Source organism: Acomys russatus, chromosome 17 (genome assembly GCF_903995435.1).
Source record: "Acomys russatus chromosome 17, mAcoRus1.1, whole genome shotgun sequence".
NCBI lineage: Eukaryota > Metazoa > Chordata > Mammalia > Rodentia > Muridae > Acomys > Acomys russatus.
In genome coordinates, this window is record NC_067153.1 from 45,522,015 (window position 1) to 45,592,666 (window position 70,652).

The 70,652-nt window shown below is 51.2% G+C and overlaps 1 protein-coding gene across 2 annotated transcripts; it reads right to left on the minus strand.

Annotated features, from left to right (window-relative positions):
* Window positions 1–3,945: 3,945 nt before the first annotated feature.
* Nfam1 (NFAT activating protein with ITAM motif 1) lies at window positions 3,946–38,884 on the minus strand. Of its 2 annotated transcripts, none has more exons than XM_051160091.1 (6): window positions 38,697–38,884; window positions 21,825–22,075; window positions 20,411–20,523; window positions 16,934–17,032; window positions 5,039–5,125; window positions 3,946–4,245 (listed from the first exon to the last, which is right to left on the minus strand). In XM_051160091.1, exons 1-6 carry the CDS (start codon window positions 38,774–38,776, stop codon window positions 4,186–4,188), a joined length of 690 nt encoding a protein of 229 aa, XP_051016048.1. In that variant the 5' UTR covers window positions 38,777–38,884; the 3' UTR covers window positions 3,946–4,185. The 2 variants fall into 2 exon arrangements, with proteins under 2 accessions (XP_051016048.1, XP_051016049.1); XM_051160092.1 differs by lacking the exon at window positions 38,697–38,884 and adding an exon at window positions 31,634–31,799 and having other exon boundaries at window positions 21,825–22,145.
* Between the last annotated feature and the right edge of the window lie 31,768 nt (window positions 38,885–70,652).

Genomic DNA, 70,652 nt, shown 5'->3' on the forward strand with positions numbered 1-70,652 from the left:
AGACTGCAACATGGCCTTTAAATTAGATGGAGGGGAAAAAAGGCAGGTTTTGCCTGTAACTCGATTTCAGGTGAGTAAGAGCTGGTGGCCAAGGAACTGAAGCTGCCCCCAGCAGAGGCCACCCACTAAAGTCCTGTGATACTGACTGTGAGAGACACTCTAGCCCCACTAAAAAGCACTGACGATAAACACATGTTCCCATGGAAACTGCTGCACAGAATCCTCTGGAAATTTTTTTGGGGGTGGGGGGGGGGGCGCAGCTCCTGTACCTACTTCCTGGGTTTGGTTTCTAGAGGTGATTTTCCTCTGTAAAGATGGGGAGAGCTAGAGCCAACTGAGGGGGCAGGCAGGCAGGGGTCATCTCCTTCCAGCCACTTGCTACCCTTGGGAGAGGCTGAAGTGGGGAGGTTAGGGGGTGTCAGAGCCTTAGAAATGTTCCTGATGCCCTAGGATTCTGTAGAAGCTAGCAAGTGGCAAGACCCCAGAGGGACAGCAGCCTAGGCCAGGAGAGAGGGTGCACATCCCCCCAGTCAGGAACAAGAACCAGATCCACTGATGAGGCAGTCATATCAGCCTTTCTTGAAGTCCAAGTCCCTCCCCCTTCACCTTCTCCATTCAGCCACTCTCTCTCCATCACTCTCCTGGCTGTACCCCTTCTTGGAGGGAGGGTGGGTGCTGCTAAACCCAGAATCACCTTCCCTCTGCCTTCCTACCTCCTATCCCTTGTAGCTGGGGGAGCCCCAAACTGTGTCCTGGAAGGGATTCTTCTATTTTTTTTTTTAAGTTTATTTATTTTGCATTCTGACCCTGCTGCTCTGTTTCCTCCCTCTCCTTTCAGCCCTTCCCCCACACCCTCTCCTCTCCCACCCACCCCTCCTCTGTTTCCCTTCAGAAAAGGATATTAATCAGCCATATCAAATATCAATAAGAGGAGGCATCTCCTTTTCTGTTAAGGCTGGGGGTGACGGGGTGGGGGTGGGAAGGGTGGGGGGATAAGGGGGTCGGGGGATGGGGTCGGGGTAGAAGGTCCCAAAGGCAGGCAACAGAGTCAGAGACAGCTCCTGCTCCCACTGTTAGGAGTCCCACAAGAAGACCAAGTTAGACAACTGTTGTGTGTCTACTTTTTCTAAGGACGCCTGCCTTCTCTCTCTGCAGACTCTTCCCGTTGACCTAGCAGTTTGAATCTCAAGGAAAGACACACTCACCGCAACCCTTTGCAGGACCCAGGGACCTCCCCACCTGTCTCTACTACAACAGCCTCTGTGGTCTGGATTGCTGCTTAGGCAGGCAGGCAGTGACAGTCAAGTCTGAGATGCTAAGGTCCTAAGTCTGAGAGCTGGGTCCTAAGGGAGGTCCCCCGGCCACTCAGCTTGCCTCTCCTCTCTGTTCCCTTCCCATTCAGAGCTTGTCCCCAAGGGGTTGGCATTCAGGGACCCCTTCTCCTCCTCCATCACTGCCATCTGCTCCCTTCAGCCTTGTATCAGCTCCCCTCTGCAGGCTCTCAGGCCTGAGGCAGGGGACTGGGTGCTCCCTCTTCTTTGTTAATTACTGGGAAGACCCAAAATATGCCCCCACCCTCCGTACTATGGAAACCCCTCTTATGTCCCACCCTGAACCCTCCTCTTCTTCTTCCTCCTCCTCCTTTCTACCCAGACTTTCTTCTTGAGCATTAGAGCCCTTGGTAACCGCTGATCCCACCCCCCTCATCTTTTTCCTAGTTACTCAGCCACTGGTGACTCTGGCCGTGTCTGTGTCCCCAAGAGGGACAATAGGTCAGTCTTTTGGGGACTTTTAGGCCATAGCAAGGAGCTGAGATTTTATTCCAAGTGAAGTACAAACCATGGAAGTTTTTTTGGTTTTGTTTTTATTTTCCCATGGGAAAGGGACAAGACAAAGTATGTCTTTTTTTTTTTTTTTTTTTTTTTAAGATTTATTTATTATGTATACAGTGTTCTGCCTACATGTAGGCCTGCACACCAGAAGAGGGCACAAGATTTCATTATAGATGGTTATGAGCCACCATGTGGTTGCTAGGAACTGAACTCAGGACCTCTGGAAGAGCAGGCGGCATTCTTAACCACTGAGCCATCTCTCCAGATTCCCTCGGCTGCTTGTAGGGAAGAGGCAGCAAGTGGGGACAGAGTGGCTGCTGGGAGATCTGGGTGCTCGTCCTGAACCAGGGCACAATGTGAAGTCCCACCAAGCTTTCCTCAGTCCCCTGGAAAGAGCTGAAAAACCTGAGTTCCACTCAGAGAGATTCCAGAGACTGGCCTTAGAGTTCAGGAGGTGGGAGAGGAAGCAGCCAAGTTCTTACTGGCTTTCTAGGATTTTCAACCCAGCGCTGACCTTCACCTCAGGCTGCTGGGGTCAGGAGCCTGGAGGCAGCTCTGTGCCAGGCGGCTTCCCTTCCTCACAGACCAGGAATTTGCTAGGCCAGCCTCAAGAAGCACAGGCCTTCACTCAGCCCGGCAGCCCATGAGGAGCTTTGCTTGTTGGATGTTCAGAGGGTAGGGCCCAGAAAACCATGGTGCCACCGTCCAAGGACACAGAGGCTTCTGGGGGCCAGTCTGTGCCTTCCTTTCCAGCCTTTAGGTACTACCTCAGGGGCAAGGGTTCAGCAGTGCTTGGGCAAGGCTAGGTGTGTCTGCTTGGGCACTTCCACATTCCCTGGGCTCCTGTGGGTTTTGGACCGAGGGCATCCCAGGAACTTTTGAAGCAGCCTAGAAAGTAGAGGAAGATTTACAACTAAACTGACTCTGGGAAAGCTCAAGAAAAGGCAGGCTAAGGGGGAGGGAAGTGGGGTACAAAAGGAGAGGAGTTCTGCACTCCAGGGCATTTCAGTCCTTGACTCCCAAGGAGATGGCTTCCCTATTGAGGGGCTGCCTGGAGGGTGAGAGGAGGGGGAGGGTCCATTGAATGAGCTCCTGAGGGCCAGAAAGACTGAAGGCCAGGCACTGGGGAGATTTTGTCCACGCTGCTTTGAGTTTCTCTAGCACAGAGACCCGCCCACCTGCCCAGGGAGGCCCATCGGGAAGCCACACAGCTGACCAGCTGTAGGAAGAGGGTGGCATGGAAGTAGTTAGGCTGGTCTCCATCAGAAGGGAGGCATGATGGGCAAAAAGCAAATAAATTAAGATGGGCCACAAGAAGGGGATTTGGGGGGGACCCTCGGGGGACTGGGTCTAAGGGTGGAATGATGAGCAGAGGCCTGGAGGGCCAAGGGGGGCAGGCACAGCGAGGCCTGAACCCATACAGGCTGATGGGAAAGCAGCTCAGGTTCTTGTCAGGGGAGGGGAGCTCCTGTTTAGGCGCCCTCCACTTTTTTTTTTTTTAAATATTGATTTATTTATTTATTATGTATACAGTGCTCTGCCTGCATGTACACCTGCAGGCCAGAAGAAGGCGCCAGATCTCATCATAGATGGTTGTGAGCCACCATGTGGTGGCTGGGAACTGAACTCAGGACCTTTGGAAGAGCAGACAGTGCTCTTAACCGCTCTCCAGCCCCCGCGCCCTCCATTTTATTTACCCCAGATAAGAACTTAGATTCTGTTACGTACAAATGTTTGGAAGTTGCCTGCTCCAGGGCCCTGGCTCATCGCCACTTCGGACTCACCCAGCTTTTGTGACGTTCTCTGAGGCCCACACTTCTTCTGTCCTTAGCCATACCATTTTCCACCTCCACCCATCACGCGCCCCTCCCCCCACCTTGTACAAACCTTTGGGCTAAGCTGAGCGGCTCAGTGGCCAGGCATAGTCATGACCACCCTATACCACAGGGGTCCTTCTGTGTGCTTCTAGGGGCAAGGCTGCCTGTGGACCAAAATTCAGGCCAGTGCCAGGAGAGCCACAGACACAGCTCTGTACGGGTGGTAGTGCGGGCTGAAGAGGGAAAGAGGTGATGTCCAAGAGAGCCCTGTGGGACTGAGGACCACTTTGCCCATGGGGCCAGGGGGAGGAATGGCTCTCCTGATAGAGGGAATGGTCTGGGGGGAAAATCCCAGGGACATTAACTGTTCAGGCTCAGATGCAGAATGTGAGAGCAGGCCAGGCAAGGGCAGGGAGAGCCCTGACTGTCAGGTGAGGTGATGGGGTGTCCTGAAGGCCCTACTCCTGGTCCTCAGACAGGAGAAGTAGCTCTGGGGTTCCGATCCAAGACAAGGCTTGAGGCCGGTAGAACTTCTCCTAGAGATTTTCATAGACCATGTTGGATTCACTGCCATCCTCAAACCTACTCAGTTTCTCCTAGGAGAAAAAGAGAAGGAGGTAGGGAGGGGGGAAATATTAGATAAGAAAAGAACAAATTTGAACTGATTTTTGTTTGTTTGTTGCGTTGAACTCACCGTGTAGCCCAGGCTGGCCTTGAACTCATTACAATCTTCCTGCCTCAGCCTCCTGAGTGTCAGGGGCGGGGATGTGATAGACATGAGCCACCATGCCTGGCTATGAATTTGTAGCGATTTAGTTTTGGTCAGGAGCAGGCAGATAGCTTACTGAGAGTCATTTTGACAGGAAACATGACCTTTGTCCCCAAGCCCATCTCTTTTTCTACCATGCCTCTCCAAACCTGCCCTCCACCCTCTAGCCACACCAGGCTCCCTTAGCCTCTCCCCCGTGATCTTCTGGAACGTGAGCCCTTCCACACAGCCACGTGGGTGCCTAACTACCAGAATTCACCTTGCAGGGTGCATCTCAAGAAGACTGGGAGGTGGGCTATCGGGGGAGGGACACTGGGGGCATTCAACGGCAGGTAGCCCAATTCTATGGTCTATTAAATTCACATGGCATAGATGAGGGAAGGGTCAGAAAGAAGGAGAGGAGGAGCTGGGTGTGGTGATGCACCCCTGTAATCCCAGGACTCAGGGAGGCAGAGATAGGTGGATCTCTGTGAGGTCCAGGCCAGCCTGGTCTACAAAGCAAGTCCAGGCCAGTCAAGGCTATACAGAGAAACCCTGTCTAAAAACAAAACAAAACAAGCCAACAAACAAAAACAGGGCAAGTAGGAGCCAGGTTCCAGGCCCCAAGCCTTGTAGCATACCTTGGAGGGTGGACTTTGGCTGGAGACAGGGCTACCAGTCTCTCCCCCGAGGCAGGCGTAGACCTCTGTCTCTCGGGGCTGTAGAGACTGCAGGAAACAGAACACAGGGGTCAGTGGCAGGTGCATGGAAGGGCAGTCCCCAGGTTCCTGGAGCAATCCTTCCTGCCTCTTGTTAACCTGACAACAGACATTAAGCCCAAAGGGAGAGCAGGACATGCCACCCCCCTCCCAGCTCGCCCCATCACACCATTAAAACTGTTAGTCTGAGTTCCAAGGCATATGATACCAGTGCACATAAAATAAAACTAAATAAAGGTTTTGTTGTTGTTGTTTTTTTAAAGCTGTCAGTCTGAGTCCCCCGAGTCCCTGCCCTGATTGTACAGGGCCAGCTCTGTCTGTACCCCAGCACTCCCCTCAAGGACTACCAGCCCAGGCCATCTGTCCAGACTTGCACCTGGCTGGTGAAAGGACACATCCTTTCCTACCATCCCTGCCAGTCCTTAGGACCCTGGGGCCCCAGCAGCTGGGACCCCCTGAATGACACCCAGAGGCCCTGCTAACTCTGCCCTTACTCACTGGTTCAGAGATTCTCATGAGAGAAATCCATCCACCTTCTAGGTCTCCTCTTACTCACACAGACGTCAGAAGCACCCTGTAGGGGGTCTCATCCCTTATCCATCAATCCTATATGCAGGAATCCAGAGCCCACTGTGTGTCTCTCTCTCCCCAGACTGGCATTTCCATTTCTGCCCTCAGCCAGCCTCCCTTCTCTGGTCACCTACGCTCCAGCCATTCCCTAAACACACACCCTTGGAAACGCATGCTCCCAGTCTCCCCTCTGACCACAGCTATGCAAATCCATGACACCCCAAGAGAACTTCCCCTGGGCATGGGAGGCTGGGACCCAGCCTCGGTGGCTCTCTGTAGTACACCCAAAACACATCCATGGCCTCCAGGAGACTGGGCATATCTTGGGAACAGGGACCATGCCTGGTTTGTCTGTGGGCCCCTGACTCTAGAGCTGAACTTGGCACAATGAGAGTGCCAACAGATGAAAATTGGTGAAGGAACATCTCCCCTACAAGGTGTGTGGGAAGGGGAGTGGGGCAGTTCAGAAGCCAAACCACAGATTCTAAGACAGCGAGAAGAACCAAAATTTGAAGACAGACAAGACCAGGTTCAATTCTTTTTTTTCTTTTCTTTTTTTTTTTTGTTTTGTTTTGTTTTTTTTAAGACAGGGTTTCTCTATGTTATCTTGGCTGTCCTGGACTTGCTTTGTAGACCAGGCTGGCCTCAAACTCACAGTGATCTGCCTGCCTCTGCCTCCCGAGTGCTGGGATTAAAGGTGTGCACCACCACGCCCAGCTCATGACCAGGTTTAATTCTTGGCTCTGCTACCTGTGGCCATAGGCAACCTCTTTGTTTCTCTGTGCCTCAGTTTCCCCATCTACAAAATGGAAATTATCATATCTGCCTTGCAGGCCCAACACATGAATAAACATGAGGCTGCACATAAAGAGCTTTGCACAAAGTTAGGCAAATAGTAAGTGCTTAATATGCAGTTGCTTGAGGATCCTCAGGGAAGGCCAAACATCCCCTTTCCTGCATCTCCAGCTGGGGTGCATCAGGGCTCTAGAACAGAGCTTGCAACAGCCCAACCAAGAAGCAGAAGCCTTCCCTTCCCCAGTGTACTTGTCATATGGATGCCGGCTTGTTGCCAAGGAGGCGGTTTCCCTGGCAACAGTCAAGCAGGGGTTGGTGAGGCAGGCTGGAGAGGCAGGTGGTGCTCAGAGGCAGGAGGGAGGGTGGAGAGGTGGGAAGGGAGAAGGGAAGAAAGAGCCCAGAGGTAGCCACGCATGAAAACCCCTGTAATAAACCATTTGCCACTTGGGAGACCCTAACTTCTTCAAGGGCTTCAGACACAGGGTGGTGCAGCTGTCCTAAGGACTGGCACAGTGTTCCCCCTGAGCCAGATACAGGGTGGAGTCTAGGAGAGGATTTCCCAATCTGCCTCATTTCCAAGAGAAGGGAACTTCCAAAGCCTGTTCTGGCCTATGTAGGTCTCTGTGCCTGACCAGAGCTCTAGCCTTCTCTCAGCGCACAGGATAGGACATGTTGCCCAATCACACTGTGACCCCTTGGGCCCTTCTCAGACCTGACAGAGTTGGGAACCACAGGTGGTTCCCTCTTTCTCTCTCTCTCTCAGGTCTCCACTCTTATGGGATGCCCTAGCAGCTGCAAGCCTAGAGAAGCCAAAGACCATCAGAGACAAATAAGAACACCCTGGTCCTGGTGTCTGTGCTGCAAAAGGCAAGGGTGGCCATCGCTTAGCTGCTGCAGAGTGGCGCTTTTGACAGACCTGACCTCCTGGCTTCGTTTGCATTCAGGGTACAACCTGCTGAGTAGGCTGTGAAATGCAGGGTAGAGCCTTGTCAGCAGAACCCTGTCTTCCTAGCCTTCGGGCAATGGAAGCCGGGATGACAGGAGAGGCTGCCAGCCTCCTCTCTGAGCTGCAGGGCTATACTGCGTTAGACTGGACTCTGTCGCAATATCTCCAAGGTAGGCTCTGCTGGGCTCTGCTCTCAGTGGTCACAGGTCCTACAGAGAGGCCTCCTGCTGTGCAGTGGGCAGTTACAAATGTTCATTAGCCTGGTGGGAGAGTTAAGGCCAGTGGCCAGGTTGGCTTAGGGCAGTGCAAAGCCAGCTGTCTGAGCCTGGACCAGGTTGAGTGCTGGGCATTGAGGTCGTGGGCTAGCTCTGAGGTTACAGTTCTGAAAGGAACAGTATTTAGTGGGAGAAAGAGCATTCTAGTTCTGGGTTGAGGGCCTGGTATGTTTGAAGTCACCAACGCACTTCTGGGAACGGTTTTCGGATACTACATCTGATTGATAGAAAAGTCACTTCAGGGGACTGGCAAGATGGCTCAGTGGTTAAGAGCACGGCTGCTCCTCCAGGGACCTGGGTTCAATTCCCAGCAGCCACATGACAGCTCACAGCTGTCTGTAACTCCAGTTCCAGGAAACCCAACACCCTCATACAGACATGCATGGAGGTGAAACACCAATATGCATAAAAATAAATAAATCTGAAAGGAAAAAAGTCACTTCAGCAAGGACAACAGTGAGGCACTGGAGGGGACACTGATGGGGACTCTTAAGGGGGAGACACTGGAGGGGACACTGGGGGGACACTGGGGGAGACACTGAAGGGGGCACTGGGGGACACTGGGGGGGAACATTGAAGGGGACACTGGGGGAAACACTGGAGGGACACTGGAGGAAACACGGGGGGGGGACAGTAGGGGGGAACATTGGAGGAGACACTGGGGGCACACTGGGGGAGACACTGGAGGGGACACTGAGGGCACACTAGAGGAGACACTGGAGGGGACACTGGGGGCACACTGGGGGAGACACTGGAGGGGACACTGGGAGCACACTGGGCCAGGCAGAGAACAGAGCTGAGGGGAGATCTCTAAGTGCTGCTGACACCCCACATTTGCTATAGGCATTGCCTCTAACCTGCATCAGGTCTCATAACTGAAGACACCCTGGAAGGCTAGCGCAGACTTCAGGGCACCAGCACTGGCTTGTGAAGGATGAGCCAGGGGCTTGAGGGAAACTGGAACCACACAAGAAAAAGAGCTGGGCATGAAGACTTTGGAGAGACAGAGAGGGGCCAGGAGGCTGTCATTTATATTATATTATATTATGATATGTTGTGTTGTGTTATATTACATTGTACCATCCCATCCCATCCCATCCCATCCCATCCCATCCCATCCCATCCCATCCCATCCCATCCCATACCATACCATACCATAACAAAAAGGCTATCTGAGGAAAGGCTGGTATACGAAGGACCTCTTGGACAGGCAGACAGAAACAGCTGGGGAGGCTAAGAACAGGGCTGTTGATCTTGACCCTGGGTGGGATGGAAACTTACAAAGGATTGTGATGGTCTCAAGAATTGTTGCTCCTGCCAGGCCGTAGTGACGCACGCCTTTAATCCCAGCACTCAGGAGGTAGAGGCAGGTGGATCTCTGTGAGTTCAAGGCCAGCCTGGTCTACAAAGGGAGTCCAGGACAGCCAAGGCTACACAGAGAAACCCTGTCTCAAAAAACCAAACAAACAAAAATTGCTGCTCCGGGTATTGGTGGGGGAGGAGGGGGAATACTTTAATCCTAGCACTTGAGAGGCAGAGGCCAGAGCAGTCTGGTCTACATTGTGAGGTCCAAGCCAGCCAAGTGAGACCTTGTCTCAAAAAACAAAACAAAACAAAACAAAATTGCTTTCCCACCTCCACCTGGAGGAACAGGAAAGAATTAGGACTTGAACTCCTGGCCTCTGCAACCTCATCCTGCTCAGACACCTTGGACATTGCTGACAGCCATGCTATGTAGCTGCTTAGGTGCTTCTGTGATGTCCTCCTTCCTCTGCATGCCCGGCACCCAATGTGCTGACTGTCCCAGGAATGCCAGCTCCTTTCCCCATCTTGGGTTTCTCTAGAAAGACTGCTGCTCATTAGTCCCCAAGTCACCAAGGTGCTAAGCAGAGGGGTGATTTGTCAACGGGTTAATGGGATGGCTCCGGCTGCTGCCAGGCAGAGGACAGGCAAGGATGAACTCAAGCACACTGAAGAGAGAGCAACGGCAGGGACCACCAACAAGAGACAGGAGAGGAGGAAACAGGAAATGCTGGATATGCTTGAAGCAAGGTCTGCCAGTGGATCAGATCAGGTGATATGCTGCCTAGTTGTATGTCAGCTTGACACAAGCAAGAGTCATCTGAAAAGGAGGAAATCTCAACTGAGAAAATGTGTCCACAAGATCCAGCTGTAAGGTATTTTCTTAATTAGTGATTGATAGGGAAGGCCCTGCCCACTGTGGGTGATGCCATCCCTGGGCTGGTGGCCCCGGGTACTATAAGAAAACAAGCTGAGCAGGCCATGAGGAGCCAGCCAGTAAGCACCCCTCCCCGGCCTCTACATCAGCTCCTGCCTCTAGGTTCCTGCCCTGTCTGAGTTCCTTTCCTGACTTCTTTCAATGACAGACTACAAATATGGGAACATTTTTCTCCCCGACTTGAGTTTCATCATAGCAGTAGTAACCCAACTTAAGACAGGTGACGCTGGAAAGCACACCTCCAAAGTGTCTGGCCCATATGACTGAGGGGACAGCCAAAACCCCCCAGGGTGAGGATGTAAGGAGGAGGCACCCAGTGCCTGGTTTGGAGTTTGGTTGAGCAGTGTGGATGAGACATCCCAATGCATCTGGGTCCAAGGCCCCGCAATGTCTAAGACATAACCTGGGGCTGGTCCAGATGTGGGTGGTGTTCTGAACCCTTCCCAATGAGATCACTGGGGTGAAGATGAAAGAAGACAGGGTCCCAGGGCTGAGCCCCACTGTCCACACCAACGTTTGGAGATTAGGGCTCCATAGTTCCCAAGGAGAAATTAGTGAGTGTGGACTGGAGAGCTGTGGCAGTGAATCGGGGGGTGGGAGGGGTGGGGGTGGGGGCCAAGAAACAAGAAAGAATGGAATGATCTAGAATCAAGGAGGAGAGAGCACTCAGTGTTACCAGGAGCTGCTAAATCATCAAGGGACCCGAGGACCCAGAACTGCCTGCTGGCTATAACCACGTGCTACTACAGTGACTGGGGAGGGTCACAGCCAGACTAACCAGTCAGAAAGAAGAGAAGAAGGCTGGGGACCACAGTTCAAACCTCTAGAATCCGCATAAAACCAGGCGCAGGCGCAAGTGGTGTGTGTCTGTAATCCCAGCACTGCTCCAGTGAGATGAGAGGCAGAGACAGAAGACTCCCTAGGAGCTCATGGGCCAGGTAGCCTGGAGTACGCAGCATGACCACAAGGAGGGCACCAGCGCCCAAGGTTGTCCTGACCTCCACATGCGTTGCAGTCCACACTCACATATATAGATGGTACATGCGCGCATGCGCACACACACACCGTTTTTTTTTTTTTTAATGTAAAATAAAAAATAAAGAAGGGGCATCAAGTAAAGCACTCTGGAGTGTTCTGTCATCCATAGAGGAGGGAGGGCAGCTGGAGCAGACACAGACACAGTTCCAGATGAAGGATTTAAGACGGAAGGAACCATAGTGTGCTGGGAGCCATAAATGCAATGCTGTCTGACTAGTTCCCTATTAACCATGGCAGGACCAGGACTCAGAAGGCTTAAGTCATGGAACCAGCAAGTCCCAGCCCAGCGTGAGTTAACACAGTGAGTGAGGTCCTGTCTAAAACAAAACAAATGCGAGGTTCACTTCCTTGGGCTGCCGCACTCTAAATACTCCTGGTAGGTGAGGTTCTAAACACAGGCTGGAGTGATGGTTTTTGATGTCATATGAAAAAACACAAAGCTGCCCCAATTTAAAGGAGAAATATGTAAGCCATGATCCCACTAGCAGATAACTCACTTCTTTTTTAACAACTGATAAGACAAAGAAAACCAATAGAGATCAATAAAGGTATGGAATATTAGACAGGCATGCTGGCGCACGCCTTTAATCCCAGCACTCAGGAGGCAGAGGCAGATGGATCTCTGTGACTTCCAGGCCAGCCTGGTCTCCAGAGTGAGTCCAGAACAGCCAAGGCTACACAGAGAAACCTTGTCTCAAACAAAAACAAACAAACAAACAAACAAACAAGGTACTGAATATTTTAGCAACATGATCAGAAAGCGTGCCATCACTGGTATGTGTAGAACACTCACTCGCCATGAATGAAGTGTGGGCGCTTCCCGTGTGTGTGTGTGTATGTGTGTGTGTGTGTGTGTGTGAGAGCACGCGTACGCGCGCACGCGCGCGCGGACCTCAGTGAGATCCCAGAACCTCCGCAGCACCCGAGGTCCAACTTCCATAACTTTTCTTCTGACCTCCACAGATGCATGCTGTGGCACATGTGCATACTCTCATATATATATATATATATATTTTTTTTTTTTTTTTTTGAGATAGGGTTTCTCTATGTAACAGCCCTGGCTGTCCTGGAGCTCTCTTTGTAGACCAAGCTGGTCTTGAACTCACAGAGATTGCCTGCCTCTACCTCCCAAGTACTGGAATCACAGGCATGCACCACCACACCCGGCTAATAAAAAAATCTATATATAAAGTTTTAAATTATTTTTGATTTTTTGAGATAGGGTTTCTCTGTGTAGCCTTGGTTGTTGTGGACTCACTTTTGTAGACCAGGCTGGCCTTGAACTCACAGAGATTTGCCTCCCTCTGCCTTATCAAGTACTGGGATCACAGGCATGTACCACTGTACCTAGCTAATATATATATATATATATATATATGTATACATACATACATATATATTCCAAGACAGGGTTTCTCTGTGTAGCCTTGGCTGTCCTGGACTCACTCTGTAAACCAGGCTGGCCTCGAACTCACGGAGATCCACCTGCCTCTACCTCCCAAGTGCTGGGATTAAAGGCAGCGCCACCATACCCGGCATAAATATCTTTTTAATTAAGCAAATTATTAAAAAAAATACTAGTGATACAAGTAAGAATTCTTTGTGGAATCAGGGAAAGAGACACATCCCATTAATCCCAGCATTTGGGAAGCAGAGGCAGGCAAATGTCTGTGAGTTCAAGGCCAGCCTGGTCTACAGAGTGAGTTTCAAGACAGCCAGAACTCCATAGTGAGACTTTGTATCTAAAAAACAAAGTAAACAGGAATTCTCTATGGAAAGTTTATACTAAAAATAATGAAAATGCAACATAGTAGAGTCTTTTGGGGGAGGCTGAGAGTGATTAAGTGTACTAACAATTCTAACACTTAGGAGGCAGGGGCACAAAGATTGTGAGTTCAAGGCTAGCCTGGGCTACATAGCTAGTTCATATATTATATTCTGAGAACTGGGGATAATGGGGTAGAATGGAGTTTAGTGGTGGAGAGTGACTACGTGCAGGAGGCTTGGGTTTGACTGGCAGCAGCACAAACACTCATCTAATGGGATGCAGCTAGAGTCATACTTAGAGGGTAGTCAGACTTAAATGCTATGTGGGAAAAGATGAAGGGCACTGAGCATGGTGGTGCACACCTCAGGCAAAGGCAGGTGGTTCTCTGTGATTTCAGGTCCAGCCTGGTCTAGGACAGGACAGCCAAGGCTACACAAAGAAACCCTGTCTTGGGGGCTGGAGAGATGGCTCAGCGGTTGAGAGCATCTGACTACTCTTCCGAAGGACCAGGATTCAATTCCCAGCACCCACATGGCAGCTCACAACTGTCTATAATCCAAGGTCTGACACCCTCATACAGACATACATGCAGGCAAAACACCAATGCACATAAAATAAAAATAAATCAATTTTTAAAAAAGAAATCCTGTCTTGAAAAACAAAACAAATTGAAACAGAAAGAGAGAGAGAGGGAGGGAGAGAGAGAGAGAGAGAGAGAGAGAGGAGACAAAGGGTAGACCTGGCAAAATGAAGGCACTTGCTGCCAAGTCTAAAGACCTCTGGAAAAAGAAGACCAACTCCTACAAGTTGTCCTGTGACCTACACACACACACACACATGCACTCAGACATAGGCATACATACACATACAGACACACAGAGACACACATACACACACATATAGACACATACTACACAAATTAATAGGGTTTTTTTGGGTTTTCGAGACAGGGTTTCTCTGTGTAGCCTTGGCTGTCCTGGACTCACTTTGTAGACCAGGCTGGCCTCGAACTCACAGCGATCCACCTGCTTCTGCCTCCGAGTGCAGGGATTAAAGAAGTGCGCCACCACACCCAGCTAAATTAATAGAATTTTTAAAGAAACCATAAAGAACAGAAAAATCATATAAAGAAAATGAAGGAAAGAACGACCTGCCCTGGAGGCTAGGAAGAGGACAAGGATGACTCCGTCACATCCCTAATCACCTTGGAGGCCCCAGGCAGTAGAAAACACCTGGGAGGTGGGCAGAGGGATAGATAAGGGTGGGAGGGCTGGAAGGTGGGAAATGAAACAGCCGTTACTCATCTGATGGACAGGACAGGGCTCATAGTCAGGGCAGAGGAATTTACAGAGGCGCTATCAGAATTAGTGAGGGAATTCTTCAGGCCACTCTATGTAATACCAATGTATATCTTTCGACATATTAGGAATAGGCTATTCAAAAATGGGGACGCCTGTTCCTCAAAGCCTCATCAAGAGCATAGCCACGTGAAGCGGCCATGCCTGTGACCACTGTGAGTTGAGGCCAGCCTGGTCTACAAAGCGAGTCCAGGACAGCCAAGGCTACACAGAGAAACCCTGTCTCAAAAACAAAACAAAACAAAACAAAACAAAACAAAACAAAACAAAAACCTTATCAAGAGGACTGAAGACCTATCAATTACGAGCACGTGGTAGGCACGTGTGACAGATGGCTCCTGACACCATCATTATTTTGTTAATGACCTTCTTTTTTGCCCAAGTCCAGACTGGTAGCCTTTGTTTGTTTGTTTGTTGTTTTTTCGAGACAGAGTTTCTCCGCGTAGCCATGGCTGTCCTGGAACTCACACTGTAGACCAGGCTGGCTTCAAACTCCCAGAGATCTGCCTGCCTTTGCCTCCCGAGTGCTGGGATTAAAGGTGCGCCACCATTTTGGCCACACTGGTGGACTCTTACTTCAAAGGCTTAGTGAAATTCTGTGATCTGTCTCTTTCCATACCTCCTTTCTGGTCCTAAAGTCTTAAAGCCAGGCCACTCTGTGGCCTGGGAAGATGCTACACACAGACAAGAAAGATGGTCAAGGGGAAAGTGAGTCTTCTCTATTCAAAACAAACAGACAAAACAAGACAAAACCGGGATGCTTTCCAAGTGGGAAATGCCCAGGAGATATTAGAGCCTGAAAATCAAACCAGGGCTGGAGAGACGGCTCAGTAGTGCACTGGCTGCTCTTCCAAAGGACCTGGGTTCATTCCCAGCACCCCCATGGCGGCGCACAACTGTCTGTAACTCCTGTTCTACAGGACCTGTTGCCCTTTTCTGGCTTCCTAGGACTCCAGGCACACAATGGGACACAGATATACATGTATGCAAAACACGGTGCATACATTAAAATAAAATAAACCTTTAAGGAAAAAAATATACATGCAAATTCTAAGTTTTGTTTTGTTTTGTTTTTCAAGACAGAGTTTCTCTGTGTAGCCTTGGCTGTCCTGGACTCACCGTGTAGACCAGGCTGGCCTCGAACTCATAAAGATCCTCCTGCCTCTGCCTCCTGAGTACTGGGATCAAAGGCGTGCGCCACCATGCCCAGCTTCAATTCTAAGTTTTTGAAGTACGATTAGACAGTGAAACTCAAGGTTGTAATTCCCACACTCGTGGAGGCAAGAGGATTAGGAGTTCAAGGTCAGCCTGGGCTACAAGTGTAAAAACAAAGCCAGTGTAAGGACAGAGGCTACCCCTCAGTGGTACAGCACTTCCTTTTTGCCTAGCACGTACAACACCCTGGGGGTTATTCCCAGAAGAGAGAGAAATGGAAGGGAGGGGAGGGGGAAGGAGTGAGCTGAGAGAGAGAGATTGATTTTCACACAGTAGCTAACACCATAATCTCCCACAGTGCTGATTTGCTGGGAAGAAAGAGGAAAAGTGGGGGAGTCTGAGGTGGCATACGCTGTGACAGCTGGTAGAAAGTCCCTGGGGAGGAGAAACTGAGGGCCCTTTGAGAACTGTCCTGTTCTTCGAGCTGTCACTGCTGGCCCTGTGGGAACATTCCTTGGCCTCACTGCTACCAACCCCATCCTCAGTGAACAGCACATGTCTGTCTGTCTGTTTTGTTGTGGGCTGCTTTGTTTTTCCAGACAGGGTTTCTCTGTTTAGCCCCAGCTGTCCTGAAACTCACTTTGAACGCCAGGCTGGCCTCAAACTCAGAGAGCCGCCACCTCTGCCACCGGAGTGCTGGAATTAAAGGCATGCGCCACCAATGCCTCAACAAATTAGATATTTCTACAAAGGTGATTATGTTGTGTCTGGGGAAGGGGGTTTATGGTCAGGTCTCAGGGCAGGAAAGAGTGACAAGATCATCAAAATATATCCTTGGCTACCTGACAGGCCAGGTATGGAGCCGGGAGCCTGGTGGCTCTGGCTGACAATGGTGGCGAATCCTTCACCTCTATTCACACAGATAAGCAACACAACCCACAGGGGGAGTACCCTGTCCAGTGGGCCAGGCAGGCACAGCCTCCTTAGGCCCTTCCCTCATAACTGTGAAAACTGTGGGGGTGTTGGGAAACGTGTGTGACACAGCAGGGCATGTGACCCATGGAGTCTTGCTGTGACTGGAGGGATGAGTGAGTAACGGAGTGGGTGGGCAATAGAAAACCCTTGGTGTGTCCTGGGTGTCGGGTGGCGCCTGGCCCTTTCCTCTTTTTGTGACTTTTTTGCAGTTGCTGCTTCAATGTCGCTTGTGCAATAGGAATAGGAAGAAGCTTGCACACCGGCTCAGGTGATAATTTGGTCAGCTGACGGAAGTTTCTTCATCCGTGCCAACTTCTGCTCTCGATGCCTCGTGTGTCTAAAAGGGGGGGGGGCACACATTGCCTCTCCTTTCACCTCTGTAAAAATATCTAATTTGTTCAGGCATTGGTGGTGCATGCCTTTAATTCCAGCACTCTGGAGGCAGAGGCAGGCGGCTCTCTGATTTTGAGGCCAGCCTGGTGTTCAAAGTGAGTTCCAGGACAGCCAGGGCTACACGGAGAAGCCCTGTCTGGAAAAACAAAGCAACAGCAATAAGACAGACAGACAGACAGACACAGGTCTAATTTGTAGAATTCCTGTGTCCATTTTACAGATTAGAAACTTGAGGCACAGAAATATCCCCCAGCTAGTAAGGGCCCAGTCAAGCCTGAAAAAGGTAGGAGGGCCCTGGGACTCACCGTGTAGATGGACTCTGCTGGAGGCTTGGTGGCTTCGCCGGTGGCTTTGGGACCAGGGCACGTCCTTGTGGTGTGATTGCCCAGAACTGACACCTGTTTCTGTGTGGAGAAGGAAGCCAAGACTGTCAAGGCCAAGGAGAGGTAGCTCTCCGGTCTCCCTCCCATCACAGACCCCACCAGGGGGAAGCATTGCCGAGTGTCACGGGGGTCCACAGAAAAATTAATCACTCAACACTTTCACCCACCCTCTCCAGGGAGAGGTGCCAGAAGCTAAAAGAAATGCAAAGACCCACCCGTGAGGCATTGTTACAGGCGGAGTGCCTGACTCTGGGGAGACAGGGCCTGGCCCTGGAAGTCAAACCATGGGTGGGCCCCAAGTGGGTGCCAAGACAGCCAGCCCTTCATGGACTGTCGCCTGAAGCAAGTCTTTTCCCTCTCTACTTCAATGTTTTCAGCAGTAGCACCCGCACCTGTTGGCAGGATGACTGCAAGGATTTGGGGGAGGGGATGAAGGGGAGGCCCTAGGTGGCACTTAGGAAACTCTCAGTCAACCACCCCTACGTTTGCTGAGCACATCTGTTATGGGGACAACATGGACAGACAGGTGGACACATTCCTGCCCTCCTGAACATACAGGCTTCGGGAGAGATGGGCAAGACATAGCAGCTTTGCCACAGCAGAGATTCCTGTGCACAGAGACCAACGGCTCAGGAAGGGGGTGCGTGTTCAGCACACACCTGGATAAGAGGGCTCCAGACAGAAGCACAGCTGGCAGCAGGCAGGCATGTAGCGGACCTGCAGGGCTGCAGACCTTAACAGAGGTCACCCTGAGGCTAAACGCCCTGCTGGGCAGACTGACAAGCAGAGCAGTGTGGACAGGAGGCAGCACTGAGGGCTCTAGGGAGCACACCTGAGCCAAGGCAGCTTTGGAAAACTCCCCAAGGCTGAAGCACACAGCAAGTGGGAATTTGGGGAACACTGGGTCACCCTGCTGGAAAAGCACAGGGCCCCGGGTGACAGTCAGAGGGAGGCAGTCGGGATGTGCCCCCCCCCCCCCCCCCATCCGCAGGCACCACACTGCCAACAGTGGAGCAACAGCGGCCTCATCTCAGGGCACGGAGCTAATTAAAAACCCTGGCCACCTGCCAATCCCCAGCCCATCTACTCCCGGATTAGCGCTCAAGAGCCACTTAACTCGCAGGCAGAAGCCTGTGCCACCCCCAGTCTCAGCATTATACAACTCTGAACATAAGCCAGGCTGGGAGATATGCCTTGTTGCTTGCACTCCTCAACAAACCAGCAGACAAGTCCCCCCACAGGTCACCTCTCCCCTGTGCATAAAGAAGTGAAGTCTTGGAGAGAGCAGGATGGCTAGGACCACACAGGCAATAAGTGACAGGGGCGGGATTTGAACCTATGTCTGTCTTCACTAAGATGCCAACCCAAGTGCTACCCAGAGGGCTGGCTTCTGTTTTGCAAGGTTTTGTAGGTCTCATACAAACAGCTGCTACATCTATGCATGGTTTATAGTTCATAAAGAGCCCTGGCCTTGTCAACTTGTCACTTAATTCTCTTGCAGCCTGAGGGAGTGGGCATGGAGTTACCATTTCACAGAGAGGGAAACTGAGGCCTTTCATGCTAGTAAATGTCTCTCTGTATAGGGGACATAACTCTGGTACCTCCCTGCACTGTCTGTTCCTGGACACACTGTCACAGTCAGACCCGTGGGACACTGGAGGCACATTGATATGTTCTTGTCAAAATGGCTGGGGTCCTGGGTCCCCCTCCCCCCCCTTTCTGAGCCTGCTTGTCCGAATGCCACCAAAGCTGAAGGACAGGTGCTCACAGACTGTGGCAATTTGGAGACTACCTGGATAAGGTCCTTAGAGCCGAGGCTGGAAAACACAGGCATTGTGGGAACCATTGCCAGTGCTCCCCCGAGGCCTGGCTGGGCCTGGAGATCCTGTGGCCTAGTGAGCTTGCCATGGAGAGGTCAAAGGAGGGGAGATGAGTAATGACAGGGCCACAGAATACCAAATGACACAGGTGTCTTTACTGGCGTGTGGGGTATTGGGGGGGTGGAGAACAGTGGGGGTCACTGCAGCTGGAAATGGCCAGATTTGTTCTCCTCCACCTCCATATGTGGCCTCAGATGCAGGGGTAAGGTGGATTGAGGTTTGGGGGGACAGTGGGGAGGACATCAAGTCTTCCAGTGCTGCCCGGCCAGCCAAGAGGCCTAGGCTGAGGTGGGACTTCTATGGGGGCAGAGGGAGAGCACCGTTTACAACTTGGTTGGGCTATGTTTTGCTGTGGAGTAGGGCTTCTGTCCCTTGGGTCAGCTCTGTCTATGACTCAGGCAGCCAGAACTGGTCCTTTCACGTTCTGATTATCAGGTGAGGAAACCAGCCAGTGTGGTTTCTCCTAATGCCTAGCTCTCTGTTATCCACGCTCTCTTCAGCAGATATTTACCAAGGACCTACTACATGCAGAGTCCTATGCCACAGGCTGAGGCTGCATCAGGGGACAAGCATGGAACAAGAGACCACTGAGAGATGGTGAGAATGAGGGGTGCTCCCGTGGGGAGTCAGCTCTCCTAGGGAGCCACCATGAATAGGAAACAGCCAGGCAAAGAGCTGGAGCAAACTGTCCCCTTCAGGAGCACTCGAGCGCTTACTCTATCATATGTTTTCTATACGACCAAAGCCTCTCTGAGGCTCACTTTCTGGGGCTGTGAGATGAGAAGAAATGTCCCCACAGAGTTATGGGATGTGGGTGAGTGGGTCAGGCACAAAGCATCTTTTAGGCTCTTCTTTACTTCTTAGTTGCTGGCTATCTGAGCAGGGCTCTGTCTGGGAACAGCACGAGAGGCTGTGTCTTCTCGCACCTTTTTTGTTTTGTTTTGTGTTTTTTTATTATTATGTATACAATGTTCTGCCTGTGTGTACACCTTAGGCCAGAGAGGGCATCAGATCACATTATAGATGGTTGTGAGCCACCATGTGGTTGCTGGGAATTGAACTCAGGACCTCCGGAAGAGCAGTCAATGCTCTTAACCTCTGAGTCATCTCTCCAGCCCCCCTGTTTTGTTTTTTGTTTTTTGTTTTTCAAGACAAGGTTTCTCTGTGTGGCTAGCTGTCTTGGAACTCACTCTGTAGTTTAGGCTGGCCTCAAACCCAAACTCACAGAGATCCACCTGCCTCTGCTTCCCTAGTGCTGGGGTTAAAGGAGAGTACCACCACCACCCCGCTTCTTCTAGGTTCTTAAAAGGATAAGTAACCTGGGAAAATCTAAAGAGTCCCTATTTCTCTCAATAGGGTCAAAGTGGATGTGTGTGCTGATAGAGTGTCTTCCCCAGAGTCTAGAGTGCCCTATGGAATAGGGGCAACCCTTATGGTCCTGGAAGCCTCCCCAGTTCCATAGTGTGGGTGGATGGGGCAAGACTCCACAGAACGTATTGTGTGTCCATGTGGTCCTCACCTTCCTCCAAAGCAGCAGAGCTGTGCCGAGTACACTCAGAACACTCAGCAGGATGGTAAAGGTAAACATCAAGGCCTCCTGGACCTTAAATGAAGGTGGCTGGTACCCTGTGTCTGGGAGGGAGGAGAGCAGAGGGTGAGTTTCCCAGAAGAAACGAAGGGCCTACCTGGCTCACCCGCCCCTAGCCCCAAGCCTCGCATTGCTTTTGACCCATTTCTTTTTCTTTTTTCTTTGAGACAGGGTTTCTCTGTGTTAGCCTTGGCTGTTCAGGACTTGCTTTGTAGACCAGGCTGGCCTGGAACTCACAGCAGTCCACCTGCCCCTGCCTCCTGAGTGCTGAGATTAAAGACATGCGCCACCACGCCCAGCCTTTGACTCGTTTCTAGCTCTCTACAACTCTCAGCCTTGTCAAGAGCCCCCTGGGACCCTTCAGGGCCATGTTGACTGCCATGCTACTCTAAGGACAAGGACTAGGTCATTTGCTCCCTTAGTGGCCCTGCCTCAGTGATCTGGCACTGCCGAGGGCTGCCTCTGGGATCCTGGGTGAGTCATTTCATCTTTGGGGACCTCTTTCCCTGTATCTGAAAATAATGGCTATACGTGTGTGTTGTGGAGGTTTGGGGAGACAGGCTTACATTGGGACTGACAAGGAAAGTGGCACCAAGGATAGACAAGGGACAAACTTCTCCTCCTCCTGAACTCTCCCACCACCATTCTTTGCTGCCTGTATCTGGCTGGCGGAAATATACAGAAAGATGACCCACTTCTGGGCCCATAATAGCTATTTAGCAAGTGCCTCCCACCCCAAGGCTGCAGCCCATCCTGTGCAACATTGCTGAAGTCTTTGATGGGCAGAGCACTGCTGTGAAGGTCAGGCCAAAAGTCACATCCGGTCAGGTAGTAAGTCAGGAATTCAAACCCAGGTCTGAGGGACTCTGAAGTCCCCACTCCCTTCCAGGTGACTCATAGAGGAGGGGGGAGCAAGACTTAGATCATGGCTTGATGTTAAGTTTGGAGGGGAGGAGTTCCCACACTGTTGAAAATGATGACTAGGAATTACTTCCAGGATGATGTGAGGCTAATGCCCATTCAAGCGAGACACCCACAAAACCAAGTCAGTGTATGCACATGCCAAACCCCTCACTGTCCTGCACTGCTAATGGGATTCTGGCACCAATGGGCCGAGTTGACCTCTCTCAAGTCACTTGTCCAAGTGGCTAAAGGCAGATCGACATACTGGGCCCCTTCTCTTTCAACACAAAGACAGGTAGGGTAGGTGCCTGGCATGCCAGAAGAGCAAGGGTGTTCTGGGGGTGCTTCCGGTTTGTTTGCAAAGCTGAAAGATGTGGCAGAGAAACTGCCAGGTGACCCTTGCATTTCCTTCTCCCTGGAAGGATCTGAGAGGAGGCCTTACCTCTGACCAGAATGAAGACGCCATCACCCTGCATTTCGAGCGGCCCCTTGACTAAGCAGTAGTAAGTGCCAGTGGCTGATGCACCTGGCAGGCTGAGCCCAACCACGCAATCCACGGTTTGGTTCTCTGCGCCAGGACTGTGTTGGCAGTGAATCGGCTTCTCCGAACTTCTCTTGCCATGGAGGTCCACATAAAAGAAGCTAACGGTGAAGTCCTTGAATCCTGGAATGTTCTGGTAGTTGATTCTGCAGCTAAAGAAGACAGTCGTGTTGGCCAGGGAGACCACGATAGGGAGGCCGGGATAGGTCACTGACATCCCTCCTGTTGGGGGGGAGGGGGACAACAGGGTAAAAATGACAGCTCATCGGAAATGTCCTCAGCCCACGTGCACCTCCTGCACGTGGGCCCCACAGGGTGATTCTCACAGACTCCTTTTCTCTAACACAAGGCAGGCAGCCAGGCAAGAAAAGAGCCTTGATGGGAGGAAAATTGAGAGTCCAGGAGGTCAGCCATTAAGTCAGATTCCTCAACAAGTTTGGAGTAAACCAGAGACTGCACCCCAGGCTGAGGGGACCCCAGAGTTCCTAACTCCTCTCCTTCCTACAGGACAAAAGGTGCCCCCATGTATTCCACATAGAGAACTAAGGAGCCAAAAGCTAGTGACAAAGTGAAGAAAGGGGGAAGGCAGGACACCCCAAGCACTTCCTGGAAAGGGATGGCGATGGAGCAGGTCTTCCTACAGCTCTACCAGCAGGGAAGACTGGCCAGCGGGCTGCCTTTCCAGAGTCGGGGCTCAGAGAACTTTGTCAAGTCCCCATGTGGTATAGCAAGCCATTTTCACATGGAGCTGTCCTCCGCGCCACCGCAGACCTGCATCCAAATCCCACCACAAGGTCAGGTCCGCCACAAACATCCCCCCCCCCCCTTGGAGACACTTGTTCGCAAACAGTCTAAGCCCCACCCCCCAACGCAGCAGCCACCCAGTCTGGCAGCAGCCACCTTCAGGCTTCTGGGATGATGTTCAAATTTGGAGCAGGGTCAGCAGCCACAGCGCCCTGACTTTGGCAACGCAGGGCTCTCAGCTTCAATATTCTATGCCTCCAGGGCCGTTCCTCTCCGGCAGCTAAACAGCAGACAGTTTTTAAATTGAGGTCGGCAGCAAGCAGCCAAGAGCAGGCAGGCTGGCTTGTTAATCGGGAGAAGATCGTGCGTTTTGAGACGCCTAGAAGGTCTCAAGATTTATTTTGCTGTGGAAATCGAGCTGTGGGCCTCCTGCCTGTGGCGCGGGCTGTAGTGAAGCCAGAAGGGCCTCTTCTGGCCTCTTCATCTTTTCTGCTGTGGGGGAGGGGGCCTTCAGAGGAGGCCGGGCCTTCTGGAAGACTCCAGGGAAGGAGGAGAGGATCCTCCAGTGAGGCCTTACAGTTTTGAATGGGCTACTACTTTGAATTTGCTGTTGAGCCTCTAAGAGACACCCCACCCCTAAAGAACAGGTGGCATTCATTGTGCCCTATTCACTGTCAGAGTAGGACAATGGTCACTTTGGGAGTATTGGCTAATCTGGTGCCCAGGCCCTTTCCCTGGCAAGGAGTCCCGGTTCCGGGCTTCCCTCATGTGGCATTGCCCTCTTGCTCTCTGGCCTCTGTGGCAGAGCAGCCATGGCTTGAGTATGCTATTTGTGCCATATAATGTCAAGACAGCAGTATTCTGGCTTTGTCATTAAGAGGCTTTTAATGTTGCCAGGCTGGGTAGAGCAGGTGGGGGGCAGAGGCTATGGAGTGACTGCCCAGGGTTCCTGGTGGACTGGAAAGTACATGAGGATGGAACGAACTACAAATGATTGCAAGCTCCGCCCACTCTGCCAGCAGCTCACCTGTCACCCAGCCCCTTCTGCAGCTGCTCTGCCAGCGGCTCCCTGTACCTACAGCTGTCCTCTCTGTGGCCTGTCTATGAACCCCACCACCTGTGTCCCTTACCTGAGGAGTTCTCTATCTGGGGCCCCTTTACCTGCACCCCCTTCCTATTGCCTCTATTTTTTGTTTGTTTGTTGGTTTGTTTTGTTTTGTTTTTTGAGACAGGGTTTCTCTGTGTAGCCTTGGCTGTCCTAGACTCACTTTGTAGACCAGGCTGGCCTCGAACTCACATTGATCCTCCTGCCTCTGCCTCTCGAGTGCTGGGATTAAAGGCATGTGCCACCACGCCCGGCTGAAGGGTGGAAGTTGTAATCCTAGAAAAGAGACCTAGAAAGTGGTCAGCCCTCTGCTTCTCCAGCGTTGAGGTCCCTCTCAGATGAGGGGAGGTAGACATGCTGCCAGCACAAGGAAGCTACCTTCCCATTTTTCCTGAGAGGAGGATATCCATCTAATTGTCTTTAAATTTTCCCTGACTCAAGGCACCCTTCTGGAAAATGATGGAGTCCGCTAGTGAAATTAAGCTGATCTTTACAGTTCTAGACATCTACTGTTTTACAGCCTCGTGGCATCTTCTACTTTAAGGTTAAAGGATTACAGTGATGAAAATTCAAGGCCTGGCTCTGGCCAGCCATAGTACATAGGGACTTTGGAATGAGAACTCTGGGCCCTGATGAAAGTGCTGTGTCTGAAGGGAAGAGACGGCACAGCTCCTTCTACGTAACGGAAGCAATGCCACTACTCTGGAGCCAGGAGGAATCTCAGGACACTGGCTTGAGGATGCAGTCTGTCACTGTCCCTCATTTGCTGAGGTGTCAGCACCCCATAGCTTGGACCATTTAGTTACCTGTGGGTGTTCAGCCCCCTGCCCTACTTGTCTGCCAGTGAGAAGCAGCCCCCATTCAGCTACACCTGAGCCCCCAGAAATTCTAAGTCCACGAAACCTTTTCCTCTAGCACTTGCTGTGCCCCCCAACACAGACACAAATTCAGAAGGGTTACCAGGGAGCTTGCAGGTCCTCGCTGGCCTGTCAGCATACCCTGTGTGATGAGCAAAGAAGCCTGGGGTGAGAGGAAGGTAGAGTGGCAGGGGAGGGACAGGGGGCGGGGAAGGTGCCTGGGGTTGAAGACCTCTGAGACTTGGAAGTGGGTATATAAGAAATAGAAGGAAAAAAAAAACATGTATAGAAAAATCTACCCTAGCCAGGTAGGACACAGGTAGAATGATATGAGGCAGTTATAGTAACCGCACTCCACAGACAAAAACAAAAACAAAAATACCCAGAGAGCCAGGCTGGCAAGATAGTTCAATATGGAGCTGGAAAGATTGCTCAGCAGTTAAGAGTGGGCAGTGGTAGCACATGCCTTTAATCCCAGCACTCAGGAGGCAGAGGCAGGTGGATCGCTGTGAGTTCGAGGCCAGCCTGGTTTACAATGTGAGTCCAGGACAATCAAGGCTACACAGAGAAACCCTGTCTCAAAAAACCAAAAAAAAAAAAAAAAAAAGTACTAGCTTAGCTGAGCCCAGCACACCTGTTATCCCAGCACTCAGGGAGGCAGAGGCAGGTGGATCCCTGTGAGTTCGAGGCCAGCCTGGTTTACGATATGAGTCCAGGACAGCCAGGGCTACACAGAGAAACCTGTCTCAACAATAACAACAACAACAACAAAGTACTAGCTTAGCTGAGCCTGGCACATCTGTTATCCCAGCGCTCAGGGAGGCAGAGGCAGGTGGATCGCTGTAACGCTCTTTCTTTTAAACCCAACTTTATTTGGGGGTGTTTAGGCCTCAACCTCCCTTCCAACCTCCCAGCCCTGCATAGAAGAGAGAAGGTTAGTGGGGAGAGGGGGCCCCTTTACTTCTTCCAGCTGTTTAGGGTCAATTGAGTTTTGCGCTATACTTGTCTCCGTCAACAGCAGTCACAACCCGCAATCTCTTCCAAGCCTCTGAGCCCCAAAGCATTTCTCTCTGTCTATCTCTGATCTCTTCAAACTGCTACATGCCACACACCAATGTCACATGCCCTCTGTGCTCTTATTTATATCCTCAGAGCCCTAGACCACACCCCCAAGCCCTAGGCCACACCCCCTCGGAGCACTAGGCCACACCCCTCTTCTTGCAGCTGGCAAAAGCCACACTGCTCACATGACAATTGACAGGTGTGGGCAAGCTAAAGCTCAAATTAAAACCCCACACTTGGGATTAGAACAAAAACATATTTACGTAACACAACTGAGTTTACAAAGAAACAAAAACTTCTGTTACAGATCTCTGAGTTCAAGGCCAGCCTGATCTACAAAGCAAGTCCGGGACAGCCAAGGCTACACAGAGAAACCCTGTCTCAAAAAAGAAACAAAAAACAAACAAAACAACAACAACAACAACAAAACCAACAAAGACAAAACAAGAAGAGTGTTAGCTGCTGCTCTTCCAGAGGACCCAGGTTCAATTCCCAGCACCTGAGCGGCAGTTTACAACAAACCATCTGTAACTCTAGCCCCAGGGGATCTAACACCCTCTTCTGGCCTCTGCAGGCACTTAGTGCAAATGGTGCACAGACATTCAGGCAAACACTTGTAGACATAATATTTTTTAACGTCTCAAAAAGAAAAAAAAAGTGGAAGCAGAGTAGTGGTGGCGCGTGCCTTTAAGCTCAGCACTCAGGAGACAGAGGCAGGTGGATCTCGGTGAGTTGAGGCCAGCCTGGTCTACTGAGAGAGTTCCAGGATGGCTAGAGGTACATAAAGAAACCTGCCTCAAAAAACAAAAACAAACAAACAAAAGGAAAGTGGTTCAGTGGGGAAGATGGTTGTCACTGAGCCTGATGGCTTGAGTTCGATCCCTGGGACCCACGTGGTAGAAAAAAAGAACAGAGCACCTCAAATTATCCTCTGACAGCTACACTCATGCCCGAGGAAGGAACATACACACACACACACACACACACACACACACAAATTACATGCTAAAAGAAAGGGGAGTCATAGGGGATCAAAGCTATAGGATTCACAAACAGTGGAGCTGTGCTTGGAACTACCCTTCACCTGACTCTGCTGAGGGGAAGGGCAGGGGCCACAGGCGCAGGATGGGGGTGAGTGGTTCCTGGAGGAGCCAGACACCGGAGCCAGCAGCTGCGGAAGACAGTCTGTCAGATCCTGGCAGCAGTCATATTTGAGCAGTCTAGTCACGGACAGGTTGGTTACATGTCCTCTGGCTCATGGATCTTTGAACTTTGGCAGCGTGTCACTCACAGGACGATGCGGTCAGGACAGGGAGCTGGCTGGGCATTTTCTGCACGTCTGTTCCTGCAGCTGTCTTTGGAGCTAAGCACCCCAGAAGCGGCACTGAATGCACCCCAGATTTCAAGGGGCTGAGAAGAGAGAGGACCATAGAGTGTGTCTGAGTGGTTCTGTTTGTTTGTTTCTTTGTTGGGTTTTTTGTTGTTTTTTTTTTTAAGGGGGATTTTTTTTTTTTTTTTTTTTTGAGAGTTTCTCTGTGTTAGCCTTGGCTGTCCTGGAATGCAATCTGTAGACGAGGCTGGCCTTGAACTCAAAGATCTGCCTGCCTCTGCTTCTCCAGCACTGGGATTGAAAGTGTGCACCACCCTGCCTGGCTTAAGTGGAACCTCTTGTCACTGTAATTTGCAGAATTACAATCACCCTGACCCTCCATGGTTCTCCTTGCTCTATTTCCACCCAGGGCAACCATGGGGAAAGATAGAGCAGGTGTCTGAGTGGGAGAGAGAGATGAGGAGACCTGGCCCCACCCTCCACAGACTGGCAGCTGTGTGGGACCAACCTTGGCAGTTGGCAAGGTCAGCGTGGCCGTTACAGGGCTCGAGACTTGAAGCTCTAGGAATCATGGGTGATTTCAAGTGACCAAAGACAGAGACGTCCTCAGAGAGTCCAGAACTGCTGAGGGTCCAAAGGGCCCTGACACAAGTCAGAGTGGCTCTTCTGGTCGCGCTCAGGGCTCCACAGGTCTTCAAGGCAGACAAACCAGGTACAGAGGGGCTGTCCCAAGAAACCTTGTTTGTCCCCTACAAGGGAAGGGACCTAAGGCCTCCACTTTGGTGAGGTCAGAAAGGCTGTGGGCATGGGGCATGGCAGGGTTCCACGAGGGTAGTGGGTGAGAAGGCAAGGGGGGGATTATGAACTTTCTACCTTGCAGCTGCTGGAAGCACCTCCTTTTGACCTGGCTGGGAAGGAAGAGAGAGGTAATGGGAGGGTAGTGTGTGTGTGTGTGGTGTGTGTGTGTGTGTCTGTGTGTCTGTCTGTCTGTCTGTCTGTCTGGATGGGAGCCGGGGAGCTGTGCGGTGGTGGCCTAGCTACAAAGAGGGAAACAGGAAGCATGAAGGTCATGTGTGTATGGATGTATATGGGGATGGTACATACCTCTGGATGACATATGCCCCTGCACCTGTGTGAAGGTAGAGGCAGGGGAAACTAAAAAGTCAAGTTGGGTGGGATGGAGGGCCCCACTACTCCAATACAGGAACAGCTCTGGATGGAAGCCTGTGAGCCCAAGGTTGATGGGATGACGCAGGGAATAGAAGGGAGGGGGCACAGCTGGGCAGTGGTGGTGCACGCCTTTAATTCTAGCACTAAGGAGGCAGAGGTAGGCAGATCTCTGTGAGTTCGAGGCCAGCCTGGTCTACAAAGCGAGTCCAGGACAGCCAAGGCTACACAGAGACACCCCGTCTCAAAAAAAAAAAAGGGAGGGAGCACCCACTCAGAGAGTGAAGCTTCAGGGGTACATGCAGGGGGTGATAGAGGAACAGCGCCAGAGAGAGGAAAGGCCTAGACCAGCGATTTCCAAACCCTTTGGTGTGATCAGACAACCCTTTCACAGGGGCAGCCTAAGACTATCAGAAAACACAGATATTTGCTTTTCATAGCAGTAGAAAAATTGCAGTTACGAAGTAGCAACGGAATAATTTCATGGTTGGGGGTCAGCACTAACGTGAGGAACCGTATTAAAGTGTCACAAGCATTAGGAAGGTTGAGGATCACTGGCCTAGCCTCTGTGCCCAGTCTGGCTTTGTCCCATTTGGTCTCTAAGTCCTCTCTGTCTCTCCCTGTCCTCACATACAGTTCCAACTAGAAAGCACAGGCCACTCACTGCTCAGCCCACCCACTCCACCCCCCAAGAGCAGCTCAAAGCAAACTCACTCAGCTCTCTACAGCTCCAAGGGCTACAAGGAAGCATAGAGCCCAGCCACAGACTGGCGTGTGGATGAGAGGCACCCAGGAACTAGAGGCAGCAGGCCCAGATTTGGATCCTCGCTCTACCACTTAAAAGCTGTGCAACCTTGAGCAAGTATCTTTGCGTCTCTGGACTCCAGGAGCTCTTCTCTGGAATGGAAAATGGAAAAGCACCAGTGCCAGCCTCAGGGTTATGGCGGGACTTCACACTCCCAGCTTAAGTGACACACCCACCACAGGCCTGTCCTGACCCAGTTTTGTCTTATTACCTGAGGTCCTTCCCTGACTGAACACTGAGGTGGGTGTCACCCTGGAGCATCACCTGCTGGCCTGGCCTGGAGGCCTGCAGCTGGATGTCTGGTTTGTGTGTGAGGGGCAGGCTGGAAGGGTAACTCCTCCCCAGCGCCCCAACCCCCTGACAGCTCTGCCTCCCGCTGCTGCCTCCTCCCAGCCTGTGTTCAGCCTCCTGACTGGGAAAGACTTAGCCTATTACCCCTGGTTCCTGATTCTTCCCTTTCTGGTTCTGACTCTGTAGCTGCTTGGTCTGATGGCGGGGCTGGGTGAAGTTTCCAGCGATCTCTGTGCTGAGTCCAGGACAGGGAACAATTTGCAATCAGAGAACCTCCCAGCAGTCTTCCTCCTTGGTGTACCCAGCTAAACACCCCTCTGGCTACCTCCCTTCCTGCTCTCCCAGACACTCACAGGTTCAGCCTCACCCCTGCCCTTCCCAATCAAGCAGGGGCTCCCTTTTGGAGGAGGCCCAGGAAGGAGTCTGAAATCAATTCACAGGGGCAAGGCAAGCAAGTCATAAAGGACAGAATGTGGAGGGCACATTTCACAAGGAGTTGGGCCCTCGTGTGTCACCTGGTTTCCTTTCTTCTCAACTGGGTTCAGACAGGGTCGCTCTAAAACATGCGGCTTCTGATTTGGGGTTACTGTAGCCTACAGTCCCTGATCTTGGAGTAACCCTCTTCACATCCAGGTCCCCTTCCTGAGACGATGGACTCTGCTGCCCGTTTCTAAAATGTCTGAGCAAGCAAAACTCAAATGACAGCAATACTCCCTGCTGGACGGTAGTGGCGCACACCTTTAATCCCAGCAACCCGGAAGGCAGAGGCAGGAGGATCTTTGCGAGTTCGAGGCCAGCCTGGTCTACAAAGCAAGTTCTGTTGTTACACAGAGAAACCCTGCTTCACAAAAAAAGAAAGAAAGAAAGAAGGAAAAGAGATCACTTCCCTAAATGTGGGTTATACAGACAGGGCTGGCCACATGGAGGAGTTGAGGGAAAGCAACACTCAGAATTGATTCTCTAAGCGTTAGGGGGAGCTGCTGGCATTGGCCTAGCTCCAGGAAACCCTATGGCCCTATGGAGAGGAAGTGAACCCATGAACCCTCTATGGTCTTGTAACAAGGCTCAGAGTCCTCAGAGGGCAGACGGTAGCTCTTTAAGGAGGAGGCAGATAAGAGGAATAATCTTGGGAAAACCCACCTACTGGAGGAGCAGGGGGTAAGTGCTTAAAGTTTCACCTCACCCCCATCTCACCCCAACTCTGCTCCAGCTGCCTGACCTCGGCGGTGAGCTCTGCAGAATCCAGCAGCCCCTCCTGAGCCTTGGCTGGCTCCCAGCTCTGCCTGTAACTCAATCCCTCCCACGGCCCTGTGCGAGTAGTCAGGGCCCAGGCGTGCTGATCAAAGGGATCCACCCTGCCTCAGGTCGATTTTTAAAGGAAAACACTTTGATTTCAAGCTCCAGAAGAAAGCCATTCCCACGGTCTTTATACGAGGCCTGGGGTTTGCCCTCCCACCCGTGCTGACAGCTCTCAGAGCTGTGACTCTTGAAAGGACTTTCTAAAGGGTCCTAGGGAAGACTGCCGGCTGCTGGCTTGTCCCCAGGCCCCAGCCATGTGCCTGAGTGTGACTCTCAGGACACCCCGCAGGGCATCCTGAGTCATTCCTGACACAGCAGGCACCAAGTGGCTGGTGCAGGAGTTGGAAGGCGACCTTTGAACGGTGGGTGTCTTACGGAGGTTTGAGTGCTAATGTTCTCCAAATGGCATGCTTAGACAGGCTGTCATGTCGCTCAACACCTCTGAATCACAGTTGCATACAGATGTGGCTTGGCTCCCGGCCCTTTCCACAGCTTGTCCTTGTCCCAGTTCTCACATTTCTAGACCCCAGACTCAAGAGCTTAGGATAGCCACGGGGAGGCAGCAGCCAAGTGAGCATTTGGTCAATTGTTCGGCCTGGATTAAGTTCTCAAGTGTTGACAGGAGTGGCTTCCCTTTGAACCCCCTTTACTGGCAAGATGGTGAGTGAGACCTGGGTGTCCACCTTTCCACACATCTGTACCCTCAAAAGAGTATGTGGACGGGCAGAGATGGTAACAGAGCGAAGTGGTGGAGACAGGACCCTTGTCCTTGAATGCGGATGAGAGGACACGCCCTCAATCCTTCACGCCCCCCCCCAATCCACACCCTGGGGGCTGAATGACACAGCTGGAAAATGAAACAATAGAGGGACCGTCTCCATGGGTGTAGAAACCCCCAGGACAGGACCCTACCCATCCTGAGAGGGGATGGAAGCTTCTTGAAAAGGGAACCCTTGCACTGGGTCATTGTTTTCTGTACTTGAATTTTTCAGGTCCCTCCTCTCCAACCCCCCCCCCCCACCTCCCTCCGTATAAGTGCAATCTGCTCACCGTGGAGATCCTGGAAACCACAGGGAAGGATCAAGAAGAAAGGCGGACTTGTCTGCAGTTCCGCCACCCCGACAGAGAAGCTGTGAACATTTTGATGTCTTTCTTTCCCATCTCTTTACCAGGCTGAACTTTGAAGGAAGAAAAGAGTGTAGGAGGCAGCCGGGTGGGGGAGGGGCGGGCAGGCGGGCAGGAGAGTTTTAAGCGCAAGAAAGCTCTTTGGGTAGATCTTGCCCACAGGGCACTGTGTCGGGGTGGGGGTGGGGACCAGGGCAGGGGGGCACTGAAGGGGAAATACTGAGAGAAAAGGGTTTGCAGCTAGGATAAGCAGGGCATCAAGGTCTGGAAGAGGTTGGAAGAGGCTGGAGGAGTTGGAGGGTGGCTAGGACCCAGGCATAGCCTCTGGGAGCTTTTCTATTAGAAGGGGAATGTCATTCTATTTGAGAAAAAGGACAAGAGGATGCCACAGAGTTCCAACCAGTAGACCTGGGCCACCTCCACCAGAGAAGTGATTCATCTGGCTTCTCCTTTCTTCCCTTCTGTCTCCTTGTAAAACACAAGCCGGGGGATTGGATATGTCGCTCAGTTGGCAGAGGGCTTTGCCTAGCATGCGCCAAGCTGCAGCGGGTTCAGTCCCTAGCATGGTATAAGCCAGGTGTGGTAGGACACACCTGTAATCACAGGGCTTGGGTGGTAAAGGCGGAAGGGTCAGAAGTTCAAAGTCATCCTTGAATAGATTATCAAGTTTGAGGCCAGTCCGAGCTCTATGAGACTCTGTCCTTAAAATAAAAATAAAAATAAAAATAACTGCACACTGCCAGACACAGTGGCACACACCGGTAATCCCCAGCACTTGGGAGGCAGAGGCAGGTGGATCTCTGTAAGTTCGAGGCCATCCTGGTCTACAAAGCGAATCCAGGACAGCCAAGGCTACACAGAGAAACTCTATCTAGAAAAGCCAAAACAAACAAACAAACAAATAAAACTGCACAAGTTCCCATAGCTATTCCTCAGGCTCCATCTACCACCAGCACCCCAGATGCTGTGCTTGCAGTTAGCTTCCTCCACCCCCTCACCCCAGCCTTTCCTCACCACAGCTTCACAGGCTGCCTCTTAGCATCAGGAGAGCTGCAAAGACAATGGTGGCTGTTCTGGGACTGCCACTGTTTCTGGTCTTGACTCCTGACCTGCAGACCCTCTCTCTGTGCCTTCCTTTCCTCCTAGGCCCCCCCACCTGCCCTGCTGCCTTTGATATCCATAGCTTTTCTTATCTCACCTCCTAAGGATCCTAAGATCCTTGGCACAGCCTTACCTGCCCCAGATCAGGCTCAGCTGTGTCCTGAAAGGCAAGGGAGGGTTCTCATTGAATTCATCCCCCTAAGAGCCACCTGCTACAAGTGAGGCTGTGAGACCAGGGCAGTCTCCTGGTCCCTGGGATTCTTGGCTTGAGAAGGTTTAAGAAGGGCACTTGGTTAATCAAAGGCTACACGCATTCGGAATGTAGGACTGTGCCCTCCCTGACTTCGTGAGACTCAGCCTGCATAGTGGAGGCCACCCCTGCCTTGGCTCTGTGTCCTGCTTCTAATAGCTCAGCAGTAGCAGACAGACTGTGGTACGTGCCATCCTCAGGCAGGGCAGGGGCAGCTGTCCAGCCATGTCAAGCACTTCTAAACACTCTGCAGGCCCACTAGCATCGAGAACAGAGCCCCCAAGCACAGCCACTCATCAAACAGACTCTGTGAAACCAGGGTCCCCCAAGTCCCAGCCGAGAGTCCCCACAGGATGGCTAGGTCAGAGCTGTCCCATCTTGGACCCTCCAGCCCTCATCTGGGACAGGCCTTATACTGACATAGAGTGTCAGAGAGAGGATGAGGCCTGGCCTTCCAGAGGCTCTGATGTGGGTGTGCGCAGAGACAGTGACTCCCTGTCACCTGCAGGAGGTGTGGGAAGACTCTAGTGAGACCCCAGCCCGTGAGGTTCCCGAGCCCCAGGCACAGAGGAGAGGGTGGCAAGGGGGAAAATGCGGGGCCCAGAGGAGTCCAGGGGGCAGGGTGTATACTGATCTCACCCTGGGAAGAGAGCACCAAGCTGAACCATTCACTGTGCCCACTTGTGAGGTCTCACACTGATCCTGAGAGCAGCAGCGGGACGGATGTGACCTCCTGTCCTCGTTAGCAAAAGGTTTGCCTAGAGAGCCCCTGAATACCTCAGCAGCATGGGAAGGGAGGTGGAGAGCGCTCAGGTAACTTGGCCAAGGTCTCTGAGAACTCAAATCCAGGCTGGTCAGGCCATCTGCCAACTTCATGCCCGCCCCCGCCCTCCCCCCCTCCTTGGGCTCACCTGGAGTTTTCCCTCCCCCTCCTCAGGCCTCAGCAGCCACTCCAGCACCATAACCCTACCACGCGTAAGCCTGGTCTAGAGGCACCAGGAGCAGGGGAAGGGCAGCTCCCACACCAGAGATGAGCATCAGGTCCGAGAGAGTCGGAGCTCTCTGTCTAACCAGGATGAACAGCTAGACAGCCCATCGCCCCGGGGAAAACAGGGGGAGGAGGAGCGGAATGGGGGGGGGGGAGGTGGCGAGAGGGCGAGGGGGCGGGGCTGGAAGGGAGCAAACCTTTAATCCCAGCACTGGGGAGACAGAGGCAGTCGGATGTTGAGGCCTGCCAGGTCTACAGAGTGTGATCCAGGACAGCCAAGGCTACACAGAGAAACCCATTATGCCAAGTTCAAAAGCAGACAATCTAGGCTCAGCGGTCCTGTGCTTGCTTAGTGTATATGAAGCCCTAGTTTTTGCTCTCAGTGCTGAAACAAAACAGGGAAACTAGTCTGTGGTAAGTGGCTTTGTGCTGATTGAGGAGAGTATGAGCAAATAGGTCCAGCTTCATCTAGCACCATCATGTCCATGCTCCTTCAGAAGAGCAACGCCTCTAAAGAGAGAAAAAGTGTCTGTGGAAGAATGTTCTGGAATGTTCTCTCTCATGCCACATGTCTTAGGCAGCACATTTTGGTTTTTTCTTTTTTTGGCAGTATTTATTATTCATCCCTGTACTTTCCAGCAGGTGTATCACATTTCACAATTACAATGAAGAAGGCAGCGGGGCCAGGACCTCCCTTGACAGGCATTATAATCTACTGGAACCGGCCTCACATCCCACTGCTTGGGGAGACTCCCCTCTCCAGTCAAACAGAACCTCTCGATGTTTCTGGTCCCCCAGCCTTTATCCATGCTGTGACAGTGTGCCCCTGCTCTGTGCTCCTCTGGGTCCCAGCCAATGCACTCTCTGGCAGACAACCTCCCCCCCCCCCCCCCGCCCCGACACACACACACACACACACACAGAGTCTCCCTGAGCCCACCTCAGCTCTGCACTGCCTCTCTGCCTCTCCGCAGGCCTCTGCCTCCCAAGCTCTTTATTGGGATTAAACGAAGATGAAAGGCACAGGCTAGTGGTGACAGAGGCTGGAGGGCTAGGAAGGGAGGCAGGAAGCCTTGGCTTGCAGAAAGCAGAGCAACTATTCATGTTTGGGAACAAAGGGAGTGGTGACATCTGAGGCCAGAGAGCACAGTCAGAGGCACACACACGAGCTCCATCTGGATCCCGCTCCCTGCGACAAGTCTCATGATTTCCACCCAATGGAGACAGTAGGCCTGGAGCTTGTTCTCCTCTGTTGCCCGCAGTGTCTAGAGACCTGTGGCCTGGGAGGCTCTGCGAGCCACTTCCTCCTCCATGAGCATTTGAAAGAGAAATCAGTTAAGCTCAGAGTTTGAAAACAGTCAAAAGAGAAAAGGCACTGACATTTGTCAAAGACACTGAGGCCCAGGAAAGGTAAGTGAATTACCCAGGTCACATAACAATCAAAAGGAGGTGACAATTTCCACATTTGAAAAACTGAGGCAGGAGGATGGACAGAGAGTTTAAGGCCAGCCGAGGCTAAGCATTGACTTCCGGCCAGCCTGGGCTATATAACAAGTTCAAGCTACACATTGAAATCCTATCTAAAAAAAGAAAAACAGAAAGAAAGAAGAATCTGGGCAGTGATGCACCTTTGATCCCAGCACTCGAGAAGCAGAGGCATCTCTGAGTTTGAGGCCAGCCTGGTCTATGGAGTGAGTTCCAGGGTGGGCAGGGCTGTACAGAGAAACGCTGTTCTGAAAAACCTAGGGAAAAAAAAGAAGGGAGAAAAGAAAAGAAGGGAGGGAGGGAGGGTTATCAATAGGGCTCAGTAGGTAAGGCACTTGTGGTTATCCCGGACCTGAGTTCACTCTCACGTAAAAGTGGAATGTGAGAACTGACTCCACTGTGTTATCCTCGCTCTCTATGTACAACCAGGAAACACATGAACCACATACATCCACACGGTAATAATAATAAACAAAGGGAGAAGGAGGAAGGAAGCGGAAACAAGGGAGGAGGAAGAGGAGGAGAAGGAGGAAAAGGAAGAAGAGAGGAGGAAGAGGGCTCTCAAAGCATCAGGCATGGCCGTGCCAGCCTGGGATTCTAGTCCTCAGGAGGAAGCTGAGGCAGGAGGAAGGCGTATTTCATGAACCAGAGAGAGGGGGGAGGGGATATCACTTAAAGCCTGAGACAGGGTGTGGAGGAGCAGCAGAAGCTGTGATAGGCAAGACGCTGGACCAAAAGAGGGGGCTGTGTGTTCCTCACCCCCGCCCCCCGGGAGCCAGGGAGCAGGCTTTCCCCTCTCATGCAAGAGCAGGGAGAACTTCTCTGTGGCAGAGGGTTTGTCGCAAAAAAAAAAAAAAAAAAAAAAAAAAAAAAAAAAGAAAAGAATAGAAAGAAAGAAAGAAAATTCTGTTTTTGTTTGTAGCTCATGCTCTTTCAAAACAGCTTCCCCGAAGCTGCAGTTGCTTGGCCAGCAAAGCCTCCTCTAACTCAGAGCCTTGGCATCGGGAGGGAAGAACCATACAGAGACAAGACTGGAACGCGAGGGACGCTGAGTTAAAATGGCTAAGTGGAAATTCTTTTTTGGGGGCCAGGAATGAGAGTTGTTGAGACAGCATCTTACTCTGTGGCCCAAGCTAATCTGGAACTAATTGCAATCCTCCTGCCTTGGCCTCCCAATTCTCATAATTACAGGCACTGGCCACAATCTCTCACTTAGGTGATCAGTTCAAACACAGTGTTAGCAACAGGTCCGTTCTGTCTATTGGCTGTCTTTACATAGGTCTGAGGTGGGCAGAGTGGGGCACACAACATTAAAGGAGACAGGCCACAGGGTTGTACCTCTGCCTCTTCTTTCTTTCTTTCTTTCTTTCTTTCTTTCGTTTTCTTAGACAGGGTTTCTCTGTGTAGCCTTGCCTGTCCTGGACTTGCTTTGTAGACCAGGCTGGCCTCAAACTCACAGTAATCCACTTGTCTCTGCCTCCTGAGTGCTGGGATTAAAGACATGCACCACCATGCCCAGCTCCAGTGTAAATTTTTCTGTGAAGACTGTTCTTTGCAAAGAAAAGGAACAACAGAGTCAGCAAAACCCACTGGGCAGGGTTTGAGCTGAGCCAAGGCTAAGGCTGAAGCTGACCCAGGCCTGCAGCCTAAACTCTGACCTTTCTGCTGCCTGACATCAGATGTGTTGACAGACCACCCTGTGTTTGCCTCCCCGACAGTAAAACGATGCCTAGGGCACTCAGTGTTGGGCCTAGGCAAAGGTTCAATAGACGCTAGTTCCTGACTATCAGAATACTTGTCTGTGACATCAATGAAAAGGGGGATATGACACAATTGGAGTATAAACAACTCCTTGTCACCCCATGAAAGCCAAAATGGCACTGGGCAGAGGCCTCGGTGGGTAAAGTGCCTGCGGCACAAGTGTAAGGACCTGAGTTCGAATCCCCGGAATTCACATAAAGCATGGTAGCATGTGTCTCTAATACTGTGGTTCCTGTCACAAGATGGGAGGCAGAGACAGAATCCTTGGAGGTTTGCAGGCCAGCTAGCCTGCAATGACAAACAATATACAGCAGTGACAAAGAAAGAAAGAAAGAAACGATCTCAAGCAAGGTGGAAAGCAAGGATGAACACCTAAGGCTGACCTCTGACCTCTGCACACTAGCCACGGCACAGATACACTCTTACAAAATAAATACATAGAAGAAATGGCACTCAGCCTCCACAGTACAGCGGCCATGGCTCAGCCATGGGCCAGCTGCTAGCCAGGCCTGAGCAAGGACACAGAGTGCCTGACAGACGTTACCCAGCACTGCCAGAGACTGGTATTAGCTATCCTGAGAAAGATACCCTTGGAGGTACACGGGCCTGGACAAACTCTCCCCTACCCCACAGCCTACTTTGGATCCAGACCGCCCAGTTCAAGGGAGCCTGGTACCAGGAAAGGTCAACAGAGATTTCCTGGTCATAAAATCCTTGGCCTCACAGCACAGTGGTGGTGCACACTTTTAATCTCAGCACTAGGGAGGCAGAGGCAAGTGGATCTCTGAGTTGGAGGCTAGCCTGCTGTACAGAGGGAATTCTAGGATATCCAGGGCTACATAGAGAAACCCTGTTGGGGGGAAAATCCTTAGCCTCTGGCTGTATTTTAGGAAGTGAGAAGGGTGGTCTTCTCTAGTGGCCTTAACAGCACTGTGTCCCAAGGCGCCATGCTCTGGCTGGATACTGTCCTGTCATTCTTTCTATGGTTAGCCGCCCAACACCAACACCACCCAGGGCAGCTCTGCCACCTGCAGATTCAACATGATGGTTCTACCATAGCCGTGGTATAAGCGCAGTCTCTGCCACAGACTCCACACCCGACCTCAAAACACAGCACCCACCCTCCTTGTTTAAGGACCAGAAGGCCCAACCTATGCTGTCAAGCTATTAACGCTGGGGTGAAGGCACCGCACTGTCCCTCACCCCGTCAAACGCCACCTTGGAAAGGCATTAGCTAAACCTCCTCTCAGTCCCCCAAAGGCTTCCCTCGTGAAGTCTACAGCGTTCAAACACAACCAGCAAATCCCCAGAGGCAGGTCCCGAGAATTAGCTGCTACTGCCTGGATGAAAGTCCCTCTGATGTACACGCGCACAAGGACGATGCGGAGAGGAGACAGACTTGCCTGCTAGCTGCAGGGTCCAGGGCACCAGCAGCAAACGGAGGAACCACCAGGCTGGGAGGCAGCTGGGAAGGTGCAGGCATCCTTCCCGGACCCCGCACCACAGAGGCCAGCTCTCCATGGGACACTTGATCAAAGCAAGTCCCTCCTTCCTCTTTAGTTCACTGGAGACTATGGCCCCTGCCGGCAGCCACAGTTCCTTTTTTTGGGCCCCCTTAAGTTCCTCTTCTGGATGGGCAGTTCTCTTCTATAACACTGACTTCACTCGGAAACAGTGGGAGCAGCCGTAGTGGGGGGCAGGGTTCCAGCAGATGAGGAGGGCCAGCCTGGGACTCCAACGTGTCCAAGCCACACAGTAGGAAAAGAACGTGGGAACCTCAGCCTCCCCAGGGCAACTCCTGTCCTCCTCAGCCCCCTTGCAGTGGAGGACCCTGTCCAGAAAGCTGTGGTGGTCTAAAACCCTGTAAATGACCACAATTCCACCTGCTCAGGGGTTCCTGCAATCCCCTGATAAGGTGTCCTGAAGATTGGGGGGTTCGGGGAGGGTGTGGGAGTGGCTGGAGCCTAGCAAAGGGGCAGGGGTGAGGTGGAACACGGCCAGACAACAGGGCTGAAGGGCCTGAGCCACTTGTCTCAGCCTCTGAGCACACCTAACACCTCCGGGCGGCCGTGAAAGACAGCACCGGCCAAGTGAGGCCTTTTTGTAGGGGCCCTTCGGAGAAACTCCTCCTGATCCACCACAACTGTCCCTACTCCTCCTGGTGGCCTCCCTAACCTGAAGTCACTCCCATCTTCCCCCAAAAATGAAACACAGGCACTGACTACTTCCCCATCAGCTTTTCTCTCACGGCCCCCACCTTTTTAGAGGCACCAGCACAGGGCTAGTGGTGGCCTACTGCCAGGCCCCAATCCTTAGCACACTCTAGGGAGAAATCTTGAAGTCCTGGGGTCCTATATTTGCCTGTGTTACCTGAGTGGTAGGGATTGAGTGGGAGGATGGGGGGAGGCGCAGGAAACCGGCAGGAGGGAGGCTGAGGGCCAGACCTGCTGAGCACAAACCTTCAACCTTCGTCATTAATACCACAAACCCAAAAGAGCCCTAAATAGCACCAACTCACCGTTGAGAAAGTTCAGCACAAGGAGGTAAAGCAATTTGCCCACAATACCAGGAGGTCTGTGGGGGTACGAACTGGAAAGCCAGACAGATTTATACTTGAATTTTCTTTGTCACTTCTGTCACCATGGTGGAGGATGGCTGATGTCCCCCCACGGGGCTTGTGTCAGTGTCTTGCCTAAATCCCTTCCCCCTGGCTCCGCACAGTAACAGTAAAAGCTGCGGGGTGTCCAGGAGCAGGAACCCCCAAGGCTGGAGTGCAGAGGCAAGCAGCCATAGGCCACCCACACGCTGAGGAAGACATATGTATAGAAGAAGATGCAGCGCGCGGAGGGGCGGGCCAGGTCCCAGGCGGTATTGGCTGTTGATCCATCAAGGTGATACATGATCCCGGGTGTCACCGCGAAGCATGGGTAATCTGCTTCATGCCGCTCCCCAGCTCCTGCGGGGAGCACATTGTCTAAGCACTCCCGGTACCATGGTGATAGACGTCATGTTAATGCCTCTGTGCACAGAGGGAACATTTTAAAGGCATCGGTCTGTGCCTCCGTGTGTCTCCTCATGACTTGGCACCAGGAAGAGCCTGAGTGCCAGGCGGCATGAAACACAGAGCCCCGCTTCTCCAACACTGAGGCTGTCCCCATGCCTGCCCAGGTGCCAGCTCGCAGCTCCTGCCTGCCTGTGCCTGGCACTGCTTGGCATCCCAGGCAGATAGGCGTTCGGGTCCCTCATAGCATATCTATACCTAAGCTGCGGGCAGTGAGGCATCGTGAGACCCTGCTGCACACCTAAAAAGCCGTTCACTCTCCCGTCTCCTGCAGGTCTTCAGCTCTACAGACTTTATGCTTGGTACAGGAAGTGAGTTACCCAGAGGCCAAGTGCTGCCTGGTCCAAGTCAGGCTGATGAGCACAGCTGTGATTGCAAAGGTGGAGGCCGAAGCCTTGGATCACTATGGGCCTCCTGAGCTGCTGGGAAGAGGCAGGGGCAGGCCTGGAAAGAGGAGCCCCTCTGGCTAGGGCATTCACCCAGGGCATACTCAGAAACCAAAAGCTTGCCACAACTTTCCAGCTTCCTGTCCCCCCAGTGCTACATGCAGCTGTCCAGCTGGGCCCCATTCAGGTCATTGGTTTTGCCTGTCCTGTGCCCTGGGCACAGAACGAAGGCCCTCAAGGTCGGAGGAGAAAGATAGGGAAGAAGTGAGACTTCACAGCTCTGGGCTGTGCCTTTGAGCTTGACTTTGTAGATGAGGTCGCCCGGGGGACAGCACCTCTCAGCCATGGTTTGAGTCTAGCGAGGCATCCATCCGCTGACCCCGCCATCTGTCCTCTACATCCCACTGGGCACGTCCTTGGCTCAAAGCACTGGCCTTCCAAATGGATACCAGAAGGGTAAGCACCCATCCTGAGGAGGGATGGGAAAAAGCAACAAACCCAGACCAATTCAGCATGACTGTGTGGTCCAGTCTCGCTGTGGGCTCCAAACACTTGTCATGGGCTTCTCATTTCCAACTGGCACCCATGGAGATTCTGGGCAGCAGGTCTCAGATCACTCCCATTTTATAGGGGGCAGAAACTGGGGCGCAGGGAAGACAGTGATTTCTAGCAAGCACCCTAGAGCAGTGGTTCTCAACCTTCCTAATGCTGCGGCCCTTGGATATATATGGTTCCTCAAGTTGTGGTGAGCACAGAAGTATCTTCATTTGTAACTGTAGTTTTGCTACTATTATGAATCGTAATGTAAAGATCTGTGGTTTCTGATGGTCTTGTTTTTGTTTGTTTGTTTTTGTTTGTTCATTTTTCAAGGTTTCACTATGTAGCTTTGGTTGTCCTGGACTCACTTTGTAGACCAGGCTGGCCTGGAACTCACAGTGGTCCACCTGCCTCTGCCTCCCGAGTGCTGGGGTTAAAGGCATGCGCCTCCATGCCCAGCTCTTCCGGTAGTCTCAGTCAGCCCTGTGAAAGGGTTGCTTAACCCCCAAATGGGTTGTGACCCACAGGTTGCTACCCGCTGCTCAAGACTGAGTACCTTAAGGTCAGAACAGCACACAGAGCAAAGAAAAATGAAACACAGAGAACTCCTGGGTTGGCTTTGTGGACAGCCCTCAAGGAGGAAGTAGAGCAGGGAACGTGGGAGTACATGTTCCTTGCAGTCCCCAAGGGGCCTCCTGTAGAGGGACACTAAAACTTCCCTAATCACCAGGGTCCGTATTCAGTTTGCTTGTGTGCAGACAGTCAAGATACAAAGACTAAGGCAGAATTTTGCCCTCCAACTACCCCAGGAAGAGAACTTGAGCCCAGCCGCTGCTGCCTGACCTAAGCTTGGAAGTTCCTCTCCCAGATGCAGGGGTGCCGGGACAAGACAGTCAGACCTCTGACCCACTTCCTGTTACCTCTTCCTCTCAAAGACTCCAGCTCCCAGAAAGACCTATCAACAAGGAGACCCCAGCCAAGAGTGGCCCTCTGTTCCAACCTGGTGATTAAAACAAGAGCGATCAATTCTATCAGTCCTAGGGCCATTTCGGACTAGGGTGTCAGAGGTAACACCCTTCTGCCTTTCCTGTGCCCTATGAACCCAATAGTGGCAAGGGCGACCTTCCCATCCTAGGAACACAGGGCCTGCACTTGGGAAGAATGCCATCTGGCTCCTCCAGTTAGGTGGGGCAGGCCTCCTGCTGAGCTGCCCACCGAGCCGATGGGTTTGATGGGACCCTCACCAACACAAGGCAAGAGAAGGAACACTGCCACAACCATGAGCTGACCCTCAGTGAGCCACCTCCTTACCCAGGAGGGAATAAACTCTGCCACCGGAGGCAGACAACCCCATCTGGAGCCCATCATCCTACGTGCTGATGGGAGGAGGTTCATGCCCTGGCAAGAAGCCCAGGCTGGCCCATTTCCAAATCTCTCCTCAGTTCAGGCTGCCCCGTATCTTTGGCCGTTCTTTCTAAATGAGACCTAGTTTTAAAGGCTTTTCATGTATGTACCACTTCCACTCTCACAGAAACCCAGGGCAGGAGGAATTCCCATTGCCCCTAATTTACAGGTTAGGAGACCTGAAATCCAGAGAGTACAACTCATTTGCCTCAAGCCCCACAGCAAAGAAGCAGACAGATAGGAATTTGGGTTCCTGGGACAGCTCTTGGGCCCCTGTGTGCTCTGGCAGCCTCCCTCACTTTCCAATCTAAGCTGCTCTCCTAACTCTCATTTTGCAAATATAACAAGAAAAAAAAATAGAGCAAATGAACTGTTTGGAGATGGCAAAGGGACCAGAGGGCCGAGGACCAGCACCTAGGACTGGCCCGTTAGATACGTACCCATAATGTGGGCAAACATCTAGAAATAGTAAAAAATAAAAAATAAAGGTGGCTCCCCTTTCAACATTCCTTCCACGTTCATCATGCGCCTTGTGGGGCTCTTGACGTGGCTGTGTCACTGGAAGAAACAAGCACCACCCAGGAAGCTAATTGTTGGAGGTTCCAGGGAGCAGCTGTCAACCCAACGGAGTCTTGTGCCTCGGGATTTCTCTTCTGGCCATGATGGACAGCCCTGGGACTGCTTTGTGCCGCCGCCGCCACCTGGTGGCTGACATGGGAATGCTCTCAAAGGAGACCTCCGTGTCCCTTGCTCCACTAAGGAACCTTGGGCCACCCAGAGGGCAACACCTCGCCAAGTTAGAACCAGACTTGAATGGTAGCTGGGAGGAGCAGTAGGACAGAGGTCAGAGATAGGCAGGACACGGGCTGCAGAACCTAGATCAGCACCCCCCCCCTCCCTCCCCACAGCAGCGCTACCGCCCTCCCTGGGGGGCAGGCAGCCAATTCTCTTCTTCCAGACAGCTGCACTTTCCAGGAGCACTTTCTAATCTCTTCTGGGGAGGGGGGGGGGGACGCGGTTGCGGATCCTCCTTCCCAGCGGCTCATTGGCGGCCAGGAAACCCACCCCATCTTCTGCAGGCACAACTGGGGACTTTGCAGGCAGAGGCTCTCCAGGGGCAGCCTCAGCCAATTAAGGAAACAATTAGCCTTCCCTGAGGCAAATTCACTCTTTAGTCACCCACAGCTCTCTGATTTTGTGGGACCTGTGGGTACAGTGCACAAGCACCTGTGTGCGTGTGTGCGTGTGTGCATGTGTGCATGTCTATGTGTGGACACTTGAGTGCATGTGGGCATGCGAGTGGGCATGTCTCTCTCTCTCTCTCTCTCTCTCTCTCTCTCTCTCTCTCTCTCTCTCTGTCTCTCTGTGTGTGTCTGTGTGTGTGTGCCAAATTGTTTGGTGAAGGAAGAATTGAAGAGGCAGAGGTGAAACCACTTGGTAAAAATAAGGTGATTAACAGAAAGGTGAGAATTAGCTGAGTGTGGTGGTGCACACCTGTGATGCCGGCACTTGAGAGGTGGAGACAGGATTAAGAGTTCAAGGCCAGCAGGACAGTGGTGATGGTGAAGCCTTTAGCGCCATGGAAGCAGAGGCAGACAGATCTTTGTGAGTTTGAGGCCAACCTGGTCTACTGAGTGAGTTCCAAGACAGCCAAGGCTACACAGAGAAACTGGTTTGAAAAATGAAAACAAAACAAACAAAGGAAAGAAACAGAAAAGAAAGAAAAAAAGTTCAAGGCTAGACTAGCCTATGTGGGACCCTGTCTCTTCTGTGGTAGCTGATTTATTGTGTAGGTCTCTGTACGAGGAGGGTGTTGGCAGAATCACTTACAAACCCGGTGCGATGGCGCACACCTGTAATCCCAGCACTGGGGAGGCAGAAGCAGGCAGATCTCTGTGAGTTCAAAGCCAGCTGGTCTACAAAGTGAGTGCAGGATAGCCAAGGCCACAGAGAAAGCCTGTCTCAAAAAAAAAAAAAAAAAAAAGTCACTTATAACAAGGATTCATCGAGGAGCCATGAGGGCCACAGATTTGGAGGGTGTGTGCTATTTGGGATGAAGGATTCTGTAGGATGACATGTGGGGCAGGGTGGGTAGCAGAAGCCTGTGTGGAACAGGAAGTGAAACAGGAAGGGGAGGCCCTCCAGGAACATGCCCCACTTGGCAATTCCTTTCCACTGTGGTTGGGGCAGCCTCTCTACCAGGGTTGCAGAGAGTGTGATGTGCATCTGTGTCACCCTCAGAAAACCTCAGGTTCAAAGCCAGCAAAGAATTTAGACCCACACCCCAACTTCTTTCTGGGGTCCCTTCAGTGGTCCTCAAGGAAGTCAGGGCACTGTCCTAGATTGCCACTGTTCTGGCTGCCCAGCAGGAAGGCAGAGCCTGGTCCCTGTTCACCTATGTCAGAACCCAGTGTGAATGCCCTGGGAAGCAGCTCACACAAAGCCACAAGCCAAGGCCAAGGCAGTCCTAAAGCCTTTCCAGATGTTCCTAAGGCGCTAGGTATGGTTGTACATACCTGCAACACCACAACTCAGGAGATGGAGGCCGGAGCATAGAAAGTGAGTTTACAGCCAGCCCAGGATACCTAGCCAGACCCTGTATTAAAAAAAAAAAAAAAAGCCTAGAATGAATGTGTGTGTGTGTGTGTGTGTGTGAGAGAGAGAGAGAGAGAGAGAGAGAGAGAAAGAGAGAGAAAGAGAGAGAGAATGTGTGTGTGAGTGTATGTGAGTGTGTGTGCATGTGAGTATGTGTGTGTGTGAGAATTTATGTGAGTGTATGGGGGTACGTATGTAAGTGTGAGTATTAGGAAAATGTGTGTGTGAGCGTGTGTGCAAGGAAGGGCTGAGAGGCTGGGCCTAAAGGCAGCTTAAGGGAGCCAGACTAGGCATGCTCCTTGAACGACCCCTGATGAAAACTACCTTCTTTCTAGTATCTACTGGTGGGGAAGGTGGGACTATTTTTTCTGTCTGCAACCTGTATCAGGTTCTCTCTCTCTCTCTCTCTCTCTCTCTCTCTCTCTCTCTCTCTCTCTCTCTCTTCTTTAAATTTATTTGTGTGTGTGCATGCAAAACATAATAATAATAAGATCCTGGCCCCTGCCTCCTCACCCTCTCTTAGATGTCCTGGCCTCTGGTGGCATGACCACCCACAACATACATGATGAAGTTGAGAGGGCCAGCCTAGGGGCCAGCCGAGCTGTGGGGACAGGACCAGAGGGCAGGATGGGGACACTGCCTTGCTGGGTCACAGGCAGAGAGAGAGGGCAGGCTCAGTGGAAGGAAGAGCTGCCTGTGACCTGCCCCCTCCTGCTGGCTTCCCCCATCAGTGAGGGGAGGCTCTCTGTCCCCCTGGCTGCCCTTGCCTTAGGTGGGTAGGACTTTCCCTTGGGCCTTTCGCCCCCAGGCCCCTCTCACCAGCACACCAAGGTCTCCATTCTTGCCACAGACATAACAGGGGATCCTGACTCCCCTCCCTTGTTGTTATAGGACATTCTTTAACTTTTTCCCTTCCCCATGGAGGACACTCTTGCTTGCATTCCCTGGTGGCCCAGCTGCTCTCTGAAGGAGTCCAAGGCCCATGGAACCGTGCCTTCCTCTCTCATGCTGGGCTATAAATTCTTTCTGGAATGCTTTCAGGTCTCCCTTTTCCCCTGAGCTTGGACTAGAGCCAAGAAGCTGTGGAGACACCCCTACACACACACACACACACACACACACACACACACACACACACACACACGAATGCAAAGATGTTATTCAGCCGCCTCCAGCTTTGTAAAGGGTGAAGACTTGACTCACCCAATGAATGACCGGATGGATGAACAAATGAATGAATGCGGGGATGAGAAATTGGGGGAGAGTCCTTGTGTAGAGAGACCCCTCTGTACCGGCAATTATAGCATCTGCCTCCTTAGTGTGGCTCCCTGAGAGACACTGAGGCAGTTGAAACTGTGGGTCCCCATCAGGAAAAAGATCTGGAGGGAGCAAAGGACATTTGCTAAGGATGGGTAGGCCTCTGGGTACTCCATGGGGGTGATCTCAGCTCCCCAGAGGGACAAGGAAAAACTGGAGGCTGAGAGGAGCTGTCCAGAAGTCCTGGGTGAGCCATAACAGCGCCCATTTCCAAAAGAGCTGGGTTTGGAGGATTTTATGGATTGGGTCTTTTTTTTTTTTTTTTTTTTTTTTTAAAGAGACAGGGCCCTATGTTTCCCAAACTGTTCTGAATGAACTCACTCTGTAACTAAAGCTGACCCTCTACCTCTCATATGCTGGAGCACAGTGTGATCCATGCCCAGTTTATACAGTGTTGGAACTATGGCCCCTAACCCCAGTGCTGTGTGTTTTAAATGTCTCCCAGAGGCAGTGAGTTGAAGGTCTGAGCCTCAGAGGACGGAAGGCAGTGACAACTTTAAGGGGGTAGGCTGGTGATGAAAGTTAGGTCTTTGAGGCATGCCTCTGCGAGAGATGTGGGACCTGAATCCTCTTTCTCATTCTGTTGCTTCCCTGCACACCGCCCGCCCCTCCCCCCATAAGCCCCAACTGTGATGCTCCACCTCACTACAGACCTGAAGCAAAAAGCCAGCTGGTCAGGGACTGAAGTGTTAGAACCCTAAGCCAAAAGGAACTTTTCCTCTTTCTAAGCTGATTTCTTGCAGCATAGAAGGCTGAGTGAGATATAGGGTTTCAGGCTTACACAGTGCTAAAGGGCTTTGTGTTAGAACAGGAAATAAGCTGGGTGGTGGTAGTGCAGACCGTTAGTCCGAGCACTTGCGAAGCAGACAGATCTCTGAGTTCCTGGCCAGCCTCGTCTATAGAGTGAGTTCCAGGACAGTCAGGGCTACACAGAGAGACGCTGTTTTTTTGTTTCTTGTTTTGTTTTGTTTTCCAAGACAGGGTTTCTCTGTGTAGCCTTGGCTGTCCTGGACTCACATTGTAGACCAGGCTGGCCTGGAACCCACAGGAATCCACCTGCCTCTGCCTCCTGAATTCTGAGATTAAAGGCATGTGCCACCACCACCCGGCAATGGTTTTTGGTTTTTCAAGACAAGGTTTCTCTGTGTAGCTTTGGCTATCCTAGACTTGCTTTGTAGATCAGGCTAGCCTCTCACAGCGATCTGCCTGTCTCTGTCTCCCAAGTGCTGGGATTAAAGGTGTGCACCACCATGCCAGGCTGAAAGACCCTGTTTTGAAAAAACAAAAACAGAAAGAAGAAGGAGGAAGAGAGAGAAAGAGAGATGAGGGAGGGAAACAGACCCAAGTTAGGCACTACAGTAAATATTATCATCCATCCTAACAGGAATAGAAATTACAAAGTTTAAAAGATGGCCAACACCATAAACACAAAGCAATTCAGATTAGGGATAGAATGTTTGTCAACCATCTGATCACCTGTGTGACACACCCCATCTTCACTTACACTCTCAACACCCCTTTGTAGTACAAGAATTTCATAATGCTACTTTTTTTTTTTTTTTTTTTTTTTTTTTGAGACAGGGCTATACTATGTATGCCACTAGCCCTGGGCACTTTAAAATCTTTTTTTTTTTTTAAGGATTTATTTATGTATTATTATGTATACAGAGCTCTGCCTGCATGTACTTCTGCAAGCCAGAGGAGGGTATCAGATCACATTATAGATGGTTGTGAGTCACCATGTGGTTGCTGGGAATTGAACTCATGACCTCTGGAAGAGCAGTCAGTGCTCTTAACCTCTGAGCCATTTCTCCAGCCGACCCCCATCCCCCGGCACTTTAAAAACAAAACAAAGCAACATCCCAAAAAAATGAAAACCAGGGTCTCATGTATCCTGGCTTCAAACTCACTAGACAGCCAAAGATGACCTTCAACTCCTGACCTTTCTCCCTGGGCTTTCCTAGTGCTGACACTATACGTGTGTGTAGGCACACCTGGTTTATACAGTGTCGGGGCTCGAACCCAGGGCTTGAGGCATGCTGGGCAAGCATTCTACCAACTGAGCTACATCTGCAGCCCTTTGCTACACCATAGTCTGTGGAAAGAGTGTTAACTTTTGGGTCCAGCTTATCTCTTGCAGGAGCCACACACATTCTGGCTCTGCAGCATGGCGGGTTTTCTGAATGAGCCCTGATCTGAAGACCCCCTTGGATGGATCCTGTTATACCCCGTGTTGCTTTGAAACCTCCCTGCGGGAGCCTGTTCTAAGTTTTCTGCTAGCTTTGTTGATGTCAGCATTTCACGCCGAACCAGCAAGAAAATTAAATCCTTTCCATCCTGTCCATTGATTCATTTTTTTCCCCCTTCCTTCATGCCTCACTGGGAATGTTCTAGAAGCCATGTGTACCCTTAGACAGCAGACAATAATTGAACTATGCATACGCAGAGGTAACTTCCAGTCATATGGAATTCCAAAATACCTCAAATGCATTCCCAAATCAATTTTCCCAAAATATGACTCGGCTGGCCAACACCATCCAACAGGACAGGAGGCAAGAAGGAGGGAAATACCGACCTGAGGCTAAACGGAATCACAGGAATCACATTTGCAAGCTGTGAGAAAGCATCTGACCCCGAGGAATAGGATGCAAGCACACACATGAATGCGAGGTCAGAAAAATGTGTGTGTGTGTGTGTGTTTTGTTTTTTGTTTTTTTTTACTGTGTATCACCGACACGCAACAACACAGAGAAGCAGCAGAGCCTGGCTGCTCCAGAGAAAGTAACCTCAAGAGATTCAGTGTCCAAACTCCTGATAGTTTTGCTTTGAGACAGTCTCACTCTGTGGTCCAGATTGGCCTTGACCTCATTATGTAGCCCAGGCTGGACTCAATCTCATAATCCCCCTGCCTCAACCTCTGGAGTACTGGGATTACAAAACATGCCACCACACCTGCCCTGCCCATCTCCTGCTCCTTTCTCCTCTTACCCAGAAGGCCCGTCTTCCCAATCAACCTTTCCAGGAGACAATGGCTCTGCCTTAGACAGGAGATTTGGGTTCAAAGCTCTGCCCCTGCCACTGGGCAAACTGTCCAAGAGGCCTGACATCACTTCCCACATTGGCAAGCCGACAACAGTCCCTGTTCCTTGCTGCAGATGTACCTATAAATTGTGAGCCACCACAGGTTGTATTGGGGTATCTGTGTAGTAGAGTGACCCAGTTCTGCCAGAGCAGAACTGTCAATCAGGACTCTACTCTGGTGGCCAGGACCTCAAGTGTCTCAGAGTGGTAGTTTTGAACTGCGATTCTGAACGCTCCTTTAAACTGGACAGCAGGCCATGCCTTCCTGAACCAGTGTCCCCCCTGGCTTAACCTGTCCCTGTACACACTAGGTCCTCTGACATGCTAGCCACAGCTGCCTCAACAGACTCCAGAGAGAAATCTGAAAGGCCTCCTGCCGTTTCCTGACTCAGGCCCCTCCTCCTCCTGCAGAGAACTCCAGCCCGCACTTTGCCTCCAACTCAGTGCGCCTCCTCCTCTCCATCCTGGCATCAAAAGCCTGTTTGATCATCTTTTCATCCATTTTCTGAACATTGTGCCGATTGAGGGACGTTCTGAATCTCTCAGAATTATACGGTCTGCACCCTGGTCATGCCTCAGTATGGCCATGAGCCTGGCATCGGGTGGCTGCCCAGCTCTGACAGTCCCTTTATCACTTGTACCCCTGAGGCTCTCCTGGCCCCTTGTCCTCCCTGCTCTGCCAGAGTCACCCTGGGGAGAGGGCATCAGCACAAACTCTGCTGAGGGTCAGGAGCCCTGGGCAGAGATTAGATGCTCTTGTACCCTGAAGTGGGCCAGGAAGAGTGGGTGGGGGGCGGCTAGCTAGATCTGTGGGAGACGGTGGCATCTCTGCCGGATGTGTCCCCCTCCCCCTTGCTGACCGTAAAGAAGATTGATGGAGTCCTGCCTGGGTGTTCTGTGTGGAGTCTTTAGTAATAAGCCTTCTCGTTTGGTAGCAAATCCCAGGTTTACTGAGCAGTTTTTCAACCGTTTTCTCCCTTGAGCCTCTCAAGAAGCCCTTGGGGAAAAGCGGAGAGTGAGCCAATATGAGCATCTTCGCTGGTGAGGGGACAAGAAGAAGCCAGGACACACTGGGACCTGTTAGGGTCAGGAAAGAGAGACCGGCAGAGCAAGGCAGAGGTCAGGGAGGGTGCTGGGGAGTCAGAAGGAATCCCAGCGTTCAAAAAGTGCAACATGAAAAGTCCATAAAGGAAACGTGAGGCACCAGGCAGCATGCCTGTGATTTCAGCAGGGACCCAGGGACTGTGGGGGGGTCATGCCTGCAATCCCAGATGGGTCATCCTCCACTACATGGCAAAACTTGAGGCTAGCCTGGATTACATGAGACTCTGTGTGTGTGTGTGTGTGTGTGTGTGTGTGTGTGTGTATGTGTGTGTGTGTAAGAGAGAGGGAGAGAGAGAGGAGAGGGAGGGGGGAGAGAAAGGAGGGAAAGGAGGAGATGGAGAGATGTGGGGAGAGGGGGGAAGGAGAGAGGGAGAGGAACAGAGAGGTGGAGGTAGGGGTTGGGGGAGGATCCAAAACTGTGTCCCTTAGGGAATACCATAACTATTGTTATTTTCTATCATTTTCATGAAAGCCTAGGTCTTTCATGGGAGATCTGGCTTGATTGCAATTTGGGATAGATGCCTGTCCCAGTCAGGCCTGAGCACCCAGCCCTTTCTATTTGAAGGTTCCCTGTTAACCCTATGCTATGGATAAGGTGATATTTCCCAGGTCAGCTGATGGGATTTGAGCCCCTGGGCAGCTGCCCGCCCCCCAGGTCAGCCACTGCTGGAGCCTGCCAGGTTAGCTACCTCAGGAGGGGCCCAGCTCTGCAGGCAGGTTCTGCATGGCTGCCTGTTGTGGCTGGCCTTGTGTAGAAGGCAGAGGGACAGGGAGCAGGGTGGGGACAATCTGGCCAGCGAAATTACCTGAACGTTGGGGAAGGGCAGGAAAAGCAAGACACCGTTGCTGGGGAGGGGGTTGCTGGGTAGGCTAGACCCAGCAGAAACACGTGGGGGAACCAGTTTCAAGAAAGGAGGGGAACCATGGGCCTTATGAGCAAAGGCAGGCTCTGACCCTCTCTCTACTTAGTGGCTGCTCTAGTTCACCTGCCCCAGGCAAGGACTGGAGAATGAACTAGACCGAAGGGGGGTGGGGGGTGGGGGGAATAGGCCTGCAGGAGGTGTGAGGGTGACAGCAGAGGTCAGCTAGGGGCTGGTCCAGCTTGCTGTTGCTGCCCAACTGCATTTTTCATGTCTCCCGTTGCAACCCCTAACACCTCAACTACAGTAAAAACCTGTATCTCAAGATGCGATCACCCCTGGTTGAAGTGGCCTGTGTCCTTGTAAGACACACATACTGTACATGGACATATAAGCAAAACACTCATACACATAAAATTAAAATAAAATGCCTATGACCCCTGGAAGCTGGAAGAGATGGGAAAGATCTTTGCCTGAAACCTTCAAGGGGGGGTGCCACCCATCTTTTTTTGGGGGGGTTGGGTTTTGTTTTGTTTTGTTTTTTGAGACAGGTTTTCTCTGTGTAGCCTTGACTATCCTGGACTTGCTTTGTAGACCAGGCTGGCCTCAAACTCACAGCAATCTGCCTGCCTCTCTTTCCCAAGTGCTGGGATTAAAGGCGTGTGCCACCAATGCCCGGTGCCACCCTGGCATCTTGACTTTGAACTTCTGTTTAGAAATCTAGAGTAAGAGTTTTGTTGTTTTGTTGGTTCTTCTTCTTCTTCTTCTTCTTCTTCTTCTTCTTCTTCTTCTTCTTCTTCTTCTTCTTCTCCTTCTTCTCTCCTGTACTACATCCTGACCACAGTCACCCCTTCCTCTTCTCTCCACTTTGGCTTTTAATTGAGACAGGGTCTCATGTATACCAGGCTGGCCTAGAACTCACTGTATAGCCAAGAATGTCCCACCTCCCACGTGTTGGGATTCCATGAGACACCACAGCTGGTTATGTAACCCAAACGCAGGGCTCTGTGTGTGCTAGACAAACAGGCTTCCGACTGAGCTGCGCCCCTCAGCCTCAACTCTAATGTTTTTAAGACACTGCTTTTATGGCACTTTTTTTTTTTTTTTTTTTTTTTTTTTTTTTTTGAAGCCTTGTGAAATTAACAAACTGAATAAAAAGACCAAATGAGGGCTGACATGTAGCTCAGTGTCAGGCAGAGCACTTGCCTAACAAGTAAAAGGACCCTGCTTCACCCCAATATCCAAAATAAGGAAGCAGGAAAGAAAGAGAAAATGAAGGAACATAGGGAGCCTCCTTGGGAGCCGATAACCAAGCAAGTGTTTTATTTTGTTGGATTTGTTCATTTGTCTTTTGAGACAATTGAGGCTGGCCTTGAACTCGCAGGGCCCCAGCTGCTTCAGCATTTGCAGTGCTGCGATCCCAGACATAAGTCACACAGTTCAGCAAAAGGCAATTGCTTTCAAACACCTCAGAAGCCATGTTGGAACAGCCCCCTGGTAAGTTAGGACCTGCAGGAGGAACACACTGGAAGCAAGCCCTGTTGTGAGAGTTTTGGCTTCTCTGTAAACATGTTTTTGTTTTAATTCCAGGTGTGGGATATGGGGGCTGCTCCAGTTTGTCCACAACAGATAACAGATAACAGCCTCCTGAGAGGGCAAGTGGTGCTTGTCAGCTGTGAACTTCCGTGGGGGGGGGGGGAGGGGGCGTGGCCTTTGTCAGTGGGGATAAAAGTCAGACCCAATGGGAGCCTGGGGCTCCCAGAAAGAAGAAGGCTGCTGGTGGTTCCCTCCTGCTGCTCCTGGCTGTTGTTGGTGCAGTGAGGTGAGAAGAAATTGGAAAAAAAAAAAAAAAAAAAGAGAGAGAGAGAGAAATTGGAGATATCCTGAGAGGAGGATTGGACTTGCCCCAAGGAAGCTGAGGACCCTAAACAGTAGGAAGCAGCTAAGAACAACTTCACCCCCTCTCCCCACTAACCTTTTTCTCCTCTACCAGCTGTTGGGGTGTTGGAAGGGATTGGGGTGGAGTAGGGAAGAAGAGATTTAAAGAACCCCAAAATAAAAATAGTTGGTTAAAAGGATGCCGACAGAGCCCTGCAAAGACTCCTACTCAGAATCCCAGCACTTGAGAGGCTGGGCAGAGTTGCCATTGTTCAAGGCCAGCCTGGGCTACACAGTGAGTTCTAGGCCAGCCTGGGCTGCAGACTAAGTCCCTCAAGATAGATTACTTGATGGAAAACCTTGCCAGGTGACAGCTTCAGCTCATGTACCTGCTTGTTAGGCCATCTAAAATAAGAGGGGTTGAAATGACCTAATAGTTCTCACTGATGAAATTCCCAAAAGAAAACACTGAGCCAGAGAGATTGCTCAGAGGTTAGGAGTACTGAAATTCAGTTCCCAGCATCTCATCCCAGTTCCTGAGAGTCTTGGGCCCTCTTTTGGCTTCCTAGAGTACTGCATGCACATGTAAACACACACACACACACACACACACACACACACACACTTAGAGCTTTGTGCATGCTGGGCAAGTAAGTATACTTAGATATAGTCAATCTTTTTTACCTTAAAAATACACACATATATACATATAAAAAAAGTAAAATTCTCTGTCTTTGGAATATATTCTCTAGGATAAAGCATCATGTCATGTAACCATGACCACAGTCACAACCCAGAACGCTCCATCATCCCCTAAGTCCTCCTGCTTCTCCCTCCAGCAACCACAGCCTGTTCCACCGTTCCAGACTGTCTCAGAAATGGCAGGGACAGGCAACTGCCATGCCTGACTCTTTCACTTACCACATGTTCCTCTGTGCTGGTGCACAAGCTGCAGATATCTGCTCCCTTTTTATAGACTTCTTTTATGGTCCCTGTGTGGATGGACCGCAGTTCGCTCATCTGCTCTCCAGATTTGGTGGGGGGTGGGGGGGTGGGGCTGGTTTCTGGCTTGCGTGATTCTGACTAAAGCTGCTAGGGCATTCTCAGATGGGTGTTCCACTGCTCTGGAGTCCCTGGGAGGTTTCAGATAGCCTGTAAAGTAACAGCCACTGAAAAGCTTGACTGGAGAGAGGAGCATGGCCTGAGGGTTCTTAGGTCACCTGAGGAGCACAGGGAGCGAGTAGGGGGCAGCTGGGCCCCCTCTGTCAGGCCCTCCCCCTCCACAGGCGACAGGTGTTCCAACTGTTGTCTTCATTCATTGCCCTTAAAGGCCCTCCTAATAGCAGTGAGTTCTAAACACCTTTTTGTAAACTCCAAGTCGGCTTCCCACTGCCTCTCTTTTCTACACCAAGACCAAGAAACCCAGGTTTGTATGGAAGAGCTTCTCGATGCTATCTGGGATGGAGAGCAGCTGTGACTGCACCCCTGCCCCGACCAACGGAGGAGTGACCGTGAGAAGGAGCCACAGGCAGCCTGGCACGTCCCATCATTGCTCCCAGAAGCCATGTGGCCTCACCTAACACCCACGAGCCTCCTGATCACTCCCAGCCCGGGACATCCACCCCCCCCCCCCACCGTAGGAGGGCTGCGATTACAGGTGTTCTTGCTACACAGTGGGCTTCTATGTGGCTCTGCTCAGGAGATTCTAAGCCAAGTCATCACATATGCGGCAGATGCTTTTACACCGAGCCACCTCTCATCTGTCATGCTTGGCTGTACATGCGGCCACTTGGGTCCTGATGCTTGCATGGCAAGCACTTCACAGACTGAGCTATTTCTCCAGCATGAAACAAACAAACAAACAAACAAACGACTTCTAACCAGCCCTGGCTGTGTTCTCTTTACATCAGTGCAATCATAGCATGTACATTTGGAGGACATGAGCTGTTTATCGATGCAGACTAGATAGTGGGCACAGGGCCCATTCATGCTACCTAGATGACGCTTCCCCAGCATTGTCCTAGCTCAAGGATTGGCACTGCAACCTGCCATTTCAGGTTCCTAGGATCCTTAAAAGCCACTGTTATCTGTAACTATTATTATTATTGTATGTATGTATGTATGTGCTCATGTTCAGGGCACACATATGCCATGGTACATGTGAAGGTCAGAGGACCAGTGCATGAGGTCCTTACCTCCTTCCTTGTTTGAGACAGAGTCCCTTGTTCTCCGCAGCTCTGTGCCAGGTGATACAAGCTCAGGTGAGCAGGCATTTGACTGGCAAGTGTACTCATTTGGAGCCATCTCTGCAGCCCCAATTGGTTGTTTTTCTTTTTTTTCTTTTTTTTTAATATTTATTTTATTTTTTGTCTTTTGGGTTTTTTGAGACAAGGTTTCTTTGTGTAGCTTGGCTGTCCTGGAACCCACTCTGTACACCAGGCTGGCCTCCTCTCGCAGACATTCACTGCCTCTGCCTCCCAAGTGCTGAGATTAAAGGTGTGCCCACCACCGCCCAGATATATTTTATTTTTAATTATGTGTCTCTGTGCATGGCTATGTGCACTTGCTGGTGCTTGCTGAGATTTCAGCCACCCAGGAGCTGGTGTTACTAGTAGCTGTGAGCTAGCTTGTGTAGGTGCTGGGAACTGAACTCAGGTCCTCTGGAAGAGCGGTAAGTGCTCTTAGGGGCTGAGCCATCTCTCTAGCCCTCCAACTGCCAACCTTATTAATGGAGGAAGAGTCCCATGAAAATTGGAAGTGGGCTGGATCTTTACTCTGAATTTGCCTTCCTCATCCTGGCTTTGGTACTATTTTGGTGTGCTGCTGCAGTCATCAGGCCAGGGTAAGAGGACCACAGCAGTGGCTCCTGTCAGCTGGCACCCTGTGCACCAGGCCATGCCCATCCTGAGGAACAAACATTGAATCTTGTGCATTATTTCCACCAGTATCTTCTGAAACCTTCTCCAGCTAGGACTGCTTGCTCTTCTAGCCCTGGTGCTGCTGGGCCTGGGATGTGAGTCTGTCCCATCCCTGCTCACAGCTTTTCACACCAGTGGGCTCACTGGGCTCTGCAGGCTCTGATGTTGCAGCCCCATAGGCCCTCTATCTGTCCTGAAAACAGCAAAGGCTTCCTTCCTCTTGTTGGCTAAAGGTCCTGAGGTCACATTGCTCTTCTGTGTGTCTCTCATGCCTCATATGCCCTCTGTCATTAAAGCCATCGCTCTCCTTAAGTACGTTCAGCACCTCCCCTGAAGTGTCTTCTGCCAGACTGTCACAGCCATTGCTCCTCTTGGTTTATCTTAATGACCCTTGATGGGTCTCTGGCCCTGGCTCCCATAACCTGCCTCCCTGCAGTTAGCTCCCCACCAGGCAGCCACAATGGCCTCTGCAAGAAGGAGCCCTCAGCAATAGTTTAGAGCGCCAGAGGAAGCTGGCTGTGTGGTAGCACACACCTGTAACCCCAGCCTGGTCTACACAGTGAGACACAAAACAGCAACAATCACAATAACAAAAGCGACTCCAAGCAGCCTCCTGGTCCAGCTGTGTGGTAGCTTCCTCATCCAGCTGTGTGGGAGCTTCCTCATTCAGCTGTGTGGGAGCCTCCTGATACAGCTGTGTGACAGTCTCTGCATCTAGCTGTGTAGTGGCCTCCTCATCGAGCTGTGTGGTAGCTGAGTCCTTTCTTTCTTTCTTTCTTTCTTTCTTTCTTTCTTTCTTTCTTTTTAGTTTTTTTGTTTTTCAAGACAGGGTCTCTGTGTAGTCTTGTCTTGGCTGTCCTGGACTCACTTTGTAGACCAGGCTGGCCTCTAACTCACAGCAATCCGCTTGTCTCTGCTTCCCGAGTGCTGGGATTAAAGGCATGAGCCACCATGTCTGGCTACTGAGTCCTTTCAGTGTGGGCAGCCTCCTAGCTTCTCATCCCCCTCTGCCTGCCTGCTATGCTTCCCTCTACAAGGCCTCCTGACCATGTTGAAAATGAGGACACCCCTGCTGCAGGCCCCCACATTAGCTGCTGTCGGGAATACATCCCCCTTTAAGTCTGGATCCCAGTCTTGCCTTCTGGCCCAGATCTCACCCCAACCCAGAACATTCCCTGATCACCATTTAAAATTGCTACCTAAACCCTCTCAAGCTGGATGCCCAGCCCCTCGACCCCAGCAGACATCAGCATCTGTCACACTGCGCTGGGACCATAGTGGCCTCTTTATCCTGAGAAAGTGCCCAGAACAGCAGTGCGCACCATAGGTCTTTGTAAAGGACTTGTCTAGATGGGAGGAAAATCACCACAATTACAATGGAGCATTTAACACAAGTAGCTAGAAGGTTTCAGGGGACATGGGTCTCTGCAAGGTAGATGCTGTGGTCAGGCACTGTTGTCTTTTCAGATTAGTGAAGAAATCAGCTCAGGAAGGCGTCCTCCAGCTGTGATGGTGGGCGGAGACCAATACTTCCAGAAGGAAAGGCAGAATTGAACTTGCAACAGGAAAACCACACAGTTGCGGCAAGCCAAGTATCTGGGGGCGTTAAGACTGGAGTAGGGGAGGCCGAGGAGTTTTTATTTGAGCAGCTTGTGTTCACAGTGGACTCAGAGTGTGTAGAGAATCACTGCTGCCCACCCATGCCTGTAACCCCCTCCCGTGGGTGGCTGGGGCAGGACTACTGTGAGTCCTAGACTAGTCTGGGTACGTAATGAGACTTTGTCTTCACACTCTCTGCTCCACACTCCTGCCCCTGTGAACAGGACCGTTGCTAATAGCTCGCACAATGTTTCTTTCCCAGCATTCCCACCACCATACACACAAGCTGATTTCTATATGCTCACAGTGTGACGAGCTCAGCCCAGTCCCCTCAGTGCAGCTCCTTCACAGGCCTGTCTCTTCCCCCTCTCTCCCTCTCAACCTCCGCCCTTCAGGCGGTCTGTGAGCCTTGGGCTCAGTGTTCAGGTGTCTCAGAGACCTAAACATTAACTAAGATAAAGTCCCACCATGGGCTGGGGAGGCAGGGAAGCCACAGTGAATGTGCAAGGTGGGTACATCAAAAAGTACTGCCGGTGGCTTCAGGCAGACCCAAGGTAGAAGTCCCCAGATGTTCAGAAACGAGGACTGACAGTATCATGTGCATGTGTTAGAACCAGTGCTGGGCTCTCTGGAGCTGGCAAGTCCATCCTGACCAGCAGAGAGGCTGGATGGGGGTGGCCCACTACCTTCTGTTAGCCAAACTTCATTGCGACAGCAAATGCCTGAGAGAGGCAGCATTATGGAGGAAAGACTTATATGGACTTATCGTTTCAAAGGTGGTTTGCCTGTGATGTCACCTTGGGCCCGTGGTGTGACAGATCACAATGGCTGCAGGAGCATGTTCGGTACAAGGCTGCTTATCTCATGGCAGGTAGAAGGCAGGGAGATGAAGGGCCCAAGGCAAGCTAGCCCCCTCAGAGACAAGCTTCCGCTTACCCTCTTTTTTCAGCCAGGCCCCACCTCCCACCACAATCTCACCACCTCCCACCTGTCTAGCAAGTTTTAATCCATCGCAGGCTGAAATCATTGATAGGTCAGAGCCTAACTGCCTTTGGACACATCCTTCCAGGCATATCCGGAGGTGTGCCTTATGAACCTCCTAGGTGTCTCTCCATCTAATCAACTTGACTGCATCAGGATGGACCACCAGGGCTGGCGCAGTGGCTCAGTGGGTAAAGGCACTTGCCACCAAGCAGGAAGATCCGAGTTCAATTCCCAGGATCCACATGGTAGAAGGAGAGACTTGACTCGCACAAGTTGTCCTCTGACCTCCACAAGCATGCCATGGCATGTGCATGCACACGCACACAAGCACACACACATACACACACACACACATGAACACTCCCACACACGCATGCATGCACACACACATACACACACCCCTATGAACCCACACTCCCATGCATGAATGCATGCATACATGCACACATGCAAACAAGAGCCAAAAAAGATCAACCGTCACACTTCACTGAGCACAGGCCAGATGCGGTAGGCAAGAGATGGAACACCCTGCTGTCACAGAGCTGTCATCTGAATAGGCGGTAGGTACTGAAGGTGTTCGCATCAGGGCTGAAGGAGATGGCTACCTTAAAGTATACTCCATCCAACCATGAGGACCGCACAAAAGCCAAGCATGGCAGCGTGCATTTGTAATCCTGGTGCTGGGCAGGCAGAGCCAAGCAAGAGGATCCCTGAGCTCAGACACCCAGCCTCGTGCACTTAGTAAGCTTTAGATTCCTGCCTCAAGAAGCAAGGGGGATGAGCTGGAGAGATGGCTCAGAAGTTAAGAACAGTTTCTGCTCTCCCAGAAGACTCAGATTTGGTTCTCAGCAGCCATGTGGCAGCTCAGAACTGTCTGTAACTCCAGTCCTGAGGGATCTGATGCCTTCTTCTGGCCTCCAATGGGCACTGCACTCACACATGGTATATACACATACATGCAGGCAAATACTCATAAACAAAAAATAAAAGTGAAAAATAGGTAGAGTGCCATTGAAGAAGACACATGGCACTGGCCTCTGCATGACATTGGCCTTCCACAAAGGGCAGAGAATGGGGCTAGCATTCTCCAAATACCCTAGCGTATCAGTTCTCAGACACATATGGATGCTCTGCGCGCGCACACACACACACACACACACACACACACACACACAAGAAAATCCTCACATTAGTACAGCAACACCAGATGGCCATGAGAGGTGAGGACCGTAAAGCCAAAGCTGCTTCGTGGGTGGCCTCTCTGCAGTCACCTCTGCTCCAAGCTGGTTCTTCCTGGTTTCTCTCAGCTGTAGTCCACTTTGAATTGCTGACTTCAATGAGAGCCAAATATACCCAAGGTAGCTAAATTTTACTTCACTGATGACACGTAATCTAGGGAACACAGAGATAATTAAGCTGGCTGCCTGCCCGCTGGGTCTGCCTGGCTACCTGCCATTCTTCACTCCGTTGTGAGATCCAGAACCACGTTGACCTGATCCCCACCTCTCTTGTCCACAAACTAAGAGACCCTGGGTAGGGGGCCCATCCTTTCCTGCGTGCTTTCTTATCTGGAATTGGGGATAAAAGGACTTCCCTCCTAAGGCTACTGTGACATTTTTTGTTTGTTTGTTTTTCGAGACCAGGTTTCTCTGTGTAGCCTTGGCTGTCCTGGACTCACTTTGTAGACCAGGCTGGCCTCGAACTCACAGTTATCAGCCTGTCTCTGCCTCCCCCAAGTACTGGGATTACAGGGGTGTGCCACTGTGCCTGGCTGCTACTATGACTATTAAGGACAGTCAAGGATGTGTTCCTGGCTCCTGGGCTCACACCTGTGTGTTGTGTGCCTGTCCTGTCTGGAGGCTGGAACTCCCTGCCCCCTTCCACCCCAGAGCATGGGGCAGAATTGGGGGAGGGGATGCTGAAGTCTGAGTGTGCAAAAGGAGACTTGCTAGACTATTTCTTTTTCCTTTTTCCATCCTTTCTTCTCTCCTCCTTTCTTCTGCCCCTGCCTCTCCCTTGCTCTCCTGCTGAGAAGCTTACTTTTCTTTTCAAAACAGTCTCATGTAGCCCAGGCTAGCCTCAAACTTGCTATGTAGCTGAAGATAACCTTAAACTTCAGACCTTCCTGCTCATGCCTCCTGAATGTGGGGATTCCAGGTGCCCATAACCACACTCATGTTTTTGTTTTTTGTTTTCAGTGCTGGGGATGGAAACCAGGATCTCGGGAATGCTAGACCAGCATTACGCTATATGCCCCAACCGTCATGTGCTTACTCTGATTTTTTTTTGTGAGCTAGCTTATAGAGAGACAACCACAACAAGGAAACGAGGAGCCACAGGAAGCACAAGGCTCAACGAGGATGCGAAACGTGACAACAGCCAAAACCCAAGGTGGCTGTAGATGTGAACCCTGCAACCAGAGGACCTGCTGAGCTGTACAAAGCTCCTGACACATGGAAGCAGAGGTCCTGTGTGTGTGGCTTGAAGCTAAGACTCAGGGTGATTCATTAAGTGGCAACAGACAGTATGTCCAACACCCGGTGTAGCGCCTGGCTGACGGCCAACACTCAGTTAATGGCCCACAACGACCCCTGTGTGTACATGAGGGACATTCACAAGGCCCAGAAAATGCAGTACATGGACCTGTTCACTGGGCACTTGACACTGTGCCTGCTCCCTCTGCCACTTTATAAAGTCATACTGAGGAGTGGCACCAGTGTAGCCAGAAGAGAAATGCCTGCACCACGGGCTCTTGTAACTAAGACGTGGGGGACGTCCAAGAACAGAAGTGTTTGTGTTTAGACTAACCAAGTGGAAAAGGACACTAAAGCTAACAATGAAGAAGAGAGAGGACAGGGCAAAGGGCAGAGAATGGGGCTAGCCTTCTCCAAATACCCTAGTGTATCAGTTCTCAGACACACATATGGACGCTTGGGTCAATTATAAACCAAAATGAGGCTGCGGCTCATGGGCAGGGCACTCTTGCTTGGCGTGTGACTCTGGCTTTGATTCTCAGGTCCACAGGGAATGATTATAAACCCAAATGAAATATAATCCCCCCCCCCTTTAAAGAGAACAAAATGAAACACACACACACACACACACACACACACACACACACACACACACAGGTGTAACTGTATAAAATTGGTGCCTCCGTTTCTCGGATAGGAACTGTTTTGAGGGAATAATAATTTGTCCGTGCACTTCAGGTGGATACCCAAGGGATGTTCAAAAGAGGTGTGTGGGGGAACCTTCAATTGCTTCAGCAATCAATCATACTGGCATCATTCGGAAATATAGGACGTAAATGAAACATATGACTTTTAATATGATGCGTGTTGTGTTGTTTATTACATACAAGCATTATGGATCCAGCAAATAAGTAATTACGTTAGAGATTTTAGGGAACAATACTTTCAGCACGAGAGATAAAAGAAACAAACGTGGGGTGCAGACAATGCCCTGAATGGGTCTTATTAACACGAGCACGGCCATGTCGGGGACCCCAAGGCCTCCGCCTTGCAGGAATTGCAAGGCCTTCCTCAGGTCAGGCTCTGAGCAATGGCAAAGCCCCACATGTGCAGGAATAATTATCTGCGGCTTCCACCTCCCCAGGTGGAACCTGAGGGCAACCAAGGGTAGCTTCCCTCACCGCTGCTGCACATGATAGACCAGCCGGCCTCCCCAGCTGCGGCTGGTCTCCATCAGAGCACACAGCCCACATGGTCCTTGCTTTTCTGTAAGTGTGTGCATCTGTCTTTCTTAATTCCCCATCGCCCCAGCCAGGTCAGTCCCAAAGCCCTGGAGGTCTTGGCACAAATATAAAATCAAAAGGAATATGTATAAATCTTGTCATCCTAAGTTTAACCTGGAAAATAAGCATAAATTCATTCTCTCTCTCTCTCTCTCTCTCTCTCTCTCTCTCTCTCTCTCTCTCTCTCTATTTTTTTGAGACAGGTTCTCATGTAGCCCAGACTGGCCTCAAATTCACTATATACCTAAAGGAGGAAATAAGATTTATTATTATTTTTAATTATATGAATGGATATGAGTCTGCATGTGGCGTTTGCAGGTTAAGTTGTCAGGCTTGGTGGTACTTTTACACACTAAGCCATCTTACTGCCTCCAAAAGATGTCTCCTAATATATCTGCCTAAGTCAAGGATGTAGCACCCACATACAGACCTGAACTTATTGCTGGCTTTTATCTTGAGTATTAAAAGGCCCTGACTTTGCCACCTTTCTGTATCTACTGTACTAAGAACCAAAAGAAGGTAAATTGTTTTAGATGTGAGACCGGATCATAACTCAAGTTCCAAAACCTATGGACCAGTACCTGGGAGGTGGAGGAAGAGGATGAGAGTCTCCATCCAGGTCATCCTCAGCCACACAGGAAGCTCAAGGTCAACCTAGACTACAGGAGCATTTGTCTCAACAAACACGCGCACAGAGCTGCCATCTCTGCTGCCAGAAAATTGGAAGGTCCTGCACTGGGACGGTCCTTTTACCCCGGCCCAGGATAGGCAGGTGGCTGCCTGGGCGGTTGTGCCCCTCACTCTTTGTTTCATTATTGTCACATGCGCAGGAGCGTGCACAAAGCAGCCCCAAACTGCCCCTGCTGTGCTGAAGATGAAAGCGAGCAATATATGCTACATTTATTTATTTATTTAGTGTTGGGGAGAGGGAGGGGCACAGGGAAAGGGAGGGGGAGAAGGACAGAGTGATAAACGGAACAGCGGGGGAGGGGGGAAGGGGGGCAAGGAGAGGGGGAAGGGAGGGAGGGAGGGAGAAATCCTGTGAAGGAAAGGTAAAAACAAACATAGAAACAAACAAACAAAAAACTTTCATGACTCAGTGCTCTTCTTCCGTCTTGAGGCAGGCATCAAATTTAGGTCCCCAGGCTCGGCAGCAACAGCCTTTGCCCTCTGAGCCGTCTAGCCAGCCCCCTAGACCTCTGCCGCTTTCCTCTCTCCCTGGCACCCTCTTTTTTTTTCTTTTAAAAAGCCACTCTACTTATATATCAAGTAGAAATTTAGTTTTGTAAAGGGACCAATCTTCTCTTTCACGCCAATGAGGATGCCCCGGCCCCGACACCGGCCCCCGCCCCCTCTCCCCTGCCCCTCTTCTCATCTCACAGCTTTTGCTCTGGGGCTCTAGGACTCCCGATCTCTTCAGCAGCCCTGATTGATAACACAAATCACCCCCGAGGCTCTGAGGAAGGAACTTGGATGTCAGATGAAGGTGCAGTGGGAGCCACGGCCCTGCCCCCACATCGTTTATTCATTCACCGCATGGCAAGCTCCGAAGGGCCGGAGCAATTTCATCAGCTCTCGGAATTGGCACACTGAGAGCCTCCTCTCCCCGGACCACCGCGCTGCCATAAATAGACACCACGTGGCCTCCTTTTATGATAAGGTTAGAGGGAAACGAGTGCGTGGGGAGAGGCCGGCAGGAGAGTGGCAGCTTCTAGTCGTTGGGATAAAACCTGCACAGCACCGGTCCTCCTGCCTGGGGCGGGATCAGAAGCTGAGCGGAGTGGCAGCCGCTGGGCTCCCCAGGCGCTTCCTTTGGTGGTTCCCTGACTCCCAGCAGCGGTCCCTGCCCTCAGCCATCTTCATCACTCCTGCTGGGGCTGCGTGCGCCCTGCCTTGCCAGGCTTTGTGGCTCCCCCGGCTCATTTTCTGATAGAGCTGTCAGTTTTTATTGCTGATAGGAGAAATCATTTTCTCTCTTAGCTGAATGTTAATTGGCCTTTCCCTCTCTCATTCTGTGAGAACGCGTAGTTCCCTTGTCTATTCGTCACCCCCCCCCCCAAAGGTAGAAGAAGCATTCTGGAAAGACAAGGAAGGTGGTTCTTGCTAAATTGCTAATTGCTAATTGTTAATTCAGAGGTTAAGGAAAAGCTAAAGGGGAGTGGAAGGAGGAGGGCTATACCACTCGTTTCTGGAATTTTTCATGAGCCTATGTGAAATGAAATATGTATATATGTGTGTGTGTATACGTATGTATATGTATACATGTATATATTCGTATACATATGTATATGTACACACACACACACACACACACACACACACACATATTCATTGGCTATAGGGGGCCCAAGGTTCAATAGGGAGATGGCCAAAGTCAAATGCGAGGGGCAGGCACCAAGGCAGCCCCTGTTGCTGGTGAGATGGCTAATATGGAGGCAGAGGAGGCAATCTGACAACTGTTGGGTCAGTACGCTGTGGCTGGAACAGTGGCAGAAGTAAGTGGTCAGAGAAATTCGCTAGTAAAGACAAGTTAGAACCCAGCCTTGAGGACAGCCAGGAGCTAACAGGGAGGAAGAGGCAGCAGGGACGTCCCAGTTAGGACAGTCAGTGCAAGTCCTAGGTGCTGCAAAACAGGGAGACATTTATATGACAGTTCAGAAGAGGGGTGTTGTCCTCATCCCCATAATCCTCTTATACTTAAAAAATAAACTGGTGGGGCTGGATTGATGGCTCAGTGGTTAAGAACACAGAGGACCGTTTGATTCCCAGCACCCAGATGGCTCACAACTGTCTGTAACTCCCGATCCAGGGGAACCTGACGCCCTCTTCTGGCCTCTGTTAGTACTGCATGCATGTAGTGCATAAACGTACATGCAGGCAAACACCCTTGCACATAATTTTTCTAAATTAAGTAAACAAACCAGGGTTGGTAGCACACACCTGTCATTCTGTCATTGGGAAGACTGATACTAAATGACAAGTCTAAGGCCAATCTGAGATACGTCATGAGATGCCCCTTCTCAGGAAGGAAAGGAAATGGGAGCATGGGGGGGGGGGGGGGTGGGGGTAGGGTGAGGGGTGGGGGAAGGGATAGCCTTATTGAGATTTAACTCACAGACTGTAAAATGCACCTGCTTAAAGTATACAAGTCAGTGTTTTCGGTAGATGTACAAAGCTGTGTGCCCGTAGCTAACTTCAGAACATTGAGCACGGCTTTGGTAAGGACTGGGCCAGATCAATGGCAGTTGTCTCTTATCAGTCTGTCAGCAGAGACAAGAGGCGGTTTGGAGAGGGGTGAGCTGCGGACGGGAGCTATAGCACACGCAGCAGGGAGCGTGAACGGGGCCGAAGATTTGTGTGGCAACGGGGGGGGGGGGGGGATTTACTTATCTCTCTTATATTTTTCCTTGCCAGAAAAAGAACTCAGCTAGGTCCACTCAAGCCATTTTTGCTGGCTGGATTTTTTCTTTTCTTTTTTTTTTAAGCGACAGTCATACAAATCAGTGTGATAGATTATGTCATCTCTTTGCAAAGAAAAAAAAAAAAATCAACAGCAAGGCCAGAAAAATGCCCTCCGAAGTTTCCACAAAACAGGAGCGGCCCAGAGCACTGCCCTTTACTTTAACACAGCAAAACCTGCTTTGGCACCTCTAGCTAGGCCAAGGTGGCTCTCGGCCTCACAAGCGCTGTGGGGGCATCATGCAGACTGACAGTGTGGTCGGGTGGAGGGGCGGGGGTGGTGCCCAGGATTTGGAGCAGGCTTGCCTCTGTGTAGCTCAGGAGACCCATCTACGTTCCTCAGCTAGGGAAAGGGTCCCAGAGCTGAGCTCACCCCTGCAGTAGCCTTGGGACAGAGGTGTCCTGTTGTCAGCACAATGCTGTGATAATCGTATCAATCTATTTTTACTTTATGTGTGTGTTTTGCCTACATGTCAACACGTGTGTACTGTACCCAAGGAGGCTGAAAGGGGTGTCAGATGCCCTGAAACTAGACTTACAAGATGTTGTGAGCTGTCACGTAGGTGCTGGGAATCAAACTGGGGGGGGGGGCGGGGAGCAGCCAGCGCTTGTATCCACTAAACCCTCTCTCCAACCCAACCTTTTTTTTTTTTTTTTTTAATTTCAAGTAAGAAAGAAAACCCAAAACCAGTGAAACCAACTTTCATAGTAAAAGGGATGTAGACAAAATTCTTTGACTGCACTCATGCGAACTCTCTGTGCCACTACACAATGACATAGATAAAAGAAGCAACTAGATAAAAGAAAAGATAGCTGGATAAAATAGAGCCAAATAAATAAATAAATAACCTGTCAGTGCATGGCTGAGTTAGCAAGCAAGGAAAAAAAAAAAAAAGCTATCCCAAGAGACCAGAAACAAAGAAGGGAAAACCAGAGAGGCGATCACATGATGCGGCCCCACAGTGCCTTGGGGAAGGATGTGAGAAAGGAGTGGAGAATCAGAGATAGAAACTCAGGGGCCTTGGTTCCAGAATCTGTGTTGAAACTAGAAATAAGATCTTCAGCTAGCAGGAGGGAAAGAGCTGAAATGTGCCTCATTGCAAGGCTAGACTCTGGTGAGGGCTGCTCTCTCAGCTAAGAGTGAGCTAGGGAGGAAAAAAAAATCCTCCCCCTGGCATAGAAAGATAACGAGGAAGCTTATTTATCACGGCACAGGCAGAGAGCAGTGGGGAGTTTTTAAAAAAAAACCACCCCCAAATCCAAACCTCATTCCTGAGCTTTGTGGGGGCATGTAAGGTCCAAATGTGTGATCTGTGTATGTTCTGGGACTCTTAGCTGAGAGAAGAAAAAATGCTATCAGGCAGGTGATAACCCTGAACCACCTGGTTCAGCAGATGTAAACAGCTGGGGGGTGTGGGGAGGAAGGGGGGAGCACTGTCAAATCTCAACAGCAGGAAATGGCCATACAGGGGAAACCAGCTCCCCCAACCATGCGCTTTATAATATCAGCTCTGGATTCAGTGGTCATCCTGGATGTCAACAGACAACAAATAAAGGCTAGAGAGACTCCAAACTGTGAGATATTAGAACAGCAGGCTGAAGGGACATAAAAGAGGGGTGCTTATAGTGACTAAAAACCCAAATAAAAGATTCACACTCCCAGGAAAAGAATAGCGCAAAGGTTGGCAGGGTCGCTCAGCAGAGGAGGGCACTTAACTGCTGCCTCGGTACCCAAGCCTGGTTATGGTGAAAGGAGAAAGCTTACATTTTTTTTAAAATAAAAAAATAACACACGCCAGGTGGTTACGCTGGATAAAAAGGAGACCATGAGGTGGGCATCGGCTTCCATCTCTGCTTCCTGCTCCTGTTGCACCTTCCCCTCTGTGATGGACTCTTCCCTTGACCTGTGAGCCACCACAAACCCTCCCTTCCTTTCTTGAGTTGCCCGTATTGGGTACTTGGCCACCACAAGAGGAGACACAAACACCCTTAGCATGCATAGAGTCCCAGGTTTGATCCCAGCACTAACTGGGCAGGGTGGTGCACACCTGCAATCCCAGTACTCCTGTGGTGGGGGCAGCTGGTGCACACCTGCAATCCCAGTACTCCTGAGGTGGGGGCCGGTGGTGCACACCTGCAATCCTAGTACTCCTGAGGTGGGGGCAGCTGGTGCACACCTGCAATCCCAGTACTCCTATGTGGGGGCAGCTGGTGCACACCTGCAATCCCAGTACTCCTGAGGTGGGGGCCGGTGGTGCACACCTGCAATCCCAGTACTCCTGAGGTGGGGGCAGCTGGTGCACACCTGCAATCCCAGTACTCCTGAGGTGGGGAGCAGGGTGGTGCACACCTGCAATCCCAGTACTCCTGTGGTGGGGGCAGCTGGTGCACACCTGCAATCCCAGTACTCCTATGTGGGGGCAGGTGGTGCACACCTGCAATCCCAGTACTCCTGAGGTGGGGGCAGGGTGGTGCACACCTGCAATCCCAGTACTCCTGTGGTGGGGGCAGCTGGTGCACACCTGCAATCCCAGTACTCCTATGTGGGGGCAGGTGGTGCACACCTGCAATCCCAGTACTCCTATGTGGGGGCAGCTGGTGCACACCTGCAATCCCAGTACTCCTATGTGGGGGCAGGTGGTGCACACCTGCAATCCCAGTACTCCTGTGGTGGGGGCAGCTGGTGCACACCTGCAATCCCAGTACTCCTATGTGGGGGCAGGTGGTGCACACCTGCAATCCTAGTACTTTTGAGGTGGGGGGCAGGAGAATCAGAAAGTCAAGGTCATCTTTGACTACATAGCAAACATGAGACCAGACTGAGACCTTGTCTTTAGCAGGGGAAGAAAAAGATGACATTACAGAAAAAAGGGGGGGTTGAAATGGGGATACTCAAAAGTATAATGCCAGAGAAGTTTTTGTCTGTTTTGTGTATGTGTGTGTGTGTATGTGTATGTCTGGGGTGTGTGTGGTATATATGGTGTGTGTGGTGTGTACATGTGTGATGTAGTGTGCATGTGTGCATGCATGTGTATGTGTGGTGTGTACACTGTGTGTATGGTGTGTGCATGTGTGGTGTGGTGTGTGTGTGTGTGTGTGTGTGCTGTATGTGGTATATGTGGTGTGCAAGTGCATGTGTGTGATGTGTGTGGTGTATGTGGTGTGCATGTGTGCACATGTGTGGTGTGTGCATGTGTGTGTGTGTGTGTGTGCTGTGTGTGGCATATGTGGTGTGCAAGTGCATGTGTGTGGTATATGTGGTGTGCATGTGTGCACATGTGTGGTGTGTCTCTGTATGTTTGTGGGGTGTATGTGAGTGTGTTGAGTGTGGGGAGGTGTGCGTGTATAGTGTGTGTGGTGTGTGTACATGCATGTATGTGGTGTGCATGTGTGTGGTGTATGTGGTATGTGTGGTGTGTGATGTGGTGTGTGTGTGGGGGTGTGTGTGTACTGGGGATTGAGCCTATTGCTTTGTACATGACAGGCACTAGGCCAGCCTTTAGCATCTCAAGCTATACCTGTAGCCCTGGATGAGAGTCTTGATAGAAGCCTACTAGAAAGAAAGCATGCAATACAAAAGACAAAGAGACAACCACAGAAACAACTAGAAAGAAGAGATATGCCACCTACAGCTAGGATGCTGACTGGAGCCTCCCCAGCTGCCCGAACTTCGGAAGACAAATGAATTACCCTTGAAAGTACCCAGGGAAAGCCAAGTGTCCTGGCTTAGCTAAGATACTAATCTTTTTTCCCAAATTATTTTACTATTTTAAGTGTATGGGTGTTTTGTGTGCAAATACACTATGTGTGCACTTGGTGCCCATGGAGGCCAGAAGAGGATGTTGGGTCCCTAGAATCGAAGCTATAGCAGTAGTGAGCTGACAGGTAGGTGCTGGGACTCAAACCCATGTCCTTGGGGAGCGAAGCCAGTGCTCGTCACCACCCAGCCTTCTCTCTGCCTTGCAAAGTGTCTTCAAATGACGCCCAAGGTAGGTCCACTCACTCAGAGAGAGCAAGAGGTGGGTACTCAAGGAGGAGAGAGGGCTCAGAGGGGAGGAGAGACTGGGAGTGGCCATAATAAGCTCCAGCCCAGCATGGGGCTCATGCTGATAATCCAAGGACTCAGGAGGCTGAGGCTGGGGGATCACCTCATGGCCAGGGTGAATGAATAGTGGGTTCAAGACCTGCCTGGAATACAGGACAAACCCTTTCTCAACAAAAATAAATACACATGCCGAGAGTGGTGGTGCATACCTCTAATCCCAGCACTCGGGAGGCGGAGGCAGGCGCATCTCTGTGAGTTCGAGGCCAGCCTGGTCTACAAAGTGAGTCCAGGACAGTCAAGGCTACACAGAGAAGCCCTGTCTTGAAAAACCAAAGAAAGAGGCGGGGAAGAGGGAGGGAGAGAAGGGGAAGGGA

Excerpts from the sequence above, each read along its gene's own strand:
- Nfam1 (XM_051160091.1), bottom strand. The coding sequence starts at position 38,776 with ATGCCTGCACCTTCCCAGCTGCCTCCCAGCCTGGTGGTTCCTCCGTTT. Across the intron at positions 22,076-38,696 it reads CTGGACCCTGCAGCTAGCAG|CTGCAGAATCAACTACCAGA; the intron begins GCAAGTCTGTCT and ends TGTCTTCTTTAG. Across the intron at positions 4,246-5,038 it reads GCCAAAGTCCACCCTCCAAG|GAGAAACTGAGTAGGTTTGA; the intron begins GTATGCTACAAG and ends TTTTTCTCCTAG.